This window comes from Malaya genurostris, chromosome 2 (genome assembly GCF_030247185.1).
Source record: "Malaya genurostris strain Urasoe2022 chromosome 2, Malgen_1.1, whole genome shotgun sequence".
NCBI classification, from domain to species: Eukaryota; Metazoa; Arthropoda; class Insecta; order Diptera; family Culicidae; genus Malaya; species Malaya genurostris.
This window is the reverse complement of record NC_080571.1, coordinates 113,895,323-113,959,935: the sequence shown is the minus strand read 5'-3', so window position 1 is coordinate 113,959,935 and position 64,613 is coordinate 113,895,323. Positions and strand designations below refer to the sequence as shown.

Sequence of the window (64,613 nt, the reverse complement as noted above, 5' to 3'; positions counted from 1 at the left end):
ATGGGTTACTAAGCACCTGATCTATTTTCAATGTCCAATGCTATAGACGCAGTCTGGCTTCAATGAGTCTATCAGATCATTTAAAATACCAAACTCTCAATAACTTCTAACTAGAGCAGACTAAATTTCATCTGTTTTCCTCTTACAGAACAAGAAATTAATTGTGAAGCCAACTAGAATCATAAGTTTCTCCATACAACTTCAGCATATGTATAGCATTACATAAAATGTGAAGAAATTCAACCACTCATGCATAATGAGTTCATTTTACCCTCCTAAGCTTTCCCATTTCCCATGTTTCCGCATTTGTACAAATTTCGATGAAACGATAGGAACATTTGAGCTTGAGATACACTAAAAGGATTCCGTTCAAACACGCACTTCCATTAGCATTTTTGCATTTATAATCGCGCATATAACGTGATGACCTAAATGCGGCACATATTTTGCTAACCATCTGCTAAATTCGAGTCGACTAGAACAGCTTAACTTTGTGAAAGGGCTGTGCGGCAACTAACGGACAGAAAACATCCACTCGACGTTGAGGAGGAGATTTTGTTGTCTACGTTCCAATTTCAGAAACTATTACGCACATATATCCTGCTAGCAACTGAACGACAGAACTTGAAAGTGGACAAAGCCCATTTCATTTCGATTTGACTAGGATTTCGAATACGATTAGAACTGTACACAGCTGAAATCACTTTGTGCTGTTCTGTCTAATGTGAATGTTTAAATCCGATTTAATTGTACGGTTTTTGTAAGCACCAAGGGTTTGTTGGAAAATACTTCCGCTTATTCAAGCAATCGTAAATAGATATTTCTTTGTAACACATGAAAATTGGTATATTCATTAGTCTTCAGTTGAAGATAACACATGGATCAATAAGTCCCGAGACTAACAATGGAAACAACATTTTTTTTGCAAAATTTTTTTTTTATTCATCAACATAATCACCTTTTAGGGTGATACAATGGTTCCAACGTTTTTTTTTCGATAAACTGCTTTCTGAATCATCGACTCGTTGCTGTTTTTGTTCCATCGAAAGCAATCGCGGCACCCACTTGGAAAAAACCTTTTTCATGCTCAATTTTTCATGAAGGATAGTAAATACACTTCCATATGATATCTGTGTCATCTCAGCAATCTCACGGAGCTTCACTTTACGCTTCACTTTCATTATAATTTTTGTCACTTCACTCACATTTTCCGGTGTAACGGCGTCCACAGGTCTACCCGAGCGCTCCGCGTCATTTGTGTCGGTACGACCACGTTTAAACTCGGCGAACCACCGACAAATCGTTGCTTTTGATGGACAAGAGTCCGGATAACATTTTTCAATCCATTGTTTCGCTTGCATGGTGTTTTTACCCATTAAAAAACAATGTTTTATCAAAACACGAAACTCGGTTTTTTCCATTTTTTAAACAAACTACAAAACGACTTTACTCCAACCTCGATAACTCAGCTGTTTCTGGTCGGATCGACTTAAAATTTTGACCCGTTTCAAGCAAAGGTTAGTACTCTAGAAAGACGTGGTTACTGGTTTACTACGAGCGCCATCTCTGCTTTAGTCTCGGGACTTATTGATCCATATGTTATTTAGATTGTGTCATTTACCTGTACTATATGTAGAAATATTACATTCCATAGGTAATGCAGTTGTTTATATTTAAGAGTCAAAGTTCTGGACTTTCGTAAGAAGCAAAATGATTTTTCAACATCATAATTCGCTTCCGAACACAATTTTTTTTAGAACCCATAACTTTTTGTTGTATTCTTGCTTTAATGTTTATATGTCTCGATGTGTTTTTGCCTTTCTCTATATAAAGGGTGTAGAATTACTGAAAACCCCGACTTTTTATCGTAGTCTCAGGAATCACAAGTATTGAATATCATACGACTAGGCCTAACGAGACCGCAATGTGTCTGTGTGCATTCGCCCAATTGACTAGAAGAACCAAGCATGCTTCGCTTTACTTGGCCACCACAGCATTCAATTTTAGTCCTTTATCAATGGAAACACATCCAACGGTAAACAACACACACCACATCACATGTCTATCTTCACGTCTACTTTGCCATCTGACGCTGATTTGAGATTTTGTTTTTGTCTCTTTTTGCTACCTATGGGGTACCTCGTCTATTTGATGACCTCAGCTAACGTGTGGTAGCAGCAGAGGCCATTCTGCACTCAAACACAATATATGACCTCAAAGACAGACATGACAGTATGAGTAAATTCTTATAAAAATAATTTTTCGTGATGCACTAGTTCCACCGATATTGTACTGCGCGAACTATTTACTATCTGTACACCCCTTGTGTTATGTAAAAGTTTTTTTACTAGTTGGTTTCCCCTCGTTTGTCAACACCGATAGGCAGGGGTGCCTGATTTCATCAAAATATTTGAAAATGAATCGTCACAATAAATTATTGGATTACGTTGATAATATATTTAACTTTTTCGCGATGTTGGAAGGTAACCATTTATTTGTTCATCTAGACTATTTTTATTGTGTTGGTAGTTTTCACCCGAAATTAAGTGGCGGCAGAGCAGAAGCAAGTAAATATTGTAATAAAACGGGTTCGATTTTGTATTTCGTTGGAGGATGAGAAGTAAGCACAATTATGTATATAGTTTTGATAATATGTATTAAATCTGTATCCTGCATGGAATTCGCATGGGCGTATACAAATCAATACATTACAAGTAATTCTGTATGAATGGCAACTCTGTTGGTAAATGAAAAAAAAACACAGTCTAGATGACAGACAGGATGTTTTTGATAGGGTAACGTGGCGCCATCATGACACATGTGAGTACTGTCTCAAATAAAGGAATATTCGAAATAACCGTTAAAATGATTGCAGAATCTAACTTGAGTGTCCAGTCTGTTAGTCTGTGACATTACAGCACCTTTTTTCTATCCACAAAATTTTCTCTTGGATAGCAAAGCAGAATTTGACAATTTTAGATTCGTTTGAAAGCTACAAGCCACGGACCTCCGGTTCTAGAGATATAAATGAAATAGAGACACATTCCATTTTGATCGCCCAATTTTCCCAAGATAGTTCAACTTTTTTTTAATTACGCGAATCAATCCAGAGATTATCTACTCAAAATTTGTGACAAAAATGAGCCTAATGAAAAAAAAAACGTTATGATCTATCCACATACATTTGTGTTTTACGCATGTATTGGTGATGGTTTTTTATGCTCAGATCGCAGCATGCTGTGCGTTTGGCTGTCAGCTTTCGATTCTTTACTTATTTGTGCGGTTGAGATTTTGCGTTTTCAAAATGTCGCGTATTGAAAAGAAAGTGGAAATTAAAGTTCTGGACTAAGTGAGAAGGGTATTTCTATGCGAAAATTGGCGAAGCGGTTTGGAATTCATCATGCCAATTTTAAAACCATCATTAATAAGTTTGGGAAACACTATTCTTTGGATGAGCTACCAGGAAGAGGCAGAAAACCCGGTTCTTCCAACCCGAAACTGGACCAGAAAGTTGTATCTCTAATCATGAAGAACAAATCAATGTCAATACGTGATTTTGCCAAAACTGCAGGAACGAGTGTCGGAATGGTCCAGCGTATCAAGAGGCGAAATCACCTAAAGACCTACGAGAAGCAGAAAATCTCGAAACAAAGTGAAAAACAGAAGAAGCAAGCAGCAACAAGGGCCCGGAAATTGTATTCGCGTCTTTTGCAGGGTCCGGATGCATGCGTTTTGATGGACGATGAGACTTATGTAAAAGAGGACTCAAAAACCAGGTCCACAATACTTTACTGTCGTCGTTTGGGAGGATGTGAGCGATGCGGACAGGTCGATTTGAGCGGAGAAACTCGGTCGAAAGGTACTGGTATGGCAAGCAATATGTTCCTGTGGTTTGAAGTCAACTATTTTTTGTACTACCGGAACTATAGATGCAGAAATCTATCGATCTGAGTGTTTCCAGAAGAGATTGCTGCCTTTTTATAATAAGCATAGTACCTCCACTGTTTTGGCTGGATTTAGCGTCGGCTCACTATACCAAAACCACTCTCAATTGGCTTGCGGAAAAGGGTATACATTTCGTTGAGAAAAATATCAATCCACCAAATTGGCCTCAGCTTCGACCCATCGAACGTTACTGGCAATCGTGAAGAGGGTCTTCAAGAAGACTGGTTAGGCAGCTGGGAACAGGCAGGAGTTCAAAAAAATTTGGGCTCAAGCGTCCAAAAAATGCGATGCAACACTTATCCAGGACTTGATGAAGAGCGTTCGATCAAAAGTTCGAAAACTCGTGAAGGAATAACTTAAATTTCATCCGATTTTCTTTATGCTCAAGTTTAACCTCGTACAATAAAGGATCAATTTTTAGTTTAAATAAAATATCGTTTTTTATCATAATCTGAAAGAAAAATTTGTGGATAGCTTATTTTCGATACACTTCTTACTAGGTGGATTAAAAAGTGATTTGACCTTTTGTCTTGCTTATATAGAAAGGTTACGCGACCGTTTCAAAATTGAACTAGTAAAAATGGGCCTAAAGAACCAAGTACCATACACCAGTAGACTCTTTACTTAAACTGTATGTATGTAGGTGTGTGAATCTGTCAAATAATTTTTTTTTATTTAAAAGATATTTTATTCAGGCCTATTTTCGTACAAGCTTTACGTGGCCGATTTAGCTGAGTATTTAGATAATTTTTTTTGTGTTGGATCTCGTTGTCACCCTTTTTCTAGGGGGAGAGGAGCTTCCATTTTCCTCCTGCGAGGATTGAGGGGCAGTTTGTTCGTGGTTCGTCTCGTCATCCATTGCCGTGGTATTGTTGTTGATTTCGTTGCTAGTTGCTGTAGATGCGCCTTGTTGTACATTGTTTGCAGTTGCTGGTTGGTTGGATGGTAAGCTGTTAACTGCAGCTGATGTACTTTGTTCTATAGGGGTTACGTTGAATGGTTTCGTTGAAGGGGATACTTCCCTGTTGTTGGTGGCTGTCACAGGTGTACTGGGGTTAGTGTAAAGGAAGCACCGTTGTCCTTTGGTGTAGTTGTCTCCTTGTCCGGTTTAACACATGGCTTACCGTAGTGAACAGCTTTTTGGCAATATTGACATGTGGCCATCTGATTGTCATAGGTAACAAGTGATTTGCACGGTATTCTTGTATCCTGACCGAATGTCACATAAGAAGGTATAGGCCTCCTCAAGCGCATGCGTAACAAACGTACGCCATTTAGAATACCGGGGAAAAAATACTTCCACTTTTCTTTTTCGATAGAGAGAATCTCTCCGTATTGGGACATGGTATGGCGAATATAAGGATCGATGACGCTTGAGTGAAGATCATGCACACGCACTTCTATAGCATTATCATCCATATATACTGGAATGCAGTGTTGGTGATTGCCGAAAATTTCACAGAAGCTGCTATATTGCTATCTATATTGTATACAACATTTTCAATCCGGTAGAAGATGCTACAAGAACTCGAATCTCTCAATGCATGAACCGCGAGAGAATTTTTCTACATTCCTTCGCTCCACTTCATACTCTGAGTATTTCGCGGCCCTTAAAAAAAATTACAGTCTGATAATGATCGTTGCTGTGTGGAATTTCCCAAGAGAGAATCGCAAGTTGACAATTATCGCAGAAAATCGAGTCAATGATTCAACTTGATGATTCTCATACTATGTTGCAATATTTCCAAACCCTTGTGTGGAGCATTCACAGACATTTTCATAGACACAACTTATACAAAGATTATATGCACATAGTTAGAATAAGCGGCAATAGTGAAATGATTCAATCGCAATTATCAACTGCCTGTATAGAATCGGATCGCGAAACGAGAATAAGTGACCGTTTGTTACTTCAGAGAAGATCCCCACAACGGCGTACCAACCTTTGATTCTCAGAAATGTCATCGAGAGAAATTCGCTCTCGCACTGGTGTCGATTCTATGTTAAATGAGCCATGCGGGGTTTTTATTGTTGCGATGATTTCCAACTCTCTTTGAAGGCACTGATTCAATCGTTGAAGAGTTGCCAGCGAACGTTCTGTGATACGATAAAAGCCATCCTTGCTGGAATGTTGTACTTAATGTTCTCGTGCTCCACATAGTGCACATTATTATTGTCTTTAGCGAATTGAATTGCATCCAACTCTTTATAGAACTGGATATAAACAACATTATTGGTCTTATTGCATTGCAGTAAATGCACACGTTTAATGTCAAGATGCATTTGCTCCTTAAGCAAACCTTCAAGTTCTCGTATCGAAGGTCGAATTTTGCACTGTCTGAAGTCAACAATAATTGTATTCTTTCGTACCGGCGGTAGCTTTTGTTCGTTTGGTTCACTCATTTTCGAGATCTATTGTTCACTACACAATACTGTACTTGGTTTCTTCTGTCCCCATAATAAGCGGTTTTGTTTTATCGACTGACTTGGATGAGATGTAAACCCGAACTGATCTATCAAATAATGTCACTCACTTTTCGCCAAAATGGCTAAGCTGATTTTCTAAAAAAAAACTTCGAGCCGTCATTTACAGTGATGATGCCAAAAAGAGGAAAATTCTTTAAAAGTTGACTCAACTCAGTTTGCAGGTTATCATAATTGCTGAACAAACGAAGCGATATCAACTATATCGGTTCCCAGATTCTGGTTCCGGAAGTACAGGAAATAGTAGTCAGAACTTAAAAATGGAGCTTACTTCGTTTTCTCAGAGACACTTGAACCGACTTTCACAAACTTAGACTCAACTGAAAGGGCTCATAGACTGCTATTGAATTTCATTTGAGTTCGATTTGCGGAAATTTGCGTAAAAAAAACGCGTACTTTCGGAAATCCGCGTAAAAAACTCCAAACTAAATAAAAAACATTTTTGATGCCAAATATTTTAGAAATGCATGAAACGTCCAGATCTGGTGTAAACTCATAAATTTTTTTTTGTGGAAATCGACTTTGGGACATGGGACAGTTTTTTTTTGATGCCGAAAAAAACCGTGTAACTTTGGAAATCCGCGTAGAAAAAAACCGCGTGAATTCGGAAATACGCGTAACTTCGGAAATCCGCGTAACTCCACTGTAGTGTTTTGAAAGCAAGCGATAAAAAATATTCTTCGGCTAAACATGTTTATCAATTGAAAAGGTAATGCTAGTTCATGTCCAAATAAATGTTCTTATTTCGCACAAGATTTAATCATAAGTTTTCAGAAGAAACCTTTAGTAATATCTATGACAATATGAATAATGTTACCGTCCTTTGGCGGAAGGAAACTCCTCTTTCTAGGCGAATGTCGCGGTCACACTCAGACACACTGAGAGGATTGATTCAATTGGGATCGTCAAGTTGATAAGAATCAATCAGGAATCAGAACAAATTGGCTCAAATGGCACGTTCCCCTTGATATTTGGAGATTTGTGCCTTTCTTAAAAATGAAAAATGAAATATTTAATATTTAAGATCGATTGATTGGTATTGTGTTGAGGTTAACATTAATTATCGCACCACATTAAGATACACATGTGAAATTCCTTACTGATTGACGCTGTAAACTGATAATTTAGTTCAAATGTTTCAATAGTTGGCTCTGCTCAATCATTCTACAACTCAATTGACATACGGATAGAACGAAACACCATAACTAACAGTAAACGTAAGTTGAAATACAATATTACTTCAGTTGCTAAAAATATGTAACACAATTAAAGGAAAAATTCAAAATTATATCAGTAAATAAATTATTTAAATTATTGGAAATTTGTTAGATGGTTTAAAATAGATTATTTATTATAATTATAATTATAATTTCATAAATAAGGTAAATCCGGGTGAGACAGCACACGGTTTAATGCAATTATTTTTCACTGTAGTAGTAGTATTTAGCGATGTCGGAATGTCGATCGATTACTAACCCAGATAATCGAATAACATTAAATCGATTAGTTTGAAACTAATATTCGATTCTATCATTAATCGAGTAATAAATTAATAATCCCGAAAATCGATAAAAAGTTATTCGATTAGTTATGTCGTTTTCGCTTGAGAAAACTGAAACGGACCCAGGGTAGTTTCATCAAACAAACACTTTTTACGAAACTATGTTGATTTCGCACTTAGCAACGGGGGTTTGAGCAAACCTGATATGAAAACCAGGTTCGAAACTGACTCGATTTTCAGTTCAACAAGCATATATGTAACATTTTTGTGCACTCAATGGCTAAATCGATTTTCAGAAACTTAGATTCAAATGAAATGTCTTGTGATCACATACGAAATTTCAAATCTGACTTACGGTGATATGTACAGAAAGAATGAAAATATGTGCCCTCGCCTTTCTCAGTGATCTGGATTCTGGATCGATTTTTATAAACTTAGATTGAAAGGATAGGTATCAAAATATCATACAAATTTTATCAATTTTATCTTGATACAATTTCCTGTTCCAGAAGAGCAAGGTGATTAGTGTAAAAATGATCATTTTGAGGGTGCTATTTCATAAATGATCATGAAAAGAGATGTAATTCCCTTGAAATTTATTCATTAGTTTCTCTAGTTCGTTAACTTTTGATTCCGGAATTATAAAATGATGAGTGCTTAAACTTTTAAACCTTCCTTGAAGAACGACAATTTGAAAAAACCCCTTAGTAATATTTATGATAATAAGAGTAAAATAAGAGAGCATCATCACGGAAATATCAAGATATGTCTAAAAATTTGAAGCGATACCATCAGATTTCGTATTCAGCATTCGATTGCCATTACACCAAGCTACAAGGTTCTTGCTGTCTTCTGGTTAGATCTTGTGCGAAAACAACGGAAAAGTGGTATACCACCAAAAATGCAACTTTTGTTCAAAAAGACAGTGTAAAATAGATTGGAGAAAAATTGTCAAAACTGGTCGCCAATAAGTCTGTGCTGAATCTTATGAAGAACATTCACAAGCATTTGTGCCAGCTAGCTTACAAGCGCTAGATAGCAAATAACAAAGGTATTTTGGCCCGCCTAACAAACTTTATGGATTTAATCGCTGTTAAGTAACCCATTTTGCACCAGTTTGAAGCTAATTACATTAAATTTCCTATTGCGGAAGGATTTTTCAAAAATATTACAAAATTTGGTGGATATTTGTACAAAGTGGGCCAAAATAAAATCGATCCTAAAGTGGGCCAAAATACCTCTGTTACTCTAATACCAATTTCATTTCGAAGGAAAATTCTATCTTTTCAATGTATGGAGATCCAAAAATATTTGTCAATCTAATGACACCCAAAGCACGACAAGAAAGTTTAAACTTATGGTCCATACAAAAGAAAAATAACAGCAAAACAAACCAGGTAAAGGAAACTCAGTAGTAAATTTGAAACTTGTTCATGTGGAAACCTACGTACACCACTATAAAAACGCGCCGTTGATTATCAAACAATCATGTTGAAATAGAATAAATAAAAAGTTTCAACAAAAAAATCGTTCATCGTCTCTCATTACTTCTAGCTTACATAAAATTCAATCATTAGCATAAACAAGAAGCGTTGATATTAAAAGCATAGCTAACGATCGTAATCTGGCCGGCTGAAATATTACACTTTCCCTTATCATTTTCCCCGATGCCTCCTACTCAGTGAAGCAAAAGTGCGAACAAAGCAGAACATGAATAAGGTTAGCGTAGTCCTCACTGTTCGCGTGTCGCCAGAAGATGCTTCGCGGAAAATTATCATACCCATTCCCTAGGATGCATCATCGTCGGCTGCCGTCCTAGATCGTCATTTTTCCTTCCAGAGAGTACCGCACCGTGATGCAGTCGTGGCTGAGAAATGACTTCGGGTTTCTCCGCAGAGCGCAATGAGGATTTCTACTTCTCTCCCAAACACATGCATAAACACGTGCTCTGCTCCGTTGGAATGGGGTGGAAGGATAGAAAGCCCGAAGTGAATAGTGAGCCAGCTCACTTTTCACATCGTCCTTTTCCCCGAAGTCAGCCGGTTTGTGAGTTAACTTTTTCTCTTTCCGAGCGGGGAAATTTCAAGGATCTACCACGTGGCGGAGAGTTCATCACTGGCAAGCAGCATGTTTAGACACTTATTAAGGTTGAAAAAATTGTACTTTTTTCAGAAAATACGTTTATTTCAATTGGCAATAGATATTAGTCTATCTTCGCCGATGCATCTAGGTTACATAATATAATAATGGATTTTTCTTATTATTTATTGCAATCTAATCATATAATAGTCTCAAAAAATGTGTTGTGCTTTAAATATTTCATCTAACTATCCCTGATTAACATATCATTTTTTTAGCGTGTTTCATTTAACCTTTCCATAACAAAAAATAATGCTGGTTCCAGTTCAACAAAGTAACTGTTGATTACACAAAAACAATTGTATTCTACACATGTTCTGTTGATATTCTCACCAATTACTCGAAACTCTTTTCATTTGTTAATTCAATAAGCTAACTATTGAAGTGAATGGTAGGCTTCAAATTGATAATGAATTGAAACTCCAGTTATCTTTATAAAATTATAAAAAAGTATCATGTATAGAGGTCACGACAAGTAAGAAAATCGCGAGCTGGAACATTGCATAGTCTTTCTTATGTACGCAAAGTTTTCTACAGTCGAAATCTGAAATCCCGATACTGGATGCATGTCAAAATGATGTGATAACTTTCGCTAAAAACATAATGCAATGATTACCTTCAGCAAGGATGAATCTGGATATTTGAAAATTCCTACTCACATCCAATCCCCAGAAGCATAGCTTTGTCGATATTCTAGAAATAAGTGTGTGCAATTATCGGCCTGAGGAGCATCATACTTGGTAAAATTGTCCGCTCTCTCATTGCCAACTTCAGACTTGAAAGAGACTGAAACATTATTGTTAAACGTACCAATGCCAGTCAGTAGTCAAACGCTTCAAATTATGTCCAAAATCTATCACCGAAAATTCTGAATTGGCCTGCTAGTTCTCGTAGAATCAACAAATTCAATATACTTACAAATCAGCGGATACAGAGACCTAATTAGTATGCTGCCTTTTTGAACGATTTTGTCAACATGTGACCTGAACATCAGATGTCTGTCAAAGGTGAGTCCTAGATAGATAACTTCGTCGGACCATTGGATGATCTCATCACCGAATCGTATTCGGCATTCGTCTGATGGAACAAGTTTTGAAGATCTTGAATGTGGAAACAAGATGACCTGAGCTTTTGCTGCATTGATCACAATTTTCCAGCTTGTAAAATATTCCGTTAAAGCGTCCAGACCTGTCTGTAGTTTATTCTTCAGAGCATTAATGGCACGACCTTTGTAAATAATGGCAGTATCATCAGCAAATTGTGACAGAACACCACCACCCGGAAGAGGTGGGATGTCTGATGTAAAAATGTTGTATAGAATGGGACCTAGGATACTTCCCTGGGGTACACCAGCAGGAATAGTAAATCTTTCTGAAAGTGCATTATTCAGAGAAACCTGGAATGCTCTATCTGCAAGATAATTTTTGATGATTTTAATAAGATACATGGGAAAATTATACCGATGCAGTTTAAACACCAGACCATCGTGCTACACATTATCGAATGCCTTTTCAATATCCAATATTGCCATGGCAGTCGTTTTGGACATTGATTTGTTTTGCTGGATGACGTTGTTAACCCCTGTGACTTGGAGAATGGTGTATCTTCCTTTCCGAAACCCAAACGATTCTTCCAGTAATATATCCTGTTCATCTGCGAAAGCAAGAACTCGCCTTTTTATTGACTTTTCAAACAGCTTGGACAGGGCAGAGAGTAAACTGATGGGCCGATAGCTTTTGGAAAAGGATGGATCTTTCCCCGGTTTCAAAACTGGGATAACTTTGGCTAACTTCCACATTAAAGGAAAGTAACCAAGCTCCCAGCACCTTTTAAAAATTTAGCTAAGAAAACAAATGAGCGAATACTCAAATGTTTCAGCTCAATGTTGAATGTGTTGTCGAAATCGGGGGCCTTCATATTTTTGGATGTTTTCACAATAGCCATCAGATCATTCGAAGTGACTCTACTTTCCTCAGGAACCAAGCTGTCTGATTGGTCAACCTCAGCTACGCTATTGGCATATTGTCGCAATTTCTAATTACTCCACCTTTTGAACAATTTTTTATGAAAACGGGCAAATTCATTTGAAAGATCATAGTAGAAGTTGAAGAAAAAGTTTTTACTCTGAGGTGGTAATGTTGATCTTAATTTATTGTGCGATATCTACCGTTTATTCAGAATAGAGCATTAAACTTAGTTTGATGCCATTTTTCAAATGCCTGGAAAAAAAGATTCCAAAAGAAATAGTACTCGATCGCTATACATTCTAGTACTCGAGAAATCAACATTACACTGGTTTCTCTTTGAAAAAATGTAACCTTACCCAATTTCACACATTTCTGAAGATTTTCCATGTTTAATCGTAGTTTACACTAAAAAAAGTAGTAGTAATCATTTCGAAATCGATTTTCTTCTACTCCGAGTGTACTTTTATTGCTGATATCTATTTGTACTCTTGAATAAACGATAAAAATGTTGCAAATCACTACTGCCGATATGAAAATTTCCGAAAGCATCCTCGTTTTCTTGGTTCCATTTATCATTGGCAGGTGTCGCTACCGGTAAATCAGCTTTGCTACAATGTGCCAATCAGCAACGACTCTTTCATGTGGACTAACAATGTTGAGTCCTAAATTGTGAGAACACACAAACTGCTGGCCTAGCGCATTTGCCTTCTCTACTGGTGTGATTAAATGTATTCCTTCAGCTGCGTCCTGGGGTGACATCAGAGGAGTAATATGCTTTATATTTTTCTCAAGCACCTTCGTTAAGGACCAGAAGGGCTTTGAATGTGGGAGAATTTGTCGGAGCTTTTGCTGGAAGTTCCTGTTGCGAAGCTCAGATATCTTTTCCCGGGTTATCCTAGTTAAGTTGTTATAAGAAATCTTCTTATCTAGGATGCCAGTTCGTTGATACTGCCTCCGGTAGATATTTCGAAGCCGGATGAGTTTCTTGGTGACACTGTCGATTTGAAGAGAGGAACTCGGCATATGTTGTACTGGAACCGTCCTATCACGAGCGACTGTGATTGAATGCTGGAAGGAAGATAGGGCCGCATCGATTTCCATCGGGAAATCTAGTGGCAAATCGATATTAATAAGTTGGTCGGCGATTTGTTGAAATTGGACCCAGTCGGTGCGATAATAGTTCCTCCGAGGTTGAATAGGCACTGTTTCTGGAGAATATTCCAACGTCAATATTACTGGAAAGTGGTCAAAAGAGAGCTCGTTGAAGACAACTGGAGAGCTGTCTATGGCGATGTTGCTGATTAATATATCCAAAATGGAATGAACTCCCGATCTGGAAAGTCGCGTTGGTTGATCCGGAGCGAGGAAGTTCTACTGTCCAGCTTCGTAATCTTCGGCAAATACGAATCCGTTTCGATTCTGTCTTTTGTTTCCCCACAGCTTATGCCGTGCGTTCAGGTCCCCAGCAATGATGAATTTGTTCTGTCGTCGAGTGAGCATAGCCAGATCTCGCTTCAATGATACACACGTACCATCTCGAAGATTGGTTTGTTTGGGGCAGTACGCTGCAATGATGATGATGGGTCCCATCGTAGTTGTAATCTCTATTCCGATGGCTTCTATAGTGATTTTCACTGTCGGCTAGAAAAGATTGCGATGCGATAAGATAGCGACAAAATGCCGCAAAGATAGCGAAACTGTCATTCGCATCGATTCAACCCCTTCGAGACCACAAGCCAGAAAAAAAAAATTTTTAAATTGACCGTTACAACAACTAATTTTTTATTTATTATTAAGGAAAACTTCAGTCATAATTAATTCATATTGATAATGCGTATGTTTACGGCTTCAACTTGCACGGATTTTTTAGGCGTGTGCTATTTATTTGACTTAATGTACGATTCAAACGATCCGCCTCCTTCCGTCACCGTCACCGGAACGTCAGCTTCCGTCAAATTAGTTTAATACTTTCTTTACCGGAACGTTCACACGCTCCGTCCGTCAAGACGTTCCGTGACGGTGATGTTACGTGTGAATGGCTCCATAAGAATGCATGTTATTAATGTTGACGGTGCCGGTGACGGAGATTAACTGTGACAAATAAAAGGCGGATCGTCTGAATCGTACATAATGATTATTTTGTGCTTATTATGTTCCCTTTTCATTTATATTTTGTATTAATCGACGCCTTGGTTTTCAAAACCTCGTGCTTTAATCGATTGTGCTATTTGTCTACTCTAAAAAGTTGGTCGTATTTGACAGATATACATTTGTTGATGCTTTCGATGAACAATGAAATAACAATTGTCGCTAAGGAATTTTACCAGCTGAAAATGCAATTGGCCTCAATCCAACAGCCGATTAATTTTTCTGTTGGCTCTAATGCTAGTTAATTTCAATACAACAGACAGCGAAGGGGTTAAAACAACTGTCCAATTTTCTGGCAGCGATGCCAGGTGAAATTTTAGGCGTCTGCGTATTAGAAATGGTCCTATGCGACCTCAATATTTAGAAGTATGACGAAAAAACCAAACGAAAACCCTACAGTAATAGCAAAAGTCATTAAAATGGACGATTGTTTATAAAAATTTCGAAAATCTGCAAAATAGTCGGCTTAATTGCAAAGTCTACTAACAAACGAAATTGCAAATTTACATACCAATCTTCAAACCTGGCATCAGTGGTTCAGACGCTCATTATTTCGCAATCCTGCGACGATTCCGTCGCGTTCTATGTCAAGCTGAAAACCACTATATGAGTTGCAATTTAAAGGCAGGCAGAAGTCTGTGCTGAATGGATCCCCTCCTCTGGTAGTTGTCCTGTCGAACCTATGAATTCTGTAATTGGAAATAAAAATATAAATTTCAGGTTTAAGATGAGTTTCAGTTAAGATAGCAATATCGGCATTATTCTCTTGAAAAAAGTCGGACGATTCAGCAGTTTGACTCCTGAGTGAGCAACCATTCCAATTTACTACAACCAACTCATTATAATGCATATTCGATGATGAATTTGCCTAAGGCGTTGATTTGATCTCACCGCGTTCTGCAGTTTCGTAGTTTTGTTGTCATTGTTTCAAAAATGACGATTAGTTGTTCAGCAGAGAATAAATCACCAGAGTCATCCTTTGCTTGTGGTTGATTATTGCCCCATCCAGGAGGGATTTTGGAGGAAGAATCTTTTTGTGATCTCGCGGCTGAATCTTTTGGATTGCTGTGAGGAAGTGGCGGCAAATTTGGAATATCCCTCTTCGGTGAGAGCCGTGGGAAATTAATTTCATCCTTCTGTGGAACATTCTTGGGCTTTGATTGTTTACGGGACGCCTGTAGTCGAATTTTTGTAAACTCACCACGTTTTTGACACGATTTGCTAGTAGATAGATGGTCGGCATCACAGTTCACACATTTTACTGCGATGTCATCTAGTAGGTAATCGTTGGTATTGTGTGATTCGGCACATTTCCCGCACCGACTTTTCATGTGGCAATTCCTCGCTCCATGGCCGTAGTTCAAACAGTTCGTGCACTGTGTGACATCCCGATGTACAGGTTTATACTTTTGCCATTCGATGATTATACGAAATAACGATTTTATCGTTTTTAGTTGACTCATGGTGATGGAGTCCTTCTCCAGATGAATCAAGTACAGTTGATCTTAATACTTTCGATTGTCCGTGTTGTGTCGTTTCATTTTAAACACCATCACAGGCTTTAGTCCAGCCTCCGACAATGCCTGCTTCAGTTAGGCTTCGATAATTTCGGGTAGTCCTCGAAGTACAACCTTCATAGGTTAGTTGGCGGCAATATCGTGTGTGAAGTATTCCGCTTTTGTCTGCTTCAGGTAACATTCCATTGCTTTGTAGTGGTTCAAAGCCGGAGCAGTTATTTTGTAGCCTTCAGTACATAAACGGACTGCTGTCTGTAGTTCTTTGCTGATCAGCGTGTTGAAATCCGAGCGTAGAGTTGGTGGGAAGCCCTTCAGGTAGAAAGGCGGGATTTTTTCCTTCTTCTGCAGTTCCTCTTCGACATCAACTGACAGATCAGCGTATTTATTGTTACTCAGCAGACGGTCGTTTACCTGTATCTCACTTATCTTCAGACGCTTAGCATCTTTTGGATCCTTCTCGGATCTATGTCGCGTTTTACCCATAGCGCGGGTAGGTAGGCAACTGCGAATATAATATAAAACAAAATCGAACTTAGTCGTAGCAGGTTATTCGTCTATCCATAACGAGTATCAGATGACGAATTTATCAATTTCTAATCATTCAATTAGGTTGCACTATTATTGTTTGGTTCGATAATAGCATCTGACGGCTTATGCTGAGAGATAGTTCAATGTGTTTAGCCACATTTCAATGATTATCTTTGTAACGTTGAACTGAATCCACAGCCAGGGGTTGACTTACTAAGCAAAAATTTGTTGTAGCATATATTTATAGTTTCCGTTTTGTGCGATAGTTCACACTGCGCAAATCGGACAAGAGGATGACATCATTATGGTAAGCTGTCATTGGCTCGTGAAAACATCGGTCAATTCAAACCAATTTCTCAATAGTATACTATTAAAATAATAAACTACGTTAACCCATATGTTCAAGTTAAATGTTTCCTAATCGATTGGTAGTTAAATTATATAAATCCATCAACAAATGACTGAGTTAAAAGCGCTCGAAATTATGATAGAAAAAGGTTGTTTTGCATTTTTCAATAGACACCTGACCCCGTATGGTGAAGAGTAAGGCATTTCTAAGTAAATACGATTCATGTAAAACAAGAATTCATACATTTAGGGGTTTTTGGTTATAGAGTAACCGGTTTGTGCGAAAAGCACATATTTAATTTCATTATCTTCGCCTTCAGCTCATCAGTGCTTAAAGCAGTTCCAATTGAACTGCCATTTCTACTTAGCAGACCAATTTAAACCGCTAAACAGACGCAAAGTTTACCTTATTCATGTAGCACTTTCTGGATATTACACCGAGGAGTAATATCCTTTCTGATGACTTGAACGAAAAGTAGTGACGACTGGCTTGCCGCCGCAGAATGTGAATATTTAGGGATTTTTGGTTATAAATTACCCAGTTTGTGCGAAAAGCACTATTTAAGCACTGATAAGCCGAAGGCGGAACACGAAGAAAATGAAATTAAATATGCGCTTTTCGCACAAACAGTGTATTTTATAACTGATACCTTTTTCATCAATCAACATGTGTTTTTCGTATGAATATTCTTCATTGTGTTTAGTTTTCATTAAATTATTTTAATAATAAAAATTATTGAAATTTTTTAACTGCAAAACGAATCGAAGACAGAAATTGCATGAAACCTTAAAATTCTTTCTTTCAATCTAAACTTGTGACAATCGAGTAAGCAGTCCATGAAATGGAGAAGTAAATTCCTCTCTAAAGTTTTTGTCATTTTTATGGTACTTCCAGAAACGGTATTCAGGACACCAGCATAACCAAAAATAGTTCGTATGTCCATGAATAAGTATGACGAATTAATTTAAATAATTTTGAGGCATAGCGAATTTTTTAGCTCAGTTCTGATTTATGAATCGGGGTTGCGTGTTTTCATGAAAATACATAATTTTTCAAACCGACAAGATGCTCTAAAACACATCAGATTGCAGGAAGATATGGTCATTTACGAAAATGACGAAGTGTAAGTCCACTGTATCGAAAACATCGGGCCACGGGCCATTTGCTTTATTCTCAGAGGCATAGGAGACGTTTCCCGCGGTCCAGCACATGACTAAAAAGATTAAAGTCAACTAATTTAAATCAATCTAATCAATAGTAAGATTTAATAAATATTAATGTTAATTTATTTTGTTAATTAATATATATTACAGTTCGTCTTCATCGCTGCGGCTTCTAATAGGACCTAGCTCACAGCTAAGATATTTTGTATATTGCCTTCAGTGGTCTTATTTTCCTTTCAAATTATTATTGTTACCAATAAAAAAAAGCCAGGTGGGTAATGTCAGAGACATAACTGGATGTCGTGAATACGAAAACAACTGACATGTTCCTTAACACTTCCGAATACCAATTAGTTGATCAATTGTATGAATTATGCAAGCATTTTCCTTTTCCACATTTTTCGCAAATAGAAATAAGGCTTCACTTGATCTCGATTACTGTGAATTTCACACAATTTGAGATTATGTCACACAACTGAAAATTTTATCAAAAATTGTGATCATATTTCCGATCGCATGTAGCAAAAATTATGTTGATTCGTTATATACAACAAGAAATATTCACGATCAAAAACTTATTACTCTCTCAGAGGGTAAATTTTGAAAAGGCACCCCATAGTAAAGTAAGTCGTATTTACGACAAAATACAAAATTGATATGACGAACAAAATGTATTGTGTCTATTTCACACCATACCGAAATGATCAAATATGACCTTAAACATGGCATATCTGTGAATATAAGCAACAGTTTCGATTTATTTAGAATAATATATTAATAATCAAAAGGGGTAAAAAATATTAATATCAATTTTTTTAGCTTTCAGAATACTTTTGTAAACAAGACTGCACTTGACTTAAATTGTTGCACTTTGTATGAAAATCGTCAGCTAACGAAAAAACTAAAATTCAGTATTGGCACATTGTCGCAAAGCTGATTTACCGGTAGCGACACCTGCCAATGAAAAATGGAACCAAGAAAAGGAGGATTCTTTCGGAAATTTTCATATCGGCAGTAATGATTTGCAACATTTTTATCGTTTATTCAATAGTACAAAAATATATCAGCAATAAAAGTACACTTGGAGTAGAAGAAAATCGATTTCAAAGTGATTACTACTACTTTTTTCAGTGTAAACTACGATTAAACATGGAAATTCGTCAGAAATGTGTGAAATTGGGTAAGGTTAGGTTTATTCGGATCAACATTTTTTTAAACAGAAACCAGTGTAATGTTGATTTCTCGAGTACTAGAATGTATAGCGATCGAGTACTATTTATTTTGGATACTTTGTTTGTTATTTCCAGGCATTTGAAAAATGGTATCAAACCAAATTTTATGCTATATTCTGAATAAACGGTAGATTTCGCACAATGAACTAAGATCAACATTACCACCTCAGAGTAAAAACTTTTTCTTAAACTTCCACTATGATTTTTCAAATGAATTTGCCCGTTTTCAAAAGAAATCGTTGAAAAGGTGGAGTAATTAGAAATTTTCCTACCGATTTGACAGCTCTTGCTGAAAGTATCATCTGTAAACAAGCAGCGCCTCTACATTTCAGTTTTGCGACAATATGCCAATAGTATTTAGTAGATTGAAAAAATGGATTTTAATCAACTTCCGTTTATCAAAATTTGCAGTACAGTATATTATTTACTGTTACCGCTCTCACATCGTACATGTAATATTCGATTGACCACTCGAAGAATACCTTCTTCGTCAGGCAAAGCCTTAGTTCTCCTCGTTCAGTTGAGTTGCTGTCAGACAGACATCATAGCCTAACTGCTACCTGTTCAATGCGTTATATGAAAAAGCTCGAAGTGTTTCTAAATGCAAAAATCAAGGTTCAAAAATCCATTTATTAAACCAAACGAAAAGGAAAACTTGTCATCAAACAGCCGAATTTGCTACTCCCATACAGATTAACACAATTATCCAATTGACCAGAAAAAACACAAACACTTTTATCATCGCCAGGTATTTGCTGACGTTATAAATGCAATTTAAAACAGTGTTCAAATAGTTTGACATGTGAATTGTAAATATGGGAACTCAGCACCGCTGCCAGTTTAACGTCATTGTTGCCAGTTTTACGGAGGACCGTGATGTACATCAAAAAAAGATCGCCAGTGTCTAGTCTATATATTTGTTTATGGTTCTACCAAATACAAATAATTTGTATTTAATTCTACACCAAGGCATGAATAAACGTACGAAAATGATGCGAACCTAAACAGTAACCCGTGACTACGACAAACAATTTCATTTCGCAGCGTTACAATGAGCTTTTGATAAGTGCTACGTCAGCGGTATCGGTGCAGAAAAGGTGTAGCACTGGTACACGGATCATACTGGCATATAAGCCCCATATGGAAAATCAACATGTTACAAAAAGACAATTCAAATTTTAGCATCTATGATTTTTTTTTTGACATCGTCAATAAGTGGATTTACGGTTTCCATCACAATGAATGCATAAACATATATCAGTAGTTTTTTTTCGTTAAGCAAACGTCCTTTGATTGCATGAAGCAGGATGTACACCATTGAATTAATACCATCAAAAGAGCTGTATGCTTGCGTGTTATAAGTTTTGGTGAGTTTAGAGCTTCGAATGAGTTTTCTGTCATTTTACCAAAAGGTGTCAAATTAATTAAAGATGTCAATTTATTCATTACACAATAAATTTATATCTAATATCTAAAAGGTTATAGGAGGAATTCTAAATAAATTATAAAATATGAAAGAAACTCCTTCCTCATTAATGCACTTAAGTACGGCCAAAATTGGAACCACTCTGCTCTCAATCATTGACTTCTTCGATAGTCGCCTCCTGATGCTGCTGGAAAACATCCGGCTCGAGATCAGCATCCTTGTTCTCTTCAATCAGTCGATACTCTTCTGCTATTTTAAGGCACTGTTCTGCCATTTTGATCGCTTTGGCACGTTTCTCATCATTCAGTTGTGTAGCACCGTACAGCATTCGCAGCAATTCTGTATCGAAAACTTTTTCCGCGAGTACCTTGTTTGTCTTGACGATATTATAAATGATGACCATTCCACGATACTGAACGTCTGGACTTGGATTAGCTACTAGAGTTTGGAAAATCTCAAGCCAAGAAGCCGGAGAAAACATCTTCTCGCAGCATTTCTCGCTCATCCCGGTGAGATAGGCCAATGCTCCAGATGCCGCTTTGGCAGTTTCTTCATCCTCCTCTTGTGTAAGCAGAGCAAGCAATTTCACGCGATCGTTTTCTTTTTCGTAGATTTCAATGACATCCGGAGATTGAACCAAGTTACAGATGACTTGAGTGGCGGCACGTTGAAGCATCACGTGATCTTCCGACAGGTACGATTCGATTTTATTAAGTCCATAATCCTTCAAAATACGTTGTCTTGTAGATTCATTCATAGCAGCCAAATTACACAGGGCCATTAACGCTTCAAAGTTCTCCAATGATGAACAGTCCGGATGAAGTTGGTTCATGAATGGTCTGATAACTTCTAAATTTCTTTGACCTGGGAATGCCACCTCTGGATTGATGGTAATTCCAATGCGTGACAGAGCCTGCGCAGCATGTCGTTTCCCATTGTCGGTTCCTTTCAGCGCCAAAGGAAGTAGTACTTTCGCCCCACCTTGCTGTACAACTTTACCTCGAACCTCCTGTTCACCACAAAGTGCATTAAACACTCGAGCAATCATTTCCTTACTGTTATCGCTTTCTGTCTTGCAAAGCGCCACCAAACCAGCTGTGATACCTTCATTTGCCAGCACAATGATTCGCGCACTAACAAAATCAGGATCGTCAAGCTCATGTTCCTCGGGAATATGATGTTTCGCAAAGGTGGCAAGCTGTTTAAGCTCTGGAAGTATCTCCTGTTTCTCGTAAGCATTAACCAAGTTGACCAGTGTTGTAACCACACCATAAATAACAGACTGATCTCCTGTTTTAGCGAGCTCTATCAATGCTTGGATAGCCGGTCGATCCTCCACCAGCTTTTCCTTTACATCGGCGTCCAGCGTTAAATAAGCCAACCCCTCAACCGCAAACTTGCGAATATCTTTATCCTTACCAGGCTTGATCAAAAATTTACGACAGGCCTCGGCTAGTTTTTTAGTCGAACCATCGGCAAACGGACGAATCGAAGCATCCAGTCCGCCGGAACTACCCAGCTTACAGAGACCAACCAAAGCGCGAACACGGATTTCTTCATTTTTAGATGTGTATAACTTTTTGAGAATCTCCGCTCCGGATTGGATAAGTCCCTTAGCTTTATCTTTCTTAGAAGCAGCTGCAATGATGCACTCACAGGCAACCTGATAATGAGATCCCAAATCAGGGTAAATTATTAAAAATATGCGAAGAAAACCATACCTTCTGTTCCAAAAGGTTGTCCGATTGTGCCATAACTAAAATCATCTGCATAATTCCCTCTCTCGATACCATCGTATTTCCCACATCAAGGGGCCCAAGAAGCAGCGATGTGATTGCCACTGTTACACGCACCTTTGACTCATGATCTGGTGTTAGCAATTTGTCCTTAACGAAGTCCGATATTTGTTCCGTGAACACTTCACGGGCGGTGTCGTAGTACATGTTTTCGTAGATACGAGCCAAACAAACAGACGCAATAGTTCTCGACGAAGGCGTTATGTTCATCGCACTCTCATACTTGTACTCTTCCAGTTCGGAACAGACTTCCATCAGCCGTAGCAAACCTTTCATGTCTACAAGTTTATCCGCCCAGTCGATTGTTTTGTAATGTACATTTCTAATCAATAATTCTATAATTGCATCGCGCGCCATTCCTGTTATCGTACGATCCGTCACTGAATATACCAAACATGATAGCAGAGTATCGATCAGGCTCTGGTTGGCATCAACAAGTTCTTTAATCGGCTTTGATTCTTCCTTGTTTTCCATGCCTGTTAGCGAATTTAATACAGTCTGCATGCAATGCTGTGAAGCTGCCACCCGATCCTCTATGTTGCTGTCAAGGATTTGCAAAAACCATGGAATACCCAGTTCCTTTATAACCGTTTTCGTGCGATCCTGGCTTTTGGTACACACTTCATCGATGGTACGAATAGCATTTACTACGATACTGTTATTCTTTTCCACTTTCAACAGCTTGCCGATACGAGTTATCAATCCTTCCTTTAGCATGACTTCAGCTCCAGCAGATTCACGAGCAAGTACAACTATATTATTCATTGCTTGTTCCCTTTTATCAATAGCTGCCGTTATATCGAAGGCAATTTGAAACATCTGGGTTACCTTATTCGATGTTTGAGCCCTCGCGCGAGCTCTTTCCTGCACTATTTCATGTAATCTTTCCAAATGCGGTTTGATGGTCTTGTTGTTGGGATCATGGGTGTGAACGGTACGTAAATCTTTATAAGCTTCTTCGAATCTTTCCAAACCTTCGTATGCCTGAAACCTTCGGAACAAAGCCTTCGGGTCGTTTGGACATCCCTCCAATGATTTGCTGCAGTCGTCTAGAGCTTTCTCGAAATTACCCTGCTTGAGGTACGCCGCTGCACGATTTTTGTAGTATACTGGTAGATCTTTGTGCTTCTCACCAAGTTTGATTGCCTTGGTATACCACATCAAGGCGGATTCCCACGAGCCGTTTTTAAATTCCTCGTTACCCTTCTCTTTACAAGTGTTTGGGTTTTCCTGATCTTTTGCCATGATTTCACTAACCATTTTACGACAAATTCACCCTCAACTGTTATCAAGAATTTGTTTTCAACAATAAACTGTCCAGCTTGTAGTGAGAAACAGTTGATTTTATAGCAATGCTAAAACGGAACAAATAATTGCGAAACTAGAACGAATGTTCTCGGTTATTCTGGTTGGTTCTAGAGATGAACTACGACGAGAAAAACATGCGACTTGGTGCTACCACTGTTGAAATGAAAGAAAGTAAAACCGTGAAAACTCAGATGAAGTGATTTATTTTTAGAATTTTTTTCGGAATGAACTCTGGTAACGTTTGTAACTGCTACTTGAACATTTTGGGTAGAGCGTTAATCAAAATTGATTTTAAAGAATTTTTAAAATAATTATATACAAACTAATACTCATAAAAACATACTTGCACTCTAATAGTAAAAATGTATCACAAAATACGGAACTCAGAGAATATCGACATCTACAAGAACAAATACTTTAATTCGATATGAACAGTCTACTGCTGATACTATTTACTATAAAATCTGAAGCTCAGCGCTATCGGCAAACTTTATTGTCTGATATTTCGTATAAGATGATAACTTTTTCAAAACAGGCGTACTTTTTCGTCTATTCAATAATAAGAATCCATCAACAGCAAAGTAAACAGTTCCTTCGTGTCAATTTCGGGTCCGTCCGACGCACGACGTAAAATACACTGGTGGCGTGATAAGACAGTTTTGGTTGTGTTGGTAATTTTCTCACGAAATTAAGTATGGCGCGCCGGGATTCAAGCATGCACTCAGAAAAATATTACAGTAACCGCAACCTGTTCCTCATGGTCATTTGAACTATGCACTCAAATAATAGTAAGGATCATGATATCAGATTATTCACCATCTGTATAGTAATAAGCACTAGAACAAAAAATCTACTACTTGACTATACTATTTGTCTTTATGACTTTTCTGGCGTGGTGATTCTGACAATCATTAAAATAAGAACGAAAAAATCCCAATGACAATTACAAGTAAGATGAAATTGAGCTTTCGGTCACCATAAAGTTGAGAAGTGATATAGTTATGACTACCATGTGAGAAAGTTCTTCTTCAGAATATAATAATGTTGCCATGAATAAACATATAGTTGGATAGAGATTGTTAAGTTTGAAAGCACTATACATATTGTTCATATCAACATAATTTATGTAGAAAGAACATCGTCGTATGGTGTTTTTAAACCGACTATGTATTTTTTAACGCGACTATACAAATTGTCAATTACCACGACTGCTTTTTTTAGTGTCACATAAAGCTTTATTACAGCGGCAGGTTTCATATTCCAGCATTGGTACTGCAGGTGAGTAAACTTTAAAAGATTTTTGTATATAATTACTAGCTACATCAATGAAAGGAAAAGTTGAGGCTGAAATAATCATTGACGATTATCTTGCTGATCCTCAATATTTGAACGGTAAAGAACTTTTTTATTCTACAGTTTAATATTGCAAGTCCTTATATATCGTTTTCAGAAGATGATGAAGATACAGATCGGAAACAGACAATTTTGGAGGAGTTTAAACTTTCCCCGGTAATCTATTCGATTATGATTCGTAAGTTGAAATCAACTTTAGTAATAGCTTTTTGCATGTATTAAAATGTGTCAATTTGTCTATAGATAACAATCATTTCTGACAGAACGAGGTGTTAACTTTTGTTATTTGAAAATACTTGATGACCGCGCGTTGGCGAACATATTCACGGTAGCCAAATGGACAGGACACAAACATGCAAAAATGCATGCGGCAAAAATTAGTTTCCGGTGATAAAATCACTCTATTTGCACAAGATAGGTGTTGCATCTATAATTGTTCAGAGCAATATGAAAACAAGCCAAATACATCATAGCAACGGCTCATTCATCTTCCTATCGAAATTTGTGGACAGGTTCGGGATACCGTATTAAAAAATAATGATAATAATGATAAATATATCATCAATGAACAATTGGAAGTAACAAAAATCAAAATCAATTGCTACAAGTCGCTTGTTTCATTACTGAAAAAATTGACTCAGAATCAGGCTTTTCAACAGGCTGACGAAATACTATAAATATTTTTTTTAAATTTATAAATGATTTCTATATATATATATATATATATATATATATATATATATATATATATATATATATATATATATATATATATATATATATATATATATATATATATATATATATATATATATATATATATATATATATATATATATATATATATATATATATATATATATATATAATGTTGAATCAGTGTGAGAATGTATTAGTAAAATAAAGCAGGTTTTAATGTTTTCTGTGTTATTCTTGTATCAAAATTTTAATTAATATAACTTTTGAGCATAATCGCATATTTGAGTGATCTTCACTATTGTCAAATTCACTATAATTCCGTGCTTCGAAAGAACCAGAAGCGAAATTTCAAAAATACCATGGCACTAGTTAAAATAATAGGTACAATGTAAAAATAAGATGCTATCATGGTTATGCTAAACATTCCAACTGTAGTAGTTATTCATACAATATACAGTTCAATATTACTATTCTAGAGCCAGAACCATTCATAGTAAAAGTGAGCTTGCATATTGTCAACATCATCTGATTTTATTGTGTGCTGAAAACCACTATACTCGTATGGTTCTACTAACCTCCCATATGGTAACTGTTACCATAGTATTTTTCTGAGTGTGCAGAGATGGCATTTCACCAGAGAGATACACGCTAGAGTCAGATTTCTGCCACACCGAGGATGAAAAAAACCAAGCACCGCACAAAGCGGAAAGCGCACTTCTTCTCAGTGTCGAATAGACAGCATTTGAGTGTGTGCTTGTGGTTAAAGCAGCTGGCGCGAGTGAAACACATTCTCTTCGCATGAATCGCTCACACGCGCTCTCGTCTAAATACACCCAAGTGACCACTGGCGCGTGATGTTGAGCGAACACTTCTGTGAACTTCAATTAATAGAGAGTAGATCTGGCCTTGCTATGAAAAATTTGCAAGGAAAACCGAAAATTTTACGATAAATTGTTTTATTTTGCTGATTTTGCGTGTCCACGCTTCATCTACGAAAACCATACAGCAGAGTGCTCACCGGCGTGTACACCTCTGTGAAAGTATCTGCATCCACCTCAGAGAATTTATTAGCTAATGCTCTAGCACTTTGGTGCGATTCAGTGGAAGAGGTAAAAGGAAATAAACAAACGCACTCATGATGCGTGTACACTTTACACAACAGTGGTGTATAAATGTGAAAGAGAAGAGCTCTCGTTGAAATTGTCAGTGCGAGGGGAGAAATTTTGCTTGCTCTTCGTCACACAGAGGAGATAGACATCTCTGCAAGCATGTAAACATAAACAAACGACCATTTCAGATCGGGATTTCACTTCTAAGTTACTCCAGTTATCGCGCAGCCTGGCGAATCTTTGGCACTAATTGAAAATCTGGACATTTTTTCTTCAAGGGCTTGCAAGGTAACGTCGAAATATAGAAAATTTTACACACATCCGATTCTGTTCATTTCGTTGGAGGAAGGATTTGGCGGATCGCACTGTGATATCTATTACAGTTATTATTAATAAAGGACTATTCACACATTTCAGTTCCGTGACGGTTCAGTGAAAGTGCCTTCAGTGCGCCGTCAGTGTTCTTTTTTATCGGTACCCTTCCGTTCCGTTTCCGTGCTGTTTCCGTTCCGGCACAGCCAATGCAATGACATACCGACTTCAGTGAAAATGAAAAATATCGGTGACGACGAATTTTAGTTTGCCGGACGGACGCGACACTGACGGCGAGCTGCACTGAAACGGCACTGTGCCGGATAGGTGTGAATGCGCGCATAGAAAACGAATGAAATAATATCAGTATCCGTGCACGGTGTCGTGCCGGCACTGAACCGGACCGGATATGTGTGAATAGTCCTTAATCGAGTGATTGTGCTGTGGGTGACATTTTTAATGCAGATGATGAAAACGATTGAAACACCCCGGAACAAAACACCGCATTTCACTGTCGATATTTTCGCAAACAGAACCAACTCTAAATATTTTCATAAAAGCAACTCCCGGAACGTCATTTGTTTATGTTTTTCTTCTTCACGTCTCTCTGTTATTCCAAAATAAAATGACAACCGCACTAACACATAGAAAAATGTGATCACCAGGGTATTTTACATCGTGGTCTGACAGTAGAAGTTAACAGGGATGCCAGGTCGAACATTGAAATCAAGTTTACTGTAGAGTGACTATAATCAGAGTGGCGACAGCTGTTCGTTTGGAACGACCTGTCAATTCAATGTAAAGCTAATGGAATGTTTTGAATTGTTGCCAAAATTACGGATGAGATGTCGTCACTCTGGTTATAGGCACTCTAGTTTACTGTTATTTCAAGGAGGACGAATCTTACAATGGTAACCAAACCGAGTTTATCTTTTTCGAATAAATGCTTCTAAAACAAACAATTTAGTATAAACACAGATAACAGATAAACAGGCTCACATATGAATTGTGTGTAAAATTGGCTCAATCAGCGTGGCGAACACTTACAGATGTCACCACGATCGACACGAGGTGCCACAACGATTTGGGTGCCGCTTTCACAAGGGCCACAATTTTGGACGCAACATTCACTTAACGCTAGATTTTTGTTCTGCTGTTGGTTAAAATGGCAAATTTATTATTGTTTTATTCCGATCGAATTCTCATGTGATTTATGCGACATGGAAATTTAGTTGTCCTTAACACTTACGGAAATCGTGTAATAAGTGTTAAAATTGTTGTAGTTGGAATATAGGCAGGAGAATTTTGTTATCGTTCCGGAACGTAGCGGAACGTTTTGAAAGATCGCGGCGAATAGTCGGGTAGGTGGCAGTAGTGTTTCCAACGTATAGCAAAATTATAAATTTACACAGGATTTGGAAAAATTTTGTTCGAGCCTTTATATCTGTTATTTGTGTTACGAGATTTTTTTGTTTTGCCCGAAAAATCGATCTGTTAAACGATTTTCTTGCACGGATAATTGAAAAGATGAACTGGCACCCCTGGTTTTGGATATTTTGTGTTGATGTGATTAGGCCATGTGCTTTAATTTCGCTTAGTTCCAAATAATATCCTAGATCGTATCTGTTGTATAGATGGCAAGACGCCCAGAACATTTGGCTCCTCCGGAAATTGTGTGTTTGTTTTCAAAATCGTGAAAAATTTGATATAATTAACCAAATAATTTTGTAGTTTTATAGCGAGGATGAAGCCCGAAAGTATACAAACAACAGTCGAATCATCGACATTCAAGTGCAAATGTGCGAGCGGGCAATAGAACTGCTGGCTCTGCCAGAAGATAATGCACATTTCATTTTAGACATTGGATGTGGCTCAGGACTATCTGGAAGTGTGCTGGAAGATCAAGGGAATGTTTGGATTGGAGTCGACATCGCCCAGGCCATGTTAGATGTCGCTGTAGAACGTGAAGTTGAGGGTGATTTGATCTTAGGAGATATGGGACAAGGTATGCCTTTCAAAGCGGGAACATTTGACGGCGCAGTTTCTATTTCGGCATTACAGTGGCTTTGCAATGCTGATAAAAAATCTCACATTCCACAAAAGCGATTGTATCAATTTTTCAGCTCCTTGTTTGCATGTTTGGTAATCTGATTCGTTGAAAAGCGCAGCATTCAAATCGTAATTGATAACATTCTTTACAGACACGAAATGCTCGGGCAGTGTTCCAGTTTTATCCGGAAAATTCTGACCAAATTACACTAGTGACTACACAAGCAACAAAGGCTGGATTCTACGGTGGACTTGTAGTTGATTATCCCAATTCGGCCAAAGCAAAAAAGTACTATCTTGTACTTATGACGGGTGGAATTGTTAAATTACCGGCGGCATTAGGAGAAGAAGACTCGAATCAAATTTCTTACAGCCGTAAAAGAGAATTAGCAAAAAATGTACGTGGAAAACCGCTGAAAAAATCCCGCGATTGGATACTTCAAAAGAAAGAACGCCGAAGACAGCAAGGCAACGATACTAGAAGTGATTCAAAATATACGGCTCGAAAACGCAGTGGAAGATTTTGAACATGTGATTTGTGTATCAAAAACAGTTATTCTGTTTCTACAGTCTTAGGAAAATTAAGGAATAAATTACAGATTCTTTATTCAATCATTGAAACAGATATTTCATAATGTAAACTAAAATTTATCTATTCTGCCTATTAGCACCGTCTATGTACATATTTTCCTTCCAATAATCAACTAAATAGGTATTAATCCTTCACGGGTGTTTTGGCCATAGCCTTTGGTGAATCGTGTGTTCGTTCGTGAAGGAATATCAACGTATACAAAACTGCGATAGTGATAACCGCGTATACGACATAGCTTTGAATTACGTGCGCATCTAAAATATCTTCTCGGTGTAATTTTTCTTTAGATTTCTTTTGCGCGGCTTGCTTTCTAGCGAAATTCTGTCCATAGTGGTTACGGGACCACTCATCGAAATCGTAGATTGGAGTTCTACCCGAAGCTGTCGGAACGTGCGTTCGCGTCATGCGTTTCTTGTAAAACCGTGTTTGAGCGTCATCCTCTTGCGGTTCTTTAGTCATCGGAGGTTGCTGGGCGTAATGCCTGCCAGCAGTATGCAGTATTCCTTTATCGTATAATTTTCTTAAGCGGTAATTACCAAGAACTTCATATGCTTCGGAAATAGCGTGGAACTTTTCAGCTGCTGTGTCACTACCTTTGTTTCGATCCGGGTGATACTGTTTTGAGAGATTGTAGTAAGCCTGTTTAATGTCGTTTTGTGTTGCACTAGGGGTCAGACCAAGCGAATCATAATGAGATCGCATTAGCGCAGCATATAAACCTATACATCGCTGTGTTCTCAAATGGCCTACAGTTTTTCCTATTATATTTACTTTGAAATGCGTAGGATTCAACATTATAGGAATTCCATGTATAAACTTCAATGTTCTCATTCTAAAAAAAAAAGTAAATCGTAATAAACTGAATTTTATGTTTAGGAACTAAGAAAAAGAAATACCAGAAAAATACTGTTGCTAATCAGATAGCTATAACAAAACAAACTCTTATGTCAATGTTTACATAACTTGACGTTTTATTCTTTTTTTCAAAAAGGTTTCAGCAAAAGTCATTGAATTTGAAGTTCATTCCACCCGCTTAAACAAAATTCTGTCTGTCAAAAGAAACTCCGGATACCCAGTGAAATTTGTAGACCCGCATAAGTCCGATCATCGGTCCGATTATCGGACCGATTGAGCACGATATGGGGCCGATCGTAGTGCTTCGATCGGTCCGTCATCGGACAATTCTGCACCATTTGCATCAATCGCGTCGACCTAAAAAAGCTTTATGTTTACATTATGTATCGCTAGAGAAACAGAGCGAAGGAATATCAAACAAGACATTTTCGAGCCGACGTCTTCCCGATAGGGTGAGAAAGATTGTTAAACATTTGTATCGATCATAGAGGCTTTAACCTTAAGGTAATTCGCCTGTTAGGCCCAAGAAAACTCTGGCCCTATGTTCGGGGTTGGAAATCCAACTCCGATATATTCCATCCCCCGAGTATCAGACATCCGCTCTCTGCTTTGGTATATCTTCATTATTTTTTTTTTTAGGTTAAAGCCTCTATGATCGAATCAAAAGAATGTTTAACACTCTTTCACACCTTCCGATGAAAGTCGTGAATAGTTGTGTCCTCGATATTCATCAACTGCTCCAGACCATTTTTTCAGGAAGTTTCGCATTTCAATGTAATTTTAAATCGCTGACAAGACAGCTCATCCAACTTCGTTCAAGGATACCCACATTATCAGATCCGAATGGATTCCGAATCAATTCCGAATCGGCGAGAAATTTTCATTCGGAATTTCATGTGGAAATCATAATGGATTCCGAATCAATTCCAACTCCAGTGCAACAACCGATTCCGAATGAACCGGTTCGCCTACAACCGGTTGATTCGGAAATCATTCGGAACTGAGTGAGAAGATGCGGACTGAATTGTCAATTCGTTTTCTTCTTCTTCTTTCCTGATTTTGCACGTTTTCGTTCTGATTTTCAGTTTATTTTTAAACGAAAACATTATATAACTGTAAATACAAATTTAAATCTTCATGTTTTTCGGATATACAGAACTAGTAAATAACCAGTTCTTCTTAGAATCCCAACATAAACCATTGAAATTCGCTGGAAATTAACAAAACGGCTTACCTTAGTCAGCATCATCCATTCCTCTAGCTGGAGTGTAGTGAAATGGCTTAAGTCGCTTAAATTTCACACTAGCACATTCATAAAATGAGCGAATATTCAATGACATTTATAATGTCATTGTCAATCAGGTTGATCGAGCAGCCAACTCAGGCGAAAATTCTAGCACTGAACCGATCGAGCACTAAAAATCATGCAGTCGAGTAAGAATTCATTGCTCATTCCGTCATTTTGATAATGTGGGTAAGCGTTAACTAACCATGAAATATATATCCGGTACATTTCATTACTTTATCTGTTTAGTAAGATTCATTTTTTTATTTTCAGTCTCGGGATCTCACTTCTCTTTCGCAAATATCATGAGGTGCTCCCTTACCGAATGGAATACTAGTACAGCTTGAATCCTCAAAGAAAAGTAGTAGTTGGCAATTATCTGCTATTCGCATGACCTCCATTGAAAGTTATATATATATATATATATATATATATATATATATATATATATATATATATATATATATATATATATATATAGATATATATATATATATATATATATATATATATATATATATATATATATATATATATATATATATATATATATATATATATATATATATATATATATATATATATAGATATATATATATATATATATATATATATATATATATATATATATATATAAATTTTATAAAACTAGTCATATGGTATATATGAACCTATATAAATAAATTCGAAGTGAATATTATATGCGCTTCATAAATTGTTCCAATGTATGTTGTGCGGATATCTAGTAATGGTTATAAGACGCGCCAATAAATTTGACTCAGACTGGAAATTTCATTCGTTATATGGAAATGTTGTAAAAATAACGTTAAGAAGAGTTTTAAGTTTCATAAGACTATCTCATATATTTGACATGATGTTGAACACATCTTGTAACTATTATTGGAAATGCTAATAGTGCAAAATCATTAGAATATCATATAATGTGAAAATGAAAATTTAGCTCAGTGTATGGTATATATGAACCTATATAAATAAATTCGAAGTGAATATTATATGCGCTTCATAAATTGTTCCAATGTATGTTGTGCGGATATCTAGTAATGGTTATAAGACGCGCCAATAAATTTGACTCAGACTGGAAATTTCATTCGTTATATGGAAATGTTGTAAAAATAACGTTAAGAAGAGTTTTAAGTTTCATAAGACTATCTCATATATTTGACATGATGTTGAACACATCTTGTAACTATTATTGGAAATGCTAATAGTGCAAAATCATTAGAATATCATATAATGTGAAAATGAAAATTTAGCTCAGTGTATCAATTCATACACTGAAAAAAAAAACATAGTAACCGTAACCTGTTCTTCATTGTCATTTCAACCATACGCTTAAATAGTAGTAACAATCATGTTATATAACTATTCACCATCTGTATTGTATAAATTACTAGACAACAAAGACTACGACTTGACTAAACTATTTTTATTTATGACTATTCTGGCATGGTCATCCTGACAATGGTATAGTCATCTCTAATATAAGAACAAATAGTTAAAATCACAATTTTTATTAAGATGAAATTGCTCTCGAGCCTTGATATATATGAGAAGCGAAATAGTTATTGCTACCATGTAAATATTTTCACAGTATATTAATGTTACCATATATAGAAACATGGCTTAAAAGACAATTATGAAGTTTGAAAATACTATTCATGTAGTCCATATCAACATAATTTATGTAGTAAGCACCTCATCGTATAATGTTTTTTAACCGACTATGTATTTCATTTGCGCTGACAATACAAATTGTCAATAAACGGGTGTACTTCATTATTGTCACATAAAGTTACAATATAGCAGAAAATTTCGTACGTAGATGATAATACATCAGTGATTGATTTGAAAAAAATATTTTATGTTGTGATTTATATTGTGTGATTTGGTAGATCTTGCAGGTGAGTAAAGTTTGTAGCCTTGCTAGTTTTCGTCGTTGAATTTCAATTTTTCAACAATTTTGCCAGCAATGGCCGTTTTCAGTGAAATTAACGTCTCGTATACGGTTTATTATTAATTATCGGTCCCTGTAGAAACAACATCAAGCGATTGATTTAAAAGCGACGAATATCATCCGATTCCTGGATTCAGTATTGTTGAATTTACCACTGTTTTTAGTTTCTAAATAACTGGAAGTGAAATGTCGAAAATACCATGGCCCTGGTTATAGCAAAACCTACAATGTAAATAAAGATTCGGTCATGGTTGACCATCTCAATCGTATTAGTTATTCATACAACATACTGTTCAATAGTACTATTCTAGAGCCGATACCATTTATAGTAAACATGAACTTGACTATTGTTGAAATCATCTGATTTAATAGTCGGTTGAAAACCACTATACTCACATGGTCAAGTTGGCCCACAATATTTTTCTGATTGTATAAAAAATTTTTTAAATATTTTCAATCATTTTTTATATAATGTTTAATCAGTGTAAAAATGTATTAGGAAAATAAAACAGGTTTTAATGTACTCTTGTTATTCTTGCATCGAAATTTCAATTAATATAACTTTTAAACATTTTGGCATGTTCGAATGATCTTCACCATTGTCAAATTAACTATAATTCTGTGTTTCGAACGAACCAGAAGTGAAATGTCAAAAATACCATAGCACTAATTAAAACAATAAGTACAATGTAAAAATGAGATGCTATTACGGTTATGCTAAACATTCCAACTCTAGTAGTTATTCATACAATATACAGTTCAATATTATTATTCTAGAGCCAAAACTATTCTTAGTAAAAGCACAGACTAACAGACATGACAGTATGAGTAATTTCTTATAAAAATAATTTTTCGTGATGCACTAGTTCCACGTATATTGTACTGCGCGAACTATTTACTATCTGTACACCCCTTGTGTTATGTAAAAGTTTTTTTACAAGTTGGTTTCCCCTCGTTTGTCAACACCGATCAGCTGCTTGCAGGGATGCCTGATTTCATCAAAATATTTGAAAATAAATCGTCACAATAAATTATTGGATTATGTTGATAATATATTTAACTTTTTCGCGACGTTGGAAGGTAATCATTTATTTGACTCATCGTTGTTCATCTAGACTATTTTTTATTGTGTTGGTAGTTTTCAACCGAAATTAAGTGGCGGCAGACCAGAAGCAAGTAAATATTGTAACAAAGCGGGTTCGATTTTGTATTGTGTTGGAGGATGAGAAGTAGGCAAAATTATGTACATAGTTTCGGCAATATGTATTAAATCTGTATCCTGCATGAAATTCGCATGGACGTATACAAATCAATACATTACAGGTAATTCTGTATGAATGGCAACTCTGTTGGTAAATGAAAAAAATAAGCACAGTCTAGATGACAGACAGGATGTTTTTGATAGGATAACATAGCGCCATCATGACACATGTGAGTACTGTCCCAAATAAAGGAATATTCAAAATGACCGTTAAAATGATTGAAGAATCTAATTTGAGTGTCCTGTCTGTTAGTCTGTGGTAAAAGTGAGCTTGCATATTGTTAACATCATCTGATTTTATTGTGTGCTGAAATCCACTATACTAGCAAATACAGACTAACTAACCTCCCATATGGTAGCTGTTACCATCTTATTGTTCTGAGTGTACATTTAATTTTTTGTGTTGTTTTTGCAATAGACAGCCGTAATGATGGCAAGGCATCACTCGATCGTCATCAATCGAACAACAACCAAAGATAAACTCAAGATTACAATGTCCCATACGATTTAATGAGAAATGTTGGGTCAGTAATCGTGAACCAGTTGGTTCAGTAATAATGTAATTTTATTGACCCTCCGTTAATAAGTGTCGACTAGTTCCGACAAAATGCCATGGAAACGATTCAAGGAAGGAATCAAACATATGTTTACATTCAGCACATAATGATTTCTTGCCACCACTGACTTCAATGCTTCATGGTATGAGGCAATAACAAACTAAATAAATTCTAGGCAATGGTTCTAAGTAGTTTTTATTTTCTTATTGCAAGAATCACTGGGTATGAGGCAAAATTGTTCAATATCGTTCATACTGTAATTTGATATTTTTCCAAACATAAACAATCATTGTCATAGCTACGACGCATCTAGCGATCAGACGCTTGTTGTTTTGCTTCAAAATACTGAAACTGACAGTGAACCGAGCTCATCGAGGGGTCCTATTCAAATGATACATAAGAAATCGCAGACTACTCCATCTTGAGTTTATCTTTGCAACAACGTCGATACTAAATAATGTGGATATCTGCACTCTCACCAAAATAATAAAATACCAAATGTCGAGTGCTCGTCAATCATTTCGGCAAACATTAAAACAACTGTACTACTTAAACTGATTCTCGGTATTTTGCTTTTACCGAGATTTTCGGTTTCGAGATAATTATAAATACCGAAATCTTCGTCGAAATGTAAAATAAGAAAAAAATATGTCCCATAAAGAAAATATTGCCAAACATATACGCTATAGAATGAATGCACTTCCATGTTATGTACAGTAGAGAACACAATTCGATTTTCCGCAGAAAATCAGATTCCAGCTACAACGAAAGTAATTGCTCAATAAAACATTGAATATTTGAAGAAATATATCATACCGGAGTCCGATCAATTTCATGCAGTAGATTAGCGTTGTGAGGATCTTTTTTACGTAAGAATGGTCTGGGGGATTGCTTGTCACGAATAATCGTCGAACATTGAACAAATTTGTTCTTAATATTACGAAACATCGTTATATTCGGATTCAATTTTAATTTGCAATCAATTCCACATATGAACACATGCACTTATTTACATCACTCAGTTTTGCACTGAAGAAAAATGGCTACTTTGATGAATCACCGAATTTCGGTTGTCTAAAAGTTGTTTACCTAGAATTCGCTAAGTTGATATCATTAATTCGCTGATTTCGACGAAACGACCTATTTTTGATAAACACGGTAATTTACAAAAACGAATGTCAGTATATCACTTTAAATTGCCGAGAAATGGGAAATAATAAACCGAGAATTTTGTAAAAAGCTATGTTAGCCGAAATTTCAGTAAAATATCGCTGTGCCTTTCTTTTTTCAGCATTTTTTTTTCGCCGAGATTAAAATTAATTTTTAAGTGTATATTTACATCCGTCCTTGTTAAGCACGGTCGCAAAACAATATCTGAATGGTTATAAACTTCAAGCGCGCATCTTAAACTTAGCGGTTAACTCGAAGAAAAATAGATCAAACGTTCCCCGAATAATCGACGGAGTTTAGTCTAGTCCGATTTTCAGTAAGGAGAAATATAACAAGATTGCAAATAAGATAAAATAAGGAACGATCTTATCAGTACCCTGCTTCTTCTATTCATAGAAGAAAAAACTGAAAAAAATAAAATAAAATAAAATGAACATCTAAATCTGATAACACCGACAATGATATGCATATGGCGCTTTGATCGGTTAATCTCGTTCAATTTAGGACGGTAAATTAGAATCTGTTTACGTTGTTCAATTTTGGACGGTAAATTCTCAGTTTTCGTAGCTTGAGCATTTTTTAGCTTCGCGAATCAACAATATTCAATAAATAACACTTTTCACTAAACATACACTTGCCACAGCTGCACTATAACTAAAAAACTGTTTTGATCATCCACTTCACTATAAGTTGTTTGATACACATTGTCTAGTAAAAATATGATTGTTTTCAACTAATTTCTCCCTTCATCGTCAACAATGTTCTGTTTGATTTGGGTGCAAATTTTGGACATGTCAAATAAAAAAAATATTTGTTCCGACAGAAGGGATAAATGTTTTTGATAACAAATTGAAATTGGCAATATCAATCAAAAGCTTGGTTTTTAAAAATTCAAAAATGGATATTAATATCATAAAAATAGCACCGAAAATTATTTTGAAAGAAATCATTTTATTCTAAACACAAACAAAAACGTATGATTTAGCAAACAAATGCCTTAGTTGAAGTAGCTAATTTTAAGTTCATTTATTTCAACTGAAATATTTGCAAATTTAATGTGCATGACATCGCAAATATATAAGTATCAGAGGACCTGTTTATGTAACTTTTACAAACATCATTCAAATCATACTTCTGAACATTTGACAGTATATATTTTTTCAATAAAGTTATATTTAGTAAGGGGTCAGCCCTTGCTGCTAAAAGTGTGAATGTTGACCCAAGTGTTAAACAAAATTTTATTCTCAACAGATTTTATGTATGGTGCTTCACATAAAATCGAGATGAATCCATAATATTCACATAAAATCGAAATAAAATCCGTAATAAATAATTTGTTCAATTATGATAATTCTTGGATTTTTGTTATATCAAATACAATAATAGAGGTCGTATAAAGAATAAGGTATAACTCAATAATCAAATTGCTTGAAACCTATATCACAGACTAACAGACAGGACACTCAAATTAGATTCTTCAATCATTTTAACGGTCTTTTCGAATATTCCTTTATTTGGGACAGTACTCACATGTGTCATGATGGCGCCACGTTACCCTATCAAAAACATCCTGTCTGTCATCTAGACTGTGTTTATTTTTTTCATTCACCAACAGAGTTGCCATTCATACAGAATTACCTGTAATGTATTGATTTGTATACGTCCATGCGAATTTCATGCAGGATACAGATTTAATACATATGGCCAAAACTATATACATAATTGTGCCTATTTCTCATCCTCCAACGCAAGACAAAATCGAACCCGTTTTGTTACAATATTTACTTGCTTCTGGTCTGCCGCCACTTAATTTCTGGTGAACACTACCGACACAATAAAAAATAGTCTAGATGAACAACGTTGAGTCAAATAAATGGTTACCTTCCAACATCGCGAAAAAGTTAAATATATTATCAACGTAATCCTATAATTTATTGTGACGATTCATTTTCAAATATTTTGATGAAATCAGGCATCCCTGCAAGCAGCTGATCGGTGTTGACAAACGAGGGGAAACCAACTAGTAAAAAAACTTTTACATAACACAAGGGGTGTACAGATAGTAAATAGTTCGCGCAGTACAATATAGGTGGAGCTAGTGCATCACGAAAAATTATTTTTTATAAGAATTTACTCATACTGTCATGTCTGTTAGTCTGTGCCTATATACAATACAGATCATACTGTACGAAATTTAAACATTATAAAATTTCCCAGGCACGGCTTGTATGCACACCTATGCAAGTATTGATAAAATAAGCTCTTGATTTTCATACAATCGATAGCGAAAAGGTAAAATCTCTAAACAACATTTGTTCGCAAAATTTTATTCTCAACAGATTTTATGCATGGTGCTTCACATAAAATCGAGATGAATCCATAATATTCACATAAAATCCATAATAAATAATTTGTTCAATTATAGATAATTCTTGGATTTTGTCGTGAATACGACTTACTTTACTATGGGGTGCCTTTTAAAAATTTACCCTCTGAGAGAGTGATAAGTTTTTGATCGTGAATATCTCTTGTTGTATCCAACGAATCAACATAATTTATGCTACATGCCATAGGAAATATGATCACAATTTTATGATAAAATTTTCAGTTGTGTGACATAATCTCAAATAATTCAAAATTAATCTTTTCTGAAATGTTTGGTATAAACGAGAATCAAAGAGGATAATTCATAAGACGCGTTTGCCTTTCTCGTATTTTGAAAGCTCATAGCTCAGTGATCTGTGGAAGGATTTATATAATCTAACTACCGATAGAATCGAAATTTTACAACTTAAACGTGTATTGCAAAAGCATTGAAGTATTTCAATAGTACACTATTGAAAAACCTGTCTCATTTGACCCATGTTAACACCAGCCAATCAGAACGCGTTCTGAGGAAGAGATTAAAATATCTGCTGCTGTACAACAACTCGTTCGAGAAAAATGTTCCGAAAATATCGTAGTGAGTTCCACAATTTGGTCCTTCTGAAAGGCAGGAATGCTGATAGTTTCTTTCAATGAAATGCAAATCCGAAATGAAATAATCGACTTTAAAATTCTGTATGCGTCTAGTTTTATAGCCGTTAGGACCGCCCATTAGTGAAAAAGCTACAAACGAAATCACGTAAAAAGAAAGCTCCTAACAAAAATTTAATCAGATTGGATTCTATCGCCAATGCGAGAAGATGTATTTTGTGCTGTTTGCAAAGCTAGTTTCGCTTCCGACAAGAGCGATTACGTCACAGCTGCCAGTCATTTGCATGGATGATAAAGCAACGGTGGAGAGCATTACAGAAAATCAGCCGTTCTAATGGCTCTAAAAGTTTTCTAAAGAACTATTAGGATTTGTTGTTCGCAAATCGAAAGTAGATATCCTCAGTTTATTGCAAATCTAGAACAGTTTGGTTCGATTTGTGCACTTTTCGTTGTGTGAAATTCACAGTAATCGAGATCAAGTGAAGCCTTCTTTTTTTTTTGCGAAAATGTGGAAAAGGGGAATGCTTGCATAATTAATACAATTCATCAGCTAATTGCTATTCGGAAGTGTTAAGGAAAAGGTCAGTTGTTTTCGTATTCACGACATCCAGTTATGTCTCTGATATTACCCACCCGCCTTTTTTTGTTATATCAAATACAATAATAGAGGTCGTATAAAGAATAAGGTATAACTCAGTAATCCAATTGCTTGAAACCTATATACGATACAGATCATACTGTACGAAATTTAAACATTATAAAGTTTCCCAGGCACGGCTTGTATGCACACCTATGCAAGTATTGATAAAATAAGCTCTTGATTTTCATACAATCGATAGCGAAAAGGTAAAACCTCTAAACAACATTTCTTCGCAATCAGTTCAAGTTCTTATCTCCAAAGATTAATACTTCGCTTTATTTTTATCTGCATCCACACGGACTGTCGTAACAAGATGATTTTTCATTATTTCGCTATTGAGCGCCGATTCCGTTACAGCTGCATTTTTCGATTCGACTTAATTTTCTAAGCAGTGATTTTTTAAATTATTTCCAATCAATTCATAATTCTTAAATCTAACATTTGCCATGAAATTATCTAAAAAAAATCGCTTTTGACGATTCTGTTTCAGCCATACAAGACAGATAGAACAGTTCTTTACTTCTTAATTCAATTGTTTGTGTCACGATGATTTTTACTGTATCAATTTATCTAAGCAGTCAAAACTTTTGATATGATAATTAAACAAAAATTAAGCTTTATTTGTCTTTTCTTCTATTATTTCCGCTAATGCACGGCTGATAAAACAAACATAAATAACGTAAAATAAATTAAGCTAAACAGAAAAAATAGAGGATTGGCAAATTCAGATAGGTCCAATAATAGAATGACACAATTTTGTCTCTTGCTGGAATCATGCGACATACATTTTTGCCCACATCGAATCTCGTACAAGCAATTAGCCAAGACAAAAGTCTAATTCGTGCGCGCCAACACTATACCAACACTGCGCATCCATACAATAGGACTAATATGTTCAATGTGATGCCGTGCAATATCGCAACTGAACGGAAGACTGATTTTTCTCTAAGCTGACAGAGTCTGCTGGAATCCAACCAGGCTTCTGCAGGCTGCTAGAAACCTTTATCTTCGGGTATAAACTTGAGTGAAGCTATTATTTTGTATGTTTCTGGTTTAGTGTACAATTCCGAACTGTCAAGTTAAATGGGTTTAGAAAGGTCGCATTTCTAGCTAAGTTCTTTTGAAAAATGATTCGTGTTATCTTTTCAGTAAATGAATAAAGGACGATTATTTTGTGTTGTAATTATAGAAAATATTATTGTGAAACGTTTGAATTCAAATGTACCAGCAATATTTGAATCAAGCAGTTAGGACACTGCAAAATTTAAGTTCAGATGAGCTGAAGGATTTGTTGAATGATGACGATAAATTGGACGAAACAGTAGCTCGAGCCGTAAGTGCGATTTAGCTTTGAGTGAGTCATGAATATTTTGTTTATAATTGTTCTATTTTCTTTTCATGAAGATCGAGACATTAGAATCCGAGAAGGAAGTAGTGCTCAGTGAAAATCGCAGTTTAGCAGAAAGTAATTTAGGTAATGAACCTAAAATGATCGAATTGCGCTCTCGGGTAAATGATCTTTCTGAACAGGGTCGATTCTTGGCAAACTCGGTCAAAGAAAAATCGGAGGAATTGAGTATGTACCATTATATTTTGTAGTCGCATGAAATTACTATAATTTGTGTTCGTTTTCAGAAACCAAATCAAGTAGCACAAATCCGGACACGGTATTAGCTCTGTTACAAGCGGCAGCAGCCGAAAGCGAAGAGGAATCGGAAAAAATCGTCAAGAAATTTCTCGTCAATGACATTACTACCGATGTATATTTGGAACAGTTCATGAGTTCTCGCAAATCAATGCACAATCGGAAATTAAAGGCCGAAAAAATGATGGAACTAGTTCGAAATGGTTCAAATCAGCAGTCGGCCAATGTTGCACTCGGTTCGCCTTCGTTTGGGATGGTTCCGTATCCGCGTTCTAGTGGGTTCTACCCACCATCAAATCCACCCGCTGTAGGAACTGTTCCATACCCAGTCGGACCGATTGCGATGCCAATGCCTGGAATGTTTCGGATGCCATACCCATGAGAACGATTTTACAAAGTTAGTTGATAGATTGACACATTTTCCTGTTGTATGCCGAAAGTTATAATTATTTAGTATGATCGCTCGCCTTTTATATAAATATCCCCGTGTTGATTAAACGAAGGTTTTACTATTACTTCCATTAGGTTATCTAAACAAAAAGTATTATTCGGTTTCTCACAGAGTGCTGATAAATACTCAATTATCTAGGAAATTGTGATTAGTGCATTAAAAGAATTTTATTTCGAACACAATTTTATTCTGAATGCTCATCGCTGAAATCTTCATAGTCACTACCAGAGAACAAAGAAGATTCCTCGTTGTTTCCAGCAAGTTTGAGCTGCTCAAATTTTTCCAACAGTTCTTCTCTTGTCCTTAGTGTATTTTCATTATTCTTCCCGCGAAGTTCTGCATCGTCGCCTTCCGATTCGACATTTTCCTTCTTTTTATTCTTGTTCATATATCGCAGGAACGTTCGCCTTTTCCTCTCCGGTAGCGACTTGATAAGTTGATCCATTTCCACTTTTAGCATGCGTTTCTCCTCATCGGTAGGTTCCGGTGGAATGATTGTGACTTCTTCGGCTGGCTTGAGACATTTAGCACAACGCTTACTGTCGAGTGCACAGTCCCGGCACAGTACATGGTAAGCTCGTTTCACCTTCCGTTCATTGCATTGATTGCAAGTTTTAGGCTGAGACAGTGGTTTGTATTTTCGGTATTTGATTTTCCACTCGATTATCTCTTTGCAATGCTCGCAAACTTCGCATACATTTAGCGTATTAATCAATTTTATGAGAGGTGTGTGCATATCATGAAGATCATTTTTGAAGGCAAATGTATTTTTATGCTTCTGTGCGCGCGTTCGATGACCACTATCCCCACGTCTGGTACTCATGTTTTAAATTGAAAACTATAGAAAACTTGTAGAGAAAATATGCTGTTATAGAAATTTAAACTTCACGTGTTTTGATTTTTCTTTTGTTTTGACGTTTTAGAACACTTGCTGGATGCAGAGTTACCATGTTCAAAGATATTTCTGTAAGACCACATATGTTTGCCTATTTTGCAGCAAAGATTGTTTGCTTATTTTGCCGTCACAGAACACAGATTTTATACAGATTCACAGATTTTTACAGATTTTTGTGTTTTTTATTTTCATAGATTATGATCGAATATATGGAACACATTTGGTACATAGATTATTGAGGTAAAACACAGATTTTAAAATGGCAACTATGGCTGGCTGAGCCACCAGTCCGAGACAAAAACCTTTTTATAAGAAAACGCACTAAACAGCTACCGCAGCGCTACCTACTCGTGGAAAATGAAAACAGAAAATTCCCTCACCAGCTGAGAGAGATATTCACCAAAAAATTATTAAAATCTTCATCAAAGCATGATCTACCGTCAAAATAAAAAACCAGAGAACTCCCCCACCAGAAAAAATTGATGAGCAGTATGTTGGACAATTTAGAAAAATACAAAATAAAATAACAATTACGAGCGTGTACATATATCACTAATATTACTGTTGTTGTACCGTTGAATTCCACTATGTCACGTCATTACAATCTCACAAAGTCACTATTTTTACGAAAGTGTATCAAACGTTATAATACAGATACGTATTTCGGAATGTTATTTACATCCTTCTTCAGTGTATCGGTTTTATAAGTTTATAGTCTATACCGATACACTGAAGACGGATGTAAATAACATTCCGAAATACGTATCTGTATTATAACGTTTGATACACTTTCGTGAAAATAGTAACTGTGAAAATAATGACTTTGTGAGAGTGTAATGACGTGACATAGTGGAATTCAACGGTACAACAACAGTAACTATAAGTGAGAATATTCTACTAACAGCTCAATCAGAAATTTAGTGTACATATATGTTTATATCTGCAATATGTAAAACATACTTCGGTTTGTTATAGGATTGAGCTGTGACGAATAAACGTATTGAATAAAAAATATTACTGATCGGAAAAATCACTTCCAGCCTAAATTATTCAAGACTAGCCAAACAATTGTCCACTCGCTTTTTCTACGTGTTAGTTATTACGACGATATCGGTAAACATAAATAAATCATACGCAATTCAACCGGATATGTTGGGTTAGGAAATGGGTCCGACGGTAGATATTCGATAATCTATATGAAATCAATTATTTATCAAGGATAATTTGACGTCTTATGTCAAAGTAAAGTGATTGCTGCAGACCAAGGGGCGGATTACTTCTGATATATTTAAAATATCGACAAAATAAAATGTTATGAACTTTGATCGACGATTTTCTTTTAGTTGTCTGTACCACTAACAATTCACCTTTTTCAGTGCGTGTAACCGAACCCACGCAGGCTGCATGTACGGTATCAACTTATCCTTTACTCAATACCCGTCCTCCGTAAATAATTATTCAAAATACATTCAAACCCGATTTAATAACACCCTAATATTTCAATTTAATCAAAAGTTCATAGTCAGTTAAAGAAAACCAAAAATTTGTCTTCAAATTTCAATGTAGAAATTCGATTGAAGCAACCTAAAAATTACGATAAAAGCAACTATTATCGTAGTTTTTTCTGTGTACAATGCACATTGGTACATTGCTGCGAAACTGAATTATCGGTAGTGACACCTGCCAATGAAAAATAGAACTAAGAAAAGGAGGTTTCTTTCGAAAATTTTCTTATCGACAGTAGTTTTTACGGATCAACATTTTTTTTAACAGAAACCAGTGTAATGTTGATCTCTCGAGTACTAGAATGTATAGCGATCGAGTACCATTTATTTTGGATGTTTTATCTGTTATTTCCAGGCATTTGAAAAAATGGTATTAGACCAATTAAACTTAAGCTCCATTCTAAATAAACGTTAGTTTTCGCAAAATGAAATGAGATCAACATTACCACCTCCGAGTAAAAACTTTTTCTTCAACTTCTAGTATGATTTTTCAAATGAATTTGCTCGTATTTATAAGAAATCGTTGAAAAGGTGTAGGAATTAAAAATTTTCCTTCCGATTTGACAGCTCTTGCTGAAAGTATCATCTCTAAACAAGCAGTGCCTTATTCAGTAGTGATCCACCATTTTATTTCGCTCCTTGACAGCAAAAATAGACAATCCGGACGTTAAAGTCTTTCTCGAAAACTTCTGTCTAATCCATCGATTCTCCATTTGAACTAATCGAACTAAACCGCTTTTATAATTATCGATAAAATAATCTACATGATACCAGACCCTGTCAGCTTGGAGCGAAATCAATCTTCAGTTCAGCAACGCCATCGCACGGTGCCACATTCAACATATCATGTCAATTGTATGGGTGCGCAGTGCTGCTATTTTGGCGCGTACGAATTTAACATTTCTCTTCCCTACTTCTGTGTACGAGATTCGATGCGAACTCGCCTGAGGGCGCCATGCACGCAAAAAATGTTGTTGCCAATGATTTGTTCGGGAAATGTGAGAGCTGGATATCTTGTTAATATGATGTCTTTGATGATACCCAAACACTGCCCAAGTTTTATTTTATTTAAAGAAATGGATACGTCTATGAAGTTAATTTTCATTTTGGTAATTTTTATCAATATTGTTTTAAAACTTTTTAAAATGTTCTAGCAATAAACACAGACTAACATATATGCCACTATGAGTAAATTCTTCTATAAATAAATTTTCGTGGGGCACTGATCCACCTATATTGAACTGCGCGAACTATTTACTATCGGTACCCCCCTTGTGTTATGTAAACGATTTTTTAGTAGTTGGTTCACTGGATTATCACTAGTTGCCTTTTTCAGACCTCAACTGCAACGACAATACATTATTCCCAAGCTACACTGATAAAAATTTGCACGATCGATTCATATATAAACACCACTTCAATTTAATAAGCTTTTTCATATCAATGCATATCACAGTGATTTGTTTCATGATTTCATTTGCAAATTCACTAATATACGAAATTAGATTTTTGCCTTTCTCTATAGAAAGGTATTAGAATTGCTGGGAAAACCGACTTTCGAACGGAGCCTCGGAGACCCATAGTGTTATATACCATTCGACTCAGTTCGTCGAGATCGGAAAATGTCTGTGTGTGTGTGTGTGTGTGTGTATGTGTGTGTGTGTGTATGTGTGTGTGTGTGTATGTGTGTGCACTTTTCGAAGATATTTGAACGCGCTCAATTTTCTCAGAGATGGCTGAACCGATTTGAACAAACTTGGGCTCGTTTGAAAGCTACTGTCGGGCCATTGATCAAGTTCGAAGATCAAATGGCTGTGATTTTTGGTTCAGGAGATATGATTCTATAAGTGACGTAACCGACAAAAAGCGTTGTATTTGAACGCGCTCAATTTTCTCAGAGATGGCTGAACCGATTTGAACAAACTTGGGCTCGTTTGAAAGCTACTGTCGGGCCATTGATCAAGTTCGAAGATCAAATGGCTGTGATTTTTGGTTCCGGAGATATGATTCTATAAGTGACGTAACCGACAAAAAGCGTTGTATTTGAACGCGCTCAATTTTCTCAGAGATGGCTGATCCGATTTCAACAAACTTGGGCTCGTTTGAAAGCTACTGTCGTGCCATTGATCAAGTTCGAAGATCAAATGGTTGTGACTTTTGGTTCCAGAAATATGATTGTATAAGTGACGTAACCGACAAAACACGTTGATTTTTACCGCTCTTGTATATATAAGGGTGCCAAAATTTTGGGATCAACTCTATTTTCGTAAAGTTCTAGTGCTCAAAAGTTTAAGCACCTCGAAAAAAGCCTTCATGCAAAATTTGACCTAAATCGGACATGCTTAAGGGGTGCTGCCCGGTGGTAAAGGTTTGACAATTATCGATCTTGAAAAAGCACCATAGGGGGGAGTACATGAAATTTCCAAAATAAAAAATTTTTTTTGATGCCAAAACTCTTAAAACTGCATAAAACATCGAAATTTAGTGTTATCCCGAAAAAATTTTTTTTTGAAAAAATCAACTTTCTGGGACTTAGAAAAATTTTCATATTTTTTCTAAGTCCCAAAAAGTCGACTTTTTCAAAAAATTTTTTTTTCGAGATGACACTAAATCTCGACGTTTCATGCAATTCTAAGCCTTTTGGCATCAAAAATTTTTTTTCGATTTCGAAAATTTCATGTACTCCCTCCTATGGTGATTTTTCAAGATATATGAAAATTCCACTAAGTGGACTAAGAAGGGTTTTTGCCTTTCTCTATAGAAAGGTATTAGAATTGCTGGAAAAACCGACTTTCGAACGGAGCCTCGGAGACCCATAGTGTTATATACCATTCGACTCAGTTCGTCGAGATCGGAAAATGTCTGTGTGTGTGTGTGTGTATGTGTGTGTGTGTGTATGTGTGTGTGTGTGTATGTGTGTGCACTTTTCGAAGATATTTGAACGCGCTCAATTTTCTCAGAGATGGCTGAACCGATTTGAACAAACTTGGGCTCGTTTGAAAGCTACTGTCGGGCCATTGATCAAGTTCGAAGATCAAATGGCTGTGATTTTTGGTTCAGGAGATATGATTCTATAAGTGACGTAACCGACAAAAAGCGTTGTATTTGAACGCGCTCAATTTTCTCAGAGATGGCTGAACCGATTTGAACAAACTTGGGCTCGTTTGGAAGCTACTGTCGGGCCATTGATCAAGTTCGAAGATCAAATGGCTGTGATTTTTGGTTCCGGAGATATGATTCTATAAGTGACGTAACCGACAAAAAGCGTTGTATTTGAACGCGCTCAATTTTCTCAGAGATGGCTGATCCGATTTCAACAAACTTGGGCTCGTTTGAAAGCTACTGTCGTGCCATTGATCAAGTTCGAAGATCAAATGGTTGTGACTTTTGGTTCCAGAAATATGATTGTATAAGTGACGTAACCGACAAAACACGTTGATTTTTACCGCTCTTGTATATATAAGGGTGCCAAAATTTTGGGATCAACTCTATTTTCGTAAAGTTCTAGTGCTCAAAAGTTTAAGCACCTCGAAAAAAGCCTTCATGCAAAATTTGACCTAAATCGGACATGCTTAAGGGGTGCTGCCCGGTGGTAAAGGTTTGACAATTATCGATCTTGAAAAAGCACCATAGGGGGGAGTACATGAAATTTCCAAAATAAAAAATTTTTTTTGATGCCAAAACTCTTAAAACTGCATAAAACATCGAAATTTAGTGTTATCCCGAAAAAATTTTTTTTTGAAAAAATCAACTTTCTGGGACTTAGAAAAATTTTCATATTTTTTCTAAGTCCCAAAAAGTCGACTTTTTCAAAAAATTTTTTTTTCGAGATGACACTAAATCTCGACGTTTCATGCAATTCTAAGCCTTTTGGCATCAAAAATTTTTTTTCGATTTCGAAAATTTCATGTACTCCCTCCTATGGTGATTTTTCAAGATATATGAAAATTCCACTAAGTGGACTAAGAAGGGTTTTGCCTTTCTCTATAGAAAGGTATTAGAATTGCTGGAAAAACCGACTTTCGAACGGAGCCTCGGAGACCCATAGTGTTATATACCATTCGACTCAGTTCGTCGAGATCGGAAAATGTCTGTGTGTGTGTGTGTGTGTGTGTGTGTGTGTGTGTATGTGTGTGTGTGTGTGTATGTGTGTGTGTGTGTATGTGTGTGCACTTTTCGAAGATATTTGAACGCGCTCAATTTTCTCAGAGATGGCTGAACCGATTTGAACAAACTTGGGCTCGTTTGAAAGCTACTGTCGGGCCATTGATCAAGTTCGAAGATCAAATGGCTGTGATTTTTGGTTCAGGAGATATGATTCTATAAGTGACGTAACCGACAAAAAGCGTTGTATTTGAACGCGCTCAATTTTCTCAGAGATGGCTGAACCGATTTGAACAAACTTGGGCTCGTTTGAAAGCTACTGTCGGGCCATTGATCAAGTTCGAAGATCAAATGGCTGTGATTTTTGGTTCCGGAGATATGATTCTATAAGTGACGTAACCGACAAAAAGCGTTGTATTTGAACGCGCTCAATTTTCTCAGAGATGGCTGATCCGATTTCAACAAACTTGGGCTCGTTTGAAAGCTACTGTCGTGCCATTGATCAAGTTCGAAGATCAAATGGTTGTGACTTTTGGTTCCAGAAATATGATTGTATAAGTGACGTAACCGACAAAACACGTTGATTTTTACCGCTCTTGTATATATAAGGGTGCCAAAATTTTGGGATCAACTCTATTTTCGTAAAGTTCTAGTGCTCAAAAGTTTAAGCACCTCGAAAAAAGCCTTCATGCAAAATTTGACCTAAATCGGACATGCTTAAGGGGTGCTGCCCGGTGGTAAAGGTTTGACAATTATCGATCTTGAAAAAGCACCATAGGGGGGAGTACATGAAATTTCCAAAATAAAAAATTTTTTTTGATGCCAAAACTCTTAAAACTGCATAAAACATCGAAATTTAGTGTTATCCCGAAAAATTTTTTTTTTGAAAAAATCAACTTTCTGGGACTTAGAAAAATTTTCATATTTTTTCTAAGTCCCAAAAAGTCGACTTTTTCAAAAAAATTTTTTTTCGAGATGACACTAAATCTCGACGTTTCATGCAATTCTAAGCCTTTTGGCATCAAAAATTTTTTTTCGATTTCGAAAATTTCATGTACTCCCTCCTATGGTGATTTTTCAAGATATATGAAAATTCCACTAAGTGGACTAAGAAGGGTTTTTGCCTTTCTCTATAGAAAGGTATTAGAATTGCTGGAAAAACCGACTTTCGAACGGAGCCTCGGAGACCCATAGTGTTATATACCATTCGACTCAGTTCGTCGAGATCGGAAAATGTCTGTGTGTGTGTGTGTGTGTGTATGTGTGTGTGTGTGTGTATGTGTGTGTGTGTGTATGTGTGTGCACTTTTCGAAGATATTTGAACGCGCTCAATTTTCTCAGAGATGGCTGAACCGATTTGAACAAACTTGGGCTCGTTTGAAAGCTACTGTCGGGCCATTGATCAAGTTCGAAGATCAAATGGCTGTGACTTTTGGTTCCGGAGATATGATTGTATAAGTGACGTAACCGACAAAAAGCGTTGTATTTGAACGCGCTCAATTTTCTCAGAGATGGCTGAACCGATTGTAACAAACTCGGGCTCGTTTGAAAGCTACTGTCGGACCATTGATCAAGTTCGAAGATCAAATGGCTGTGAGTTTTGGTTGCGAAGATATGATTGTATAAGTGACGTAACCGACAAAAAGCGTTGTATTTGAACGCGCTCAATTTTCTCAGAGATGGCTGATCCGATTTTAACAAACTTGGGCTCGTTCGGAAGCTACTGTCGGTCCGATGATCAAGTTCGAAGATCAAATGGTTGTGACTTTTGGTTCCATATATATGATGGTATAAGTGACGTAACCGACAAAACACGTTGATTTTTACCGCTCTTATATATATAAGGGTGCCAAAATTTTGGGATCAACTCTATTTTCGTAAGGTTCTAGTGCTCAAAACTTTAAGCACCTCGTAAAAAGCCTTCATGCAAAATTTGACCTAAATCTGACATGCTTAAGGGGTGCTGCCCGGTGGTAAAGGTTTGACAATTTTCGATCTTGAAAAAGCACCATAGGGGAAAGTACAAGAAATTTTCAAAATCGAAAATTTTTTTTGATGCCGAAACTCTTGAAACTGCATGAAACATCGAAATTTAGTGTCATCTCAAAAAAAAAATTTTTTTTGAAAAATCAACTTTCATATATTTTCTAAGTCCCAAAAAGTCGACTTTTTCAAAAAATTTTTTTCGAGATGACACTAAATCTCGACGTTTCATGCAATTCTAAGCCTTTTGGCATCAAACATTTTTTTTCGATTTCGAAAATTTCATGTACTCCCCCCTATGGTGATTTTTCAAGATATATGAAAATTCCACTAAGTGGACTAAGAAGGCTTTTTGCCTTTCTCTATAGAAAGGTATTAGAATTGCTGGAAAAACCGACTTTCGAACGGAGCCTCGGAGACCCATAGTGTTATATACCATTCGACTCAGTTCGACGAGATCGGAAAATGTCTGTGTGTATGTATGTGTGTGTGTGTGTGTATGTGTATGTGTGCACTTTTAGAAGATATTTGAACGCGCTCAATTTTCTCAGAGATGGCTGAACCGATTTGAGCAAACTTGGGCTCGTTTGAAAGCTACTGTCGGGCCATTGATCAAGTTCGAAGATCAAATGGCTGTGACTTTTGGTTCCGGAGATATGGTTGTATAAGTGACGTAACCGACAAAAAGCGTTGTATTTGAACGCGCTCAATTTTCTCAGAAATGGCTGAACCGATTTTAACAAACTTGGGCTCGTTTGAAAGCTACTGTCGGGCCATTAATCAAGTTCGAAGATCAAATGGCTGTGAGTTTTGGTTCCGGAGATATGATTGTATAAGTGACGTAACCGACAAAAAGCGTTGTATTTGAACGCGCTCAATTTTCTCAGAGATCGCTGAACCGATTTTAACAAACTTGGGCTCGTTTGAAAGCTACTGTCGGTCCATTGATCGAGTTCGAAGACCAAATGGCTGTGACTTTTGGTTCCGGAGATATGATTGTATAAGTGACGTAACCGACAAAACACGTTGATTTTTACCGCTCTTATATATAGCGGGGGCCAAAATTTTGGGATCACCTCTATTTTCGTTAAGTTCTAGTGCTCAAAAGTTTAAGCACCTCGAAAAAAGCCTTCATGCAAAATTTGACCTAAATCGGACATGCTTAAGGGGTGCTGCCCGGTGGTAAAGGTTTGATAATTTTCGATCTTGAAAAAGCACCATAGGGGGGAGTACATGAAATTTCCAAAATCGAAAATTTTTTTTGATTCCAAAACTCTTAAAACTGCATAAAACATCGAAATTTAGTGTCATCTCAAAAAAAAATTTTTTTGAAAAAATCAACTTTCTGGGACATAGAAAAATTTTCATATTGTATAAGTCCCAAAAAGTCGATTTTTTCAAAAAAATTTTTTTTCGAGATGACACTAAATCTTGACGTTTCATGCAATTCTAAGCCTTTTGGCATCAAAAATTTTTTTTCGATTTCGAAAATTTCATGTACTCCCCCCTATGGTGATTTTTCAAGATATATGAAAATTTCACTAAGTGGACTAAGAAGGCTTTTTGCCTTTCTCTATAGAAAGGTATTAGAATTGCTGGAAAAACCGACTTTCGAACGGAGCCTCGGAGACCCATAGTGTTATATACCATTCGACTCAGCTCGACGAGATCGGAAAATGTCTGTGTGTGTGTGTGTGTGTGTGTATGTGTGTGTGTGTGTGTGTATGTGTGTGTGTGTGTATGTGTGTGCACTTTTCGAAGATATTTGAACGCGCTCAATTTTCTCAGAGATGGCTGAACCGATTTTAACAAACTTAGGCTCGTTTGAAAGCTACTATCGGGGCATTGATCAAGTTCGAAGATAAAATGGCTGTGACTTTTGGTTCCGGAGATATGATTGTATAAGTGACGTAACCGACAAAAAGCGTTGTATTTGAACGCGCTCAATTTTCTCAGAGATGGCTGAACCGATTTGAACAAACTTGGACTCGTTTGAAAGCTACTGGCGGGCCATTGATCAAGTTCGAAGATCAAATGGCTGTGACTTTTGGTTCCGGAGATATGATTGTATAAGTGACGTAATCGACAAAAAGCGTTGTATTTGAACGCGCTCAATTTTCTCAGAGATGGCTGATCCGATTTTAACAAACTTGGGCTCGTTTGAAAGCTACTGTCGGGCCGTTGATCAAGTTCGAAGATCAAATGGTTGTGACTTTAGGTTCCAGATATATGATGGTATAAGTGACGTAACCGACAAAACACGTTGATTTTTACCGCTCTTGTATATATAAGGGTGCCAAAATTTTGGGATCAACTCTATTTTCGTAAAGTTCTAGTGCTCAAAAGTTTAAGCACCTCGAAAAAAGCCTTCATGCAAAATTTGACCTAAATCGGACATGCTTAAGGGGTGCTGCCCGGTGGTAAAGGTTTGACAATTATCGATCTTGAAAAAGCACCATAGGGGGGAGTACATGAAATTTCCAAAATCGAAAATTTTTTTTGATGCCAAAACTCTTAAAACTGCATAAAACATCGAAATTTAGTGTCATCTCAAAAAAAAATTTTTTTGAGAAAATCAACTTTCTGGGACTTAGAAAAATTTTCATATTTTTTCTAAGTCCCAAAAAGTCGATTTTTTCCAAAAAATTTTTTTTCGAGATGACACTAAATCTCGACGTTTCATGCAATTCTAAGCCTTTTGGCATCAAAATTTTTTTTTCGATTTTGAAAATTTCATGTACTCCCCCCTATGGTGATTTTTCAAGATATATGAAAATTTCACTAAGTGGACTAAGAAGGCTTTTTGCCTTTCTCTATAGAAAGGTATTAGAATTGCTGGAAAAACCGACTTTCGAACGGAGCCTCGGAGACCCATAGTGTTATATACCATTCGACTCAGCTCGACGAGATCGGAAAATGTCTGTGTGTGTGTGTGTGTGTGTGTGTGTATGTGTGTGTGTGTATGTGTGTGTGTGTGTGTATGTGTGTGCACTTTTCGAAGATATTTGAACGCGCTCAATTTTCTCAGAGATGGCTCAACCGATTTTAACAAACTTAGGCTCGTTTGAAAGCTACTATCGGGGCATTGATCAAGTTCGAAGATAAAATGGCTGTGACTTTTGGTTCCGGAGATATGATTGTATAAGTGACGTAACCGACAAAAAGCGTTGTATTTGAACGCGCTCAATTTTCTCAGAGATGGCTGAACCGATTTGAACAAACTTGGACTCGTTTGAAAGCTACTGGCGGGCCATTGATCAAGTTCGAAGATCAAATGGCTGTGACTTTTGGTTCCGGAGATATGATTGTATAAGTGACGTAATCGACAAAAAGCGTTGTATTTGAACGCGCTCAATTTTCTCAGAGATGGCTGATCCGATTTTAACAAACTTGGGCTCGTTTGAAAGCTACTGTCGGGCCGTTGATCAAGTTCGAAGATCAAATGGTTGTGACTTTTTGTTCCAGATATATGATGGTATAAGTGACGTAACCGACAAAACACGTTGATTTTTACCGCTCTTGTATATATAAGGGTGCCAAAATTTTGGGATCAACTCTATTTTCGTAAAGTTCTAGTGCTCAAAAGTTTAAGCACCTCGAAAAAAGCCTTCATGCAAAATTTGACCTAAATCGGACATGCTTAAGGGGTGCTGCCCGGTGGTAAAGGTTTGACAATTATCGATCTTGAAAAAGCACCATAGGGGGGAGTACATGAAATTTCCAAAATCGAAAATTTTTTTTGATGCCAAAACTCTTAAAACTGCATAAAACATCGAAATTTAGTGTCATCTCAAAAAAAAAATTTTTTTGAAAAAATCAACTTTCTGGGACTTAGAAAAATTTTCATATTTTTTCTAAGTCCCAAAAAGTCGATTTTTTCCAAAAAATTTTTTTTCGAGATGACACTAAATCTCGACGTTTCATGCAATTCTAAGCCTTTTGGCATCAAAATTTTTTTTTCGATTTTGAAAATTTCATGTACTCCCCCCTATGGTGATTTTTCAAGATATATGAAAATTTCACTAAGTGGACTAAGAAGGCTTTTTGCCTTTCTCTATAGAAAGGTATTAGAATTGCTGGAAAAACCGACTTTCGAACGGAGCCTCGGAGACCCATAGTGTTATATACCATTCGACTCAGCTCGACGAGATCGGAAAATGTCTGTGTGTGTGTGTGTGTGTGTGTGTGTGTGTGTGTGTGTGTGTGTGTGTATGTGTGTGTGTGTGTGTATGTGTGTGTGTGTGTATGTGTGTGCACTTTTCGAAGATATTTGAACGCGCTCAATTTTCTCAGAGATGGCTCAACCGATTTTAACAAACTTAGGCTCGTTTGAAAGCTACTATCGGGGCATTGATCAAGTTCGAAGATAAAATGGCTGTGACTTTTGGTTCCGGAGATATGATTGTATAAGTGACGTAACCGACAAAAAGCGTTGTATTTGAACGCGCTCAATTTTCTCAGAGATGGCTGAACCGATTTGAACAAACTTGGACTCGTTTGAAAGCTACTGGCGGGCCATTGATCAAGTTCGAAGATCAAATGGCTGTGACTTTTGGTTCCGGAGATATGATTGTATAAGTGACGTAATCGACAAAAAGCGTTGTATTTGAACGCGCTCAATTTTCTCAGAGATGGCTGATCCGATTTTAACAAACTTGGGCTCGTTTGAAAGCTACTGTCGGGCCGTTGATCAAGTTCGAAGATCAAATGGTTGTGACTTTTGGTTCCAGATATATGATGGTATAAGTGACGTAACCGACAAAACACGTTGATTTTTACCGCTCTTGTATATATAAGGGTGCCAAAATTTTGGGATCAACTCTATTTTCGTAAAGTTCTAGTGCTCAAAAGTTTAAGCACCTCGAAAAAAGCCTTCATGCAAAATTTGACCTAAATCGGACATGCTTAAGGGGTGCTGCCCGGTGGTAAAGGTTTGACAATTATCGATCTTGAAAAAGCACCATAGGGGGGAGTACATGAAATTTCCAAAATCGAAAATTTTTTTTGATGCCAAAACTCTTAAAACTGCATAAAACATCGAAATTTAGTGTCATCTCAAAAAAAAATTTTTTTGAAAAAATCAACTTTCTGGGACTTAGAAAAATTTTCATATTTTTTCTAAGTCCCAAAAAGTCGATTTTTTCCAAAAAATTTTTTTTCGAGATGACACTAAATCTCGACGTTTCATGCAATTCTAAGCCTTTTGGCATCAAAATTTTTTTTTCGATTTTGAAAATTTCATGTACTCCCCCCTATGGTGATTTTTCAAGATATATGAAAATTTCACTAAGTGGACTAAGAAGGCTTTTTGCCTTTCTCTATAGAAAGGTATTAGAATTGCTGGAAAAACCGACTTTCGAACGGAGCCTCGGAGACCCATAGTGTTATATACCATTCGACTCAGCTCGACGAGATCGGAAAATGTCTGTGTGTGTGTGTGTGTGTGTGTATGTGTGTGTGTGTATGTGTGTGTGTGTGTATGTGTGTGCACTTTTCGAAGATATTTGAACGCGCTCAATTTTCTCAGAGATGGCTCAACCGATTTTAACAAACTTAGGCTCGTTTGAAAGCTACTATCGGGGCATTGATCAAGTTCGAAGATAAAATGGCTGTGACTTTTGGTTCCGGAGATATGATTGTATAAGTGACGTAACCGACAAAAAGCGTTGTATTTGAACGCGCTCAATTTTCTCAGAGATGGCTGAACCGATTTGAACAAACTTGGACTCGTTTGAAAGCTACTGGCGGGCCATTGATCAAGTTCGAAGATCAAATGGCTGTGACTTTTGGTTCCGGAGATATGATTGTATAAGTGACGTAATCGACAAAAAGCGTTGTATTTGAACGCGCTCAATTTTCTCAGAGATGGCTGATCCGATTTTAACAAACTTGGGCTCGTTTGAAAGCTACTGTCGGGCCGTTGATCAAGTTCGAAGATCAAATGGTTGTGACTTTTGGTTCCAGATATATGATGGTATAAGTGACGTAACCGACAAAACACGTTGATTTTTACCGCTCTTGTATATATAAGGGTGCCAAAATTTTGGGATCAACTCTATTTTCGTAAAGTTCTAGTGCTCAAAAGTTTAAGCACCTCGAAAAAAGCCTTCATGCAAAATTTGACCTAAATCGGACATGCTTAAGGGGTGCTGCCCGGTGGTAAAGGTTTGACAATTATCGATCTTGAAAAAGCACCATAGGGGGGAGTACATGAAATTTCCAAAATCGAAAATTTTTTTTGATGCCAAAACTCTTAAAACTGCATAAAACATCGAAATTTAGTGTCATCTCAAAAAAAAATTTTTTTGAAAAAATCAACTTTCTGGGACTTAGAAAAATTTTCATATTTTTTCTAAGTCCCAAAAAGTCGATTTTTTCCAAAAAATTTTTTTTCGAGATGACACTAAATCTCGACGTTTCATGCAATTCTAAGCCTTTTGGCATCAAAATTTTTTTTTCGATTTTGAAAATTTCATGTACTCCCCCCTATGGTGATTTTTCAAGATATATGAAAATTTCACTAAGTGGACTAAGAAGGCTTTTTGCCTTTCTCTATAGAAAGGTATTAGAATTGCTGGAAAAACCGACTTTCGAACGGAGCCTCGGAGACCCATAGTGTTATATACCATTCGACTCAGTTCGTCGAGATCGGAAAATGTCTGTGTGTGTGTGTGTGTGTGTGTGTATGTGTGTGTGTGTGTATGTGTGTGTGTGTGTATGTGTGTGCACTTTTCGAAGATATTTGAACGCGCTCAATTTTCTCAGAGATGGCTGAACCGATTTGAACAAACTTAGGCTCGTTTGAAAGCTACTGTCGGGCCATTGATCAAGTTCGAAGATCAAATGGCTGTGATTTTTGGTTCAGGAGATATGATTCTATAAGTGACGTAACCGACAAAAAGCGTTGTATTTGAACGCGCTCAATTTTCTCAGAGATGGCTGAACCGATTTGAACAAACTTGGGCTCGTTTGAAAGCTACTGTCGGGCCATTGATCAAGTTCGAAGATCAAATGGCTGTGATTTTTGGTTCCGGAGATATGATTCTATAAGTGACGTAACCGACAAAAAGCGTTGTATTTGAACGCGCTCAATTTTCTCAGAGATGGCTGATCCGATTTCAACAAACTTGGGCTCGTTTGAAAGCTACTGTCGTGCCATTGATCAAGTTCGAAGATCAAATGGTTGTGACTTTTGGTTCCAGAAATATGATTGTATAAGTGACGTAACCGACAAAACACGTTGATTTTTACCGCTCTTGTATATATAAGGGTGCCAAAATTTTGGGATCAACTCTATTTTCGTAAAGTTCTAGTGCTCAAAAGTTTAAGCACCTCGAAAAAAGCCTTCATGCAAAATTTGACCTAAATCGGACATGCTTAAGGGGTGCTGCCCGGTGGTAAAGGTTTGACAATTATCGATCTTGAAAAAGCACCATAGGGGGGAGTACATGAAATTTCCAAAATAAAAAATTTTTTTTGATGCCAAAACTCTTTAAACTGCATAAAACATCGAAATTTAGTGTTATCCCGAAAAAATTTTTTTTTGAAAAAATCAACTTTCTGGGACTTAGAAAAATTTTCATATTTTTTCTAAGTCCCAAAAAGTCGACTTTTTCAAAAAATTTTTTTTTCGAGATGACACTAAATCTCGACGTTTCATGCAATTCTAAGCCTTTTGGCATCAAAAATTTTTTTTCGATTTCGAAAATTTCATGTACTCCCTCCTATGGTGATTTTTCAAGATATATGAAAATTCCACTAAGTGGACTAAGAAGGGTTTTTGCCTTTCTCTATAGAAAGGTATTAGAATTGCTGGAAAAACCGACTTTCGAACGGAGCCTCGGAGACCCATAGTGTTATATACCATTCGACTCAGTTCGTCGAGATCGGAAAATGTCTGTGTGTGTGTGTGTGTGTGTGTGTGTGTGTGTGTGTGTGTGTGTATGTGTGTGTGTGTGTGTATGTGTGTGCACTTTTCGAAGATATTTGAACGCGCTCAATTTTCTCAGAGATGGCTGAACCGATTTGAACAAACTTGGGCTCGTTTGAAAGCTACTGTCGGGCCATTGATCAAGTTCGAAGATCAAATGGCTGTGACTTTTGGTTCCGGAGATATGATTGTATAAGTGACGTAACCGACAAAAAGCGTTGTATTTGAACGCGCTCAATTTTCTCAGAGATGGCTGAACCGATTGTAACAAACTCGGGCTCGTTTGAAAGCTACTGTCGGACCATTGATCAAGTTCGAAGATCAAATGGCTGTGAGTTTTGGTTGCGAAGATATGATTGTATAAGTGACGTAACCGACAAAAAGCGTTGTATTTGAACGCGCTCAATTTTCTCAGAGATGGCTGATCCGATTTTAACAAACTTGGGCTCGTTCGGAAGCTACTGTCGGTCCGATGATCAAGTTCGAAGATCAAATGGTTGTGACTTTTGGTTCCATATATATGATGGTATAAGTGACGTAACCGACAAAACACGTTGATTTTTACCGCTCTTATATATATAAGGGTGCCAAAATTTTGGGATCAACTCTATTTTCGTAAGGTTCTAGTGCTCAAAACTTTAAGCACCTCGTAAAAAGCCTTCATGCAAAATTTGACCTAAATCTGACATGCTTAAGGGGTGCTGCCCGGTGGTAAAGGTTTGACAATTTTCGATCTTGAAAAAGCACCATAGGGGAAAGTACAAGAAATTTTCAAAATCGAAAATTTTTTTTGATGCCGAAACTCTTGAAACTGCATGAAACATCGAAATTTAGTGTCATCTCAAAAAAAAAATTTTTTTTGAAAAATCAACTTTCATATTTTTTCTAAGTCCCAAAAAGTCGACTTTTTCAAAAAATTTTTTTCGAGATGACACTAAATCTCGACGTTTCATGCAATTCTAAGCCTTTTGGCATCAAAAATTTTTTTCGATTTCGAAAATTTCATGTACTCCCCCCTATGGTGATTTTTCAAGATATATGAAAATTCCACTAAGTGGACTAAGAAGGCTTTTTGCCTTTCTCTATAGAAAGGTATTGAAATTGCTGGAAAAACCGACTTTCGAACGGAGCCTCGGAGACCCATAGTGTTATATACCATTCGACTCAGCTCGACGAGATCGGAAAATGTATGTGTGTGTGTGTGTATGTGTGTGTGTATGTGTGTATGTATGTGCACTTTTCGAAGATATTTGAACGCGCTCAATTTTCTCAGAGATGGCTCAACCGATTTAAACAAACTTGGACTCGTTTGAAAGCTACTATTGGGCCATTGATCAAGTTCGAAGATCAAATGGCTGTGACTTTTGGTTCCGGAGATATGATTCTATAAGTGACGTAACCGACAAAAAGCGTTGTATTTGAACGCGCTCAATTTTCTCAGAGATGGCTGATCCGATTTCAACAAACTTGGGCTCGTTTGAAAGCTACTGTCGTGCCATTGATCAAGTTCGAAGATCAAATGGTTGTGACTTTTGGTTCCAGAAATATGATTGTATAAGTGACGTAACCGACAAAACACGTTGATTTTTACCGCTCTTGTATATATAAGGGTGCCAAAATTTTGGGATCAACTCTATTTTCGTAAAGTTCTAGTGCTCAAAAGTTTAAGCACCTCGAAAAAAGCCTTCATGCAAAATTTGACCTAAATCGGACATGCTTAAGGGGTGCTGCCCGGTGGTAAAGGTTTGACAATTATCGATCTTGAAAAAGCACCATAGGGGGGAGTACATGAAATTTCCAAAATCGAAAATTTTTTTTGATGCCAAAACTCTTAAAACTGCACAAAACATCGAAATTTAGTGTCATCTCAAAAAAAAATTTTTTTGAAAAAATCAACTTTCTGGGACTTAGAAAAATTTTCATATTGTATAAGTCCCAAAAAGTCGATTTTTTCAAAAAAATTTTTTTTCGAGATGACACTAAATCTCGACGTTTCATGCAATTCTAAGCCTTTTGGCATCAAACATTTTTTTTCGATTTCGAAAATTTCATGTACTCCCCCCTATGGTGATTTTTCAAGATATATGAAAATTTCACTAAGTGGACTAAGAAGGCTTTTTGCCTTTCTCTATAGAAAGGTATTAGAATTGCTGGAAAAACCGACTTTCGAACGGAGCCTCGGAGACCCATAGTGTTATATACCATTCGACTCAGTTCGACGAGATCGGAAAATGTCTGTGTGTATGTATGTGTGTGTGTGTGTATGTGTATGTGTGCACTTTTAGAAGATATTTGAACGCGCTCAATTTTCTCAGAGATGGCTGAACCGATTTGAGCAAACTTGGGCTCGTTTGAAAGCTACTGTCGGGCCATTGATCAAGTTCGAAGATCAAATGGCTGTGACTTTTGGTTCCGGAGATATGGTTGTATAAGTGACGTAACCGACAAAAAGCGTTGTATTTGAACGCGCTCAATTTTCTCAGAAATGGCTGAACCGATTTTAACAAACTTGGGCTCGTTTGAAAGCTACTGTCGGGCCATTAATCAAGTTCGAAGATCAAATGGCTGTGAGTTTTGGTTCCGGAGATATGATTGTATAAGTGACGTAACCGACAAAAAGCGTTGTATTTGAACGCGCTCAATTTTCTCAGAGATGGCTGAACCGATTTTAACAAACTTGGGCTCGTTTGAAAGCTACTGTCGGTCCATTGATCGAGTTCGAAGACCAAATGGCTGTGACTTTTGGTTCCGGAGATATGATTGTATAAGTGACGTAACCGACAAAACACGTTGATTTTTACCGCTCTTATATATAGCGGGGGCCAAAATTTTGGGATCACCTCTATTTTCGTTAAGTTCTAGTGCTCAAAAGTTTAAGCACCTCGAAAAAAGCCTTCATGCAAAATTTGACCTAAATCGGACATGCTTAAGGGGTGCTGCCCGGTGGTAAAGGTTTGATAATTTTCGATCTTGAAAAAGCACCATAGGGGGGAGTACATGAAATTTCCAAAATCGAAAATTTTTTTTGATTCCAAAACTCTTAAAACTGCATAAAACATCGAAATTTAGTGTCATCTCAAAAAAAATTTTTTTTGAAAAAATCAACTTTCTGGGACATAGAAAAATTTTCATATTGTATAAGTCCCAAAAAGTCGATTTTTTCAAAAAAATTTTTTTTCGAGATGACACTAAATCTTGACGTTTCATGCAATTCTAAGCCTTTTGGCATCAAAAATTTTTTTTCGATTTCGAAAATTTCATGTACTCCCCCCTATGGTGATTTTTCAAGATATATGAAAATTTCACTAAGTGGACTAAGAAGGCTTTTTGCCTTTCTCTATAGAAAGGTATTAGAATTGCTGGAAAAACCGACTTTCGAACGGAGCCTCGGAGACCCATAGTGTTATATACCATTCGACTCAGCTCGACGAGATCGGAAAATGTCTGTGTGTGTGTGTGTGTGTATGTGTGTGTGTGTGTATGTGTGTGTGTGTGTATGTGTGTGCACTTTTCGAAGATATTTGAACGCGCTCAATTTTCTCAGAGATGGCTCAACCGATTTTAACAAACTTAGGCTCGTTTGAAAGCTACTATCGGGGCATTGATCAAGTTCGAAGATAAAATGGCTGTGACTTTTGGTTCCGGAGATATGATTGTATAAGTGACGTAACCGACAAAAAGCGTTGTATTTGAACGCGCTCAATTTTCTCAGAGATGGCTGAACCGATTTGAACAAACTTGGACTCGTTTGAAAGCTACTGGCGGGCCATTGATCAAGTTCGAAGATCAAATGGCTGTGACTTTTGGTTCCGGAGATATGATTGTATAAGTGACGTAATCGACAAAAAGCGTTGTATTTGAACGCGCTCAATTTTCTCAGAGATGGCTGATCCGATTTTAACAAACTTGGGCTCGTTTGAAAGCTACTGTCGGGCCGTTGATCAAGTTCGAAGATCAAATGGTTGTGACTTTTGGTTCCAGATATATGATGGTATAAGTGACGTAACCGACAAAACACGTTGATTTTTACCGCTCTTGTATATATAAGGGTGCCAAAATTTTGGGATCAACTCTATTTTCGTAAAGTTCTAGTGCTCAAAAGTTTAAGCACCTCGAAAAAAGCCTTCATGCAAAATTTGACCTAAATCGGACATGCTTAAGGGGTGCTGCCCGGTGGTAAAGGTTTGACAATTATCGATCTTGAAAAAGCACCATAGGGGGGAGTACATGAAATTTCCAAAATCGAAAATTTTTTTTGATGCCAAAACTCTTAAAACTGCATAAAACATCGAAATTTAGTGTCATCTCAAAAAAAAAATTTTTTGAAAAAATCAACTTTCTGGGACTTAGAAAAATTTTCATATTTTTTCTAAGTCCCAAAAAGTCGATTTTTTCCAAAAAATTTTTTTTCGAGATGACACTAAATCTCGACGTTTCATGCAATTCTAAGCCTTTTGGCATCAAAATTTTTTTTTCGATTTTGAAAATTTCATGTACTCCCCCCTATGGTGATTTTTCAAGATATATGAAAATTTCACTAAGTGGACTAAGAAGGCTTTTTGCCTTTCTCTATAGAAAGGTATTAGAATTGCTGGAAAAACCGACTTTCGAACGGAGCCTCGGAGACCCATAGTGTTATATACCATTCGACTCAGCTCGACGAGATCGGAAAATGTCTGTGTGTGTGTGTGTGTATGTGTGTGTGTGTATGTGTGTGTGTGTGTATGTGTGTGCACTTTTCGAAGATATTTGAACGCGCTCAATTTTCTCAGAGATGGCTCAACCGATTTTAACAAACTTAGGCTCGTTTGAAAGCTACTATCGGGGCATTGATCAAGTTCGAAGATAAAATGGCTGTGACTTTTGGTTCCGGAGATATGATTGTATAAGTGACGTAACCGACAAAAAGCGTTGTATTTGAACGCGCTCAATTTTCTCAGAGATGGCTGAACCGATTTGAACAAACTTGGACTCGTTTGAAAGCTACTGGCGGGCCATTGATCAAGTTCGAAGATCAAATGGCTGTGACTTTTGGTTCCGGAGATATGATTGTATAAGTGACGTAATCGACAAAAAGCGTTGTATTTGAACGCGCTCAATTTTCTCAGAGATGGCTGATCCGATTTTAACAAACTTGGGCTCGTTTGAAAGCTACTGTCGGGCCGTTGATCAAGTTCGAAGATCAAATGGTTGTGACTTTTGGTTCCAGATATATGATGGTATAAGTGACGTAACCGACAAAACACGTTGATTTTTACCGCTCTTGTATATATAAGGGTGCCAAAATTTTGGGATCAACTCTATTTTCGTAAAGTTCTAGTGCTCAAAAGTTTAAGCACCTCGAAAAAAGCCTTCATGCAAAATTTGACCTAAATCGGACATGCTTAAGGGGTGCTGCCCGGTGGTAAAGGTTTGACAATTATCGATCTTGAAAAAGCACCATAGGGGGGAGTACATGAAATTTCCAAAATCGAAAATTTTTTTTGATGCCAAAACTCTTAAAACTGCATAAAACATCGAAATTTAGTGTCATCTCAAAAAAAAATTTTTTTGAAAAAATCAACTTTCTGGGACTTAGAAAAATTTTCATATTGTATAAGTCCCAAAAAGTCGATTTTTTCAAAAAAATTTTTTTTCGAGATGACACTAAATCTCGACGTTTCATGCAATTCTAAGCCTTTTGGCATCAAACATTTTTTTTCGATTTCGAAAATTTCATGTACTCCCCCCTATGGTGATTTTTCAAGATATATGAAAATTTCAC

At 36.7% G+C, this 64,613-nt stretch overlaps 5 protein-coding genes across 13 annotated transcripts; 2 read left to right on the top strand and 3 right to left on the bottom strand.

Annotated features, from left to right (window-relative positions):
* Nucleotides 1-20,149: 20,149 nt before the first annotated feature.
* On the bottom strand, nucleotides 20,150-24,135 carry LOC131429865 (protein unc-45 homolog B). Of its 8 annotated transcripts, none has more exons than XM_058594287.1 (4): nucleotides 23,960-24,090; nucleotides 23,847-23,903; nucleotides 22,121-23,656; nucleotides 20,150-22,062 (listed from the first exon to the last, which is right to left on the bottom strand). In XM_058594287.1, the coding sequence occupies exons 3-4, from the start codon at nucleotides 23,453-23,455 to the stop codon at nucleotides 20,548-20,550; spliced, it is 2,850 nt and encodes a 949-aa protein (XP_058450270.1). In that variant the 5' UTR covers nucleotides 23,456-23,656; nucleotides 23,847-23,903; nucleotides 23,960-24,090; the 3' UTR covers nucleotides 20,150-20,547. The 8 variants fall into 8 exon arrangements, with proteins under 8 accessions (XP_058450270.1, XP_058450274.1, XP_058450275.1 ...); XM_058594291.1 differs by having other exon boundaries at nucleotides 22,121-23,550; XM_058594292.1 differs by lacking the exon at nucleotides 23,847-23,903 and having other exon boundaries at nucleotides 22,121-23,550; nucleotides 24,045-24,135.
* Nucleotides 24,136-28,526: 4,391 nt separating this feature from the next.
* On the top strand, nucleotides 28,527-29,646 carry LOC131431115 (probable 18S rRNA (guanine-N(7))-methyltransferase). Of its 2 annotated transcripts, none has more exons than XM_058596625.1 (3): nucleotides 28,527-28,649; nucleotides 28,708-29,118; nucleotides 29,178-29,646. In XM_058596625.1, exons 1-3 carry the CDS (start codon nucleotides 28,611-28,613, stop codon nucleotides 29,550-29,552), a joined length of 825 nt encoding a protein of 274 aa, XP_058452608.1. In that variant the 5' UTR covers nucleotides 28,527-28,610; the 3' UTR covers nucleotides 29,553-29,646. The 2 variants fall into 2 exon arrangements, with proteins under 2 accessions (XP_058452608.1, XP_058452609.1); XM_058596626.1 differs by having other exon boundaries at nucleotides 28,540-28,669.
* On the bottom strand, nucleotides 29,615-30,586 carry LOC131431116 (dnaJ homolog subfamily C member 30, mitochondrial). The gene is made up of 2 exons (XM_058596627.1): nucleotides 30,514-30,586; nucleotides 29,615-30,449 (listed from the first exon to the last, which is right to left on the bottom strand). The coding sequence occupies exon 2, from the start codon at nucleotides 30,446-30,448 to the stop codon at nucleotides 29,741-29,743; it is 708 nt and encodes a 235-aa protein (XP_058452610.1). The 5' UTR covers nucleotide 30,449; nucleotides 30,514-30,586; the 3' UTR covers nucleotides 29,615-29,740.
* A 10,865-nt stretch (nucleotides 30,587-41,451) lies between these two features.
* On the top strand, nucleotides 41,452-42,479 carry LOC131431444 (uncharacterized). Its single transcript, XM_058597166.1, has 3 exons — nucleotides 41,452-41,669; nucleotides 41,741-41,912; nucleotides 41,972-42,479. The coding sequence occupies exons 1-3, from the start codon at nucleotides 41,556-41,558 to the stop codon at nucleotides 42,361-42,363; spliced, it is 678 nt and encodes a 225-aa protein (XP_058453149.1). The 5' UTR covers nucleotides 41,452-41,555; the 3' UTR covers nucleotides 42,364-42,479.
* Nucleotides 42,480-42,580: 101 nt separating this feature from the next.
* Nucleotides 42,581-43,401, bottom strand: LOC131431445 (uncharacterized protein C9orf85 homolog). Its single transcript, XM_058597167.1, has one exon. The coding sequence runs from the start codon at nucleotides 43,253-43,255 to the stop codon at nucleotides 42,617-42,619; it is 639 nt and encodes a 212-aa protein (XP_058453150.1). The 5' UTR covers nucleotides 43,256-43,401; the 3' UTR covers nucleotides 42,581-42,616.
* Nucleotides 43,402-64,613: the final 21,212 nt, after the last annotated feature.

Bases quoted from the DNA above. Each gene is read 5' to 3' on its own strand.
- LOC131431445 (XM_058597167.1), bottom strand. From the start codon at position 43,255: ATGAGTACCAGACGTGGGGATAGTGGTCATCGAACGCGCGCACAGAAG.
- LOC131429865 (XM_058594292.1), bottom strand. From the start codon at position 23,455: ATGGTTAGTGAAATCATGGCAAAAGATCAGGAAAACCCAAACACTTGT. The intron at 22,063-22,120 runs GTATGGTTTTCT...TCTCATTATCAG, and splicing joins ACAACCTTTTGGAACAGAAG to GTTGCCTGTGAGTGCATCAT.
- LOC131431115 (XM_058596625.1), top strand. From the start codon at position 28,611: ATGGCAAGACGCCCAGAACATTTGGCTCCTCCGGAAATT. The intron at 28,650-28,707 runs GTGTGTTTGTTT...ATAATTTTGTAG, and splicing joins ATTTGGCTCCTCCGGAAATT to TTTTATAGCGAGGATGAAGC. The intron at 29,119-29,177 runs GTAATCTGATTC...CATTCTTTACAG, and splicing joins GCTCCTTGTTTGCATGTTTG to ACACGAAATGCTCGGGCAGT.
- LOC131431444 (XM_058597166.1), top strand. From the start codon at position 41,556: ATGTACCAGCAATATTTGAATCAAGCAGTTAGGACACTGCAAAATTTA. The intron at 41,670-41,740 runs GTAAGTGCGATT...CTTTTCATGAAG, and splicing joins ACGAAACAGTAGCTCGAGCC to ATCGAGACATTAGAATCCGA. The intron at 41,913-41,971 runs GTATGTACCATT...GTTCGTTTTCAG, and splicing joins AGAAAAATCGGAGGAATTGA to AAACCAAATCAAGTAGCACA.
- LOC131431116 (XM_058596627.1), bottom strand. From the start codon at position 30,448: ATGAGAACATTGAAGTTTATACATGGAATTCCTATAATGTTGAATCCT.